Here is a 60,948-nt window from a genome sequence, read left to right as displayed (position 1 = left end):
CCCAGTGCAGAGAAGATTTGGGCATGGAAGCAGACACATACATGCCCTGTGGCAAGAGGCAAAGCACTAAGCAACAGGGAAGAAACCAGAGCAAAAACCTGTTTGATGCAGATGCCCCGTTGGGAGGACTGTCTTAAGGAAACAGGCTTCTTCGACTGGGTGCCTGCCATCAGTTTTGGATTACAACAGCCAGGCAGCACTGATGGGAGCTGCAGTGCAAAACCGATGGAGGGCACCAGGTTGGGGAAGGCTCTAATAAAATAAGGGGTGACATTAAAGTAAGGTAAAGGGACCCCTGACCACGAGGTACAGTTGTGAACGACTCTGGGGTTGCGGCGCTGAACTTGCTTTACTGGCCGAGGGAGCCGGCGTACAGCTTCCGGGTCATGTGGCCAGCATGACTAAGCTGCTTCTGGCGAACCAGAGCAGTGCACGGAAACGGCGTTTACCTTCCCGCTGGAGCGGTACCTATTGATCTACTTGCACTTGACGTGCTTTCGAACTGCTAGGTTGGCAGGAGCAGGGACCGAGCAATGGGAGCTCACCCCGTCGCGGGGATTCGAACCGCCGACCTTCTGATCAGCAAGTCCTAGGCTCTGTGGTTTAACCCACAGCGCCACCCGCGTCCCTACAAGGGGTGACATTAGAATCTACCATAAATAGGAAGCTGCCTTAGTCTACCGAGGAGCTGCCTGGCAGCAGCGGCTCTCCAAGATCTTGGGAGAAGTCTTAACAAAGAGTAGAAGACCAGAAGGATTATTTGTGTTGTTCTCTTTATGTTTTTGGCCATAATCCGGTCAATCAATATTTGCACGTGCACTGCTGATAGGGCAGGGAATGCTGATAGATTGGGTGCTTTTTTGCTTTTTGTTTTAGGAAGTTGCTGAGAATTGAACATGGGGCATTGGGCAGGACTTGCCGGCAGAGAACGCACCAATCCACTGCCAAACGAAAAAAGTCATGCAAGAGTGCTGCCACTGGGTGGCACAAGATGAGTCTATATAGGAGCGACAGGATGGGTAAATGAATGGTGACAGATAAGAGAGTTGAAAGAGATATCAAGGATAGCACTTGCACACATGCTACAAGCTCAAGCTCAGAACGAACACAAAAAAAGCACAGCATTATTGACATCTCTGATCTCAGGTTTCCTATATGGATCTCACCACATGGATACATGAACAAGAACTTCAATTCTGCAGATGCCTCAATGGACACAAGAGCCAAGGAACCCGTCCAAAGAGCCATCATCGGAGGTAAAAGCGGAAACTCATACTCAGTGCAAGTCTATTTTGTGCCCTAAGCAAGGCTTGAGAACCCTCTCCTTCAAAAATAAATGAATGCTAACTTCAATTGTCAAAAACAGATGCCTTGTAGGAAAAAAAATGAAAAGCACAAAGCAGCAGGTAAATTATATGGGTACCAAAAGGAATTGCTATGGAAGTAAGAAATATGGGGTGGCTGGGATTGCCAAATTTTGTCCTCGCTCAAGGCACCACATTACCAAAGTCCATCCCTGTATCTTGAAAGTGAAAATAGACAGGGACCAGTTGGTAACTTAGCTAAAGAAGGTCCTCAGTCATGCTCCTCCTCCTCCTGGACCACCCAGTATCCTTGCATGCCTATGGTTGTGGGCTGTCTTGACATACTAGCAATTTATTTCTTCACATGTTAAATTTTTTTGTTTAAGTTGTGTGTGTGTGTGTGTGTGAAATGACAAGATCCTGGGGCTGCCGTGCAGTGGCCAAAAGGGTCGACTGAGGAGCCTTCTTGACTTAAACCTTGCCTCTCTTCCAACTCTATGATTCTTCCAAAATCTTAATCAAGGGCCTGTGTTACCTAAACCTCCATATGCAGTATGGAAACTGGTAGGAGTTACGACGATGACTTAAGAGCACAAGCCTACTCAGAAGTTAGGTCTCGGTGGGTTTGCACTGTTAGGGGTTGTTGTATGTAAGGCTTACTGCAGCGTATGCACATGAAGAAGAAGAATTTGGATTTGACATCCCACTTTGTCACTACCCTAAGAAAGTGGCTAACAATCTCCTTTTCCCTTCCACACCCACAACAAACACTCTGTGAGGTGAGTGAGGCTGAGAGACTTCAGAGAAGTGTGACTAGCCCAAGGTCACCCAGTGCTCTGAACACTCAAAATTATTATAGTAAAGGTAAAGGGACCCCTGACCATTAGGTCCAGTCGTGACCGACTCTAGGGTTGCGGCACTCATCTCACTTTATTGGCCGAGGGAGCCGGCGTACAGCTTCCGGGTCATGTGGCCAGCATGACTAAGCCGCTTCTGGCAAACCAGAGCAGCGCAAGGAAACGCCGTTTACCTTCCCACCTATTTATCTACTTGCACTTTGACGTGCTTTCGAACTGCTAGGTTGGCAGGAGCAGGGACCGAGCAACGGGAGCTCACCCTGGTGCAGGGATTCGAACCGCCGACCTTCTGATCTGCACGTCCTAGGCTCTGTGGTTTAACCCACAGTGCCACCCGCCTCCCCAAAATTATTATAAAACCCCCCAAAAGTACTCCCATCTCAGACTCTGGTTTACACCTCCTCCTTCCTAGTCCATCAACACCATCATGTGCCCTCTCTCCTCTTCCTTCTCTGCCTCCCTATTCTTTAGCCTTCTGCCACCTCCATCCAGCCTCTCACATGACCATAGTCTTGCCCACACACTTTCCATTGTCTCCATCTCCTGCCTTACCTAACTCAACTCGAGACAATACCAAGAGAGATGCACAGGGGTAGTTGCCTTCCTCATCCTTTTCACCCCACTTCCACTCAGCCTTACAGAAAGGGCATTAGACAGATGACTCACTAGCAACAGGACAGTGGGCAGACTGCCTGCATGGTGATTAAGCTGCATTGTTTCAACAGGAAACGCAAAAGGCACGTTCGCCTACCAGATGGGAGACTGCTGCTAGGCAGACTGAAGGTGAGAAATCCTAACAGGTTGCATAATTTGATAAGCCAAAGAAAGATGGAAAAATACAGTTTTGCAATGGACTGCGCTAGTACCTTCTCCTGCGAATGCAGGCAGCCACACAACCATCTGTCACCATGTTTAAATATACCAGTTGCGGAAATGCCTGCAATGTGAAAGGGCCATTGCCTTCCTCCCCAGTTTTCTGGGAATAATCTGGTTGACTGCTCTTGGAAACCAGATGCTGAGATAGGTGGTTTGTTGTTCTGGTCCTGCAAGACCCTTTTATGTCTGTTGGACACTGGGGCGAAAGGAAGAATGGAGTAGTACTCTGAAGCATGTCTTTCTTTCTGAGTTGAATCCAGTCTTTGCCTTCCATGGTGGGAAAGGTGCATTCTGTCCAGTGGATCTGGCAGCGGGAGAGAACATGATGTTCGCCAATTTGCCCTTCTCACTGCAGCCTCCGGCAACACCTCCCATGCTGTTCCAGAAAGTTCCCTAAACTTTTGGGGAACAGTTTGGGATAGAGGAGGGGAATACGCAAAACTCTCCTCTTCTTCTGCCACCAGAATGGCTTGAGTCAAGGAGTGCCTACCTAATGAACCCAGTTCCTCTTTCATGCTGGACCCAGACTAACTTACGACTGCTTGCTGCTTATAATTTTGTACTCGGGTTCTGATATCACAAGTACAAAAGATATACAGTATCACATTTCTGAATAGTGCACAGGTAGATCTTTCAAATATGTTTGAATAATGAGTCAGAAATGTGCATGTATTTTAAATGGAAAGTGGCAAGTGCACAGCCTCTGCCTTTTGTAGCTGGTTGTTGATACTGTAAGTACAAACTGTAAAAAGCAGTTCTTAGGTTTGTTAGTAATTCACAATCAGGATTCTAGGGCTTACTTTTTTTAATGCAAAATAAGTAATTGAGAGGCTCACATTTATTTATGTAGAATCACTGTTTCACATCAATGTGCCCTTGAAACAGAGTGAGATGTATAAATCAAAACAAATACTGTTTGTGGTCCCAGTTTGCATGATGCAGAGGTATTTCTAGGTAAATTTGACCATCTCATAAAATTGACTATTAAGATGCAAAACCATGCTTATCTTTTGTAGGATTCTCATTCCAGGGTTCCTGGGGTGAGGGGGAAGAGCCATCACACTTCCTATTAGTTTGGCCAAGAAACAGAGCCCAGTAGCTCAATATTGCAGAAAGGTAGGTTGCTCCTGCTGCTTTCCAATTGCAAAGAAGCGAAACCTCCACTGGTGTTAAAGTCTGGAAAGAAGGATTTGAAGGAAGGAAAATGGTAGCTATAACTAAGAAGCAGGTCTTAAAACATAATGATAATGACACATTTTTAATGCACTGTGGGAAAAATGTTGGCCATAGACTTACAGGGCTTGGGCCATCCCTTATATTTTAGTTAGATTTGCTAGTCATCATGAGCGTCAACAAGAAAGGAATGTGGAATGTTAGCACCCAAAATATTGTCAAAATACTAACTATCATGCTATCTGTGACAAAATGTGGAGGAATGCTGTTCCTTTTTATGCCCAGCTTATCAGCTGCCAGTATGCATCTTGCTAGCTGCTACAGGACCAGATGCCCGTCCTTGGTTCAGTCCAACAGACTTCTTATGCTGTGAATGAATGATTTTTGATGGCAGCATCAGTATTTACTCAGTTTGACAACTTACAAGGCTTCATATACGCCACTGTCCACAATTAAAGTAATCATGGGATACCAACAGTACACACAGGAATGTCTTATTTGGGATTTTGATTTCAAACGCAAAACTTTTCATTCAAAATGTCAAAGTCCGCTGCCTATCTTTCTTTTCTTTTCTTTCTTTTTTCACATCTTCACACCAGTGCTAACTGGACTGTATTTAGGCATATTCCTAAAATGTCAACTAGCACAAAAGTCTTGCAGAAACCAAAGCCATTACTTAGCCAGAGAGCCTTCCTCAGAGACAGGAGCATGCTGCATTGCGAACTGATGGATATTTTGATCACTTGTTGGAGGGCATCTCCAGTGACTTTCCCATCTCCCCAAATCTGACAAATTTGTTGGGTTTCCTCCCTGCCACATCTGGAGCCTGAACCACAAGGGTGATTATCTCCTCAAAGGGCCTTGTATCTGCATACTAATTGCTCCAGATAAAGGATTGAAGCAACTGGTAGCCCTCCCTACGCATATCTCTTTGAAGTAATTTACACTGGGATCAATGGAGCTGTGTAAAGGTATGCTGGGCAAAAATAGAAAACCTCAGATTTGCAGCCCTCTGAGTACAGTGGTACCTCGGGTTACATACGCTTCAGGTTACAGACTCCACTAACCTAGAAATAGTACCTTGGGTTAAGAACTTTGCTTCAGGATGAGAACAGAAATCGTGCTCCGGCAGTGCGGCGGCAGCAGGAGGCCCCATTAGCTAAAGTGATGCTTCAGGTTAAGAACAGTTTCAGGTTAAGAAGGGACCTCCAAAATGAATTAAGTACTTAACCCGAGGTACCACTGTAATCGTAAATCATAGAACTGTAGAGTTGAAAGGGATCCTCCAGTCCTTGCAATGCAGGAACCACAGCGAAAGAAGCTCTAGTAGATAGCCATGGAACATGTCAGGTCCATAAACAACTAGGGGACAGTTTGGATTAAAATATGTTGTTCAAAGTACAGTAATATTTCTTTTAAAAAAAATCTCCCTAGGCAGGCCCAAGACTTGGGTTTTGTAGCTTGTTTGCTACACTTGTTAATACTGAACTATTTCAAGCTTCAAATGTGTGAACCTAATGCTGTAAACCTATCTTACACTTTTTAGGGAGTAGGTTCCAACTCCCATCATCCTCAACTACTGGCCATACAGGTTGGGGCTGATGGGAGTTGGAGCCCATCAGTAACATCTGGAAGTCCATAGGTTCCCAACCAATACATTCATGATGCACAGCTGTGCAACATTCCCAATGTCTCTTATTCTCTAACATGGTAAAAGGGAGGTAGCTATCCATAGTCAACCTGGGAAGAAAGCAACAGATTCTCTAAGCCTATGCAGGATGTCTCACCCCCCATCTTTGTGCAGAGCTATAGAACTATGGAAACTGATCCACCAGGAGGCAGTGATGGCCAGCAACTTTAAAAGAGGATCATTAGACAAATTAATGGAGGAGAGGGCTTGTGGGCAGTACTGCCTCTGAATACTAGTTGCTGGATTCCACAGGAGGGCAAGAGTGCTTTTGTGCTTATGTTCTGCTTACTGGTTTCCCACAGGGATCTGGTCAGCCCCTGTGAGAACAGAATGCTGGACTAGATGGGCCATATCTTATGTTCTTATCTGAAAGCAGTAAAACTGCAGCTGGAATTTCTGCCTAATAAATTTGGTGTAAGTGAAACTCCCATAGGTTTTCAGCTCAGTTTCTGAGCAAATATCTCTTTCCCCCTCCTTTGCCATTGTCAGTTTATTTTTATGCTACATTTTACACAAATATACTGCGCTCAAAGCCTGCACGGAAAAGAGGCGGCAATTTAAGTGCTTTTGACAGCGCAAGAACCATAAATACACAATATAAAGCTCTAAAGAATTTCAATATAAATACTGGGAATTCAACAAGGCATTAAAGTGAGCAGGTATTGTTGATTTGCAACTCTCACCGACCCACACCCAGCATGGCCAAATGGCAAGGAATGATGGGAGTTGCAGTCCGGCAACATCTGGAGGGCCACAGAATCCCCCATCCCAGTAATAACTTGTAGTCCTGCCCTTTCATTTAACTGTGTTTTTATTTAGTTTTGTATAAAAAAGGCAACTAACAAATACAACAATATCAAAAAGTTAACTGGCATTTCAGAAGTTTAATCACAAAACATGCCAAGAGTTCAGTGAACAATACATAGCACTGATAATATCAACATTCCTTATGTTTTTCCCCTGAAGAAGATGCAGTGCTCCTTGAAAGAAACTCAGGTATATAAGTAAGGTGCCAAATGGCTCCTTAAACCAAGGTTGCAGTCACCAAAATGGAATGACTAGTTGCCATTTTGGGGCAAGATATCTCTAGCCTTATTTTCCAAATGGACCTCCTGCGACTGACTCTCAGTTAAACAACTGGCTAGTTCAGATGACAAAACTGAGCTAGGTTAAGAGCTTTGCGAATTTAAAGAAGAAAAGTCACTTGATCCAGGGACAGTCCACATATATATTGGCCGATTTCAACCTCTTCTTAACGGTGACTGCTCCTACTCAGACTGCACAGAAGCAGCATTTCGGTTCCAGAAATTCATACTGATTGTGCATATAAAACATAACTGATAGAATTCTACAGGATGGGGCATGAGTGTGTGAAAACAGCCCAGATCCAATGTTCCCCAGGCATGCACCTCCAGTTCCTAGCACCCAGGCATCTTCACTTGGGCGCAAGTGGTCGAAACCCAGGTGCAAAATGTGCCAATTTCAAACACTATTGAAGAATCATAGAATCGTACAGCATCAGATTCCCGACTTTCGTAAATAAGCAGCTCACGTGAGACACACCGACTGCCATGCTTTATTCGGGAGAACTGAACATGCACTGTTGCTGCCAGTAACCTTACATCCATCTCTTAGCTCCAGTTATTTCTCTCTTGCGCATTTAACAGCTACCTGACAGCTGGCACAGCTTTCCTCACAACTTAACCTCCTATCCAAAGAAGCAGCTTTTCCAAGCTTGGCAGGCAACAACCACCACAACATGGCAACCTAGTAAGAGAGATTGTGTTACCAGATTTCTTCTTCTCTAGGCAGGCCTGGACAGTGGCGTAGCGTGGGTTGTCAGCACCCGGGGCAAGGCAAGTAATTTGCGCCCCCTAACCCGTGGATTTGCGCCCCCTAACCCGTGGATTTGCCCTAACCCCCAGATGTTGCGCCCGGTGCGGCTGGGCCCCCCTGCACCCCCACGCTACGCCACTGGGCCTGGAGCTTCTGCACCTCTAGAAAATCCGCTCTGCAGAGCATGGGAAGGCACCCAAAGATATATAATTTGGCTTTTTTGATTGTATCATAATTTGGAATCTTTTAATGTGGTTTTTATTGGATTGTTAAAATGGAAAAAATTAATAAATATTGGTGTGTTTTTTTAAAAAATAGAAAATCCTGCAAGTCATCCAGGACCCAAACAAAGGGGAATGTTTGCAGAATCCACAAGCAAAGGACGCAGGAGCTGAGGAAGGAGCCGCCTCTTCAGCCAGACCTGACTTCGCCAGCTTTCCAAGCCCTCAGAAACCAGCCCGTCTTGTGGGGCCATTAAGGAAACCGAACTCTCAAGTCGCGCATGGCAACAAAGCCTCCCAGCTTGGACTCACTTCAAAGTCCTCCTTAGCGCAGGGAGCAAACGAGGGGCAGCCCGAGTCGCTCGCCGCCAACCTGGGGCGGCTGCAGCCTCTGAAGCGTCGAGTCTCCCTGGCTTTTCCTCCCGCCCTCAAGTAACTCCCTGCTCTTTTGTTCGCTTCGCCTTATCGTTCCCAGGTGCCGGAGACCCGCTCTTTTATCTTTAACGCGCTTTTTTTTGCAATTAATTGAACGCACACAGGGACCTAGGAGGGCGGGGGGGGGGGAGACTTTTCCACACACGCTTCCAAGCTCTTCTTCCCCCAAAATGCACGGAGCCGTCGGGGTTCGAAGCCAAGGTCCGGCGACCCACGTGACCCGGCTGAAGGCGAGCGCGAGGCGGGAGGATTTCGTCAGCCACGCGGGAGAGAGAGAGAGAAGAGACAAGGGCGGAGGGGGGGGGGAACCTCGGCGGGGCGAAGGAAGCTCTCCTTATGGTCCGAGCAGCAGGCAGGAGGGGGCGTGGCGGGCGGGCCGAGGGGCGGCGCCTCAGCCGGCCCGGGGGCGGCGCCTGGGCTCTAGGTGAAGGTTAAATTTATATCAGAAGGCAGAAGAAGCTGGTCCTGCTCCGTCTCGGTGCGCTTTGGTTCCGCAGCCGCCGGTGACGAGAAGGCAGCGAGGAAGCAGCAGCAGCAGCAGCATTCGAGGGTTTACCTGCCTTACCTACCTACCTACCTACTTACCTACCTTGGCGATGGCAAAGGCGGTCAGCGTGGCGCGGCTGCTGTGCGCTTTGGTCTTTTGCTCGCAGGCGCTCTCGGCGGTGAGTAGGCAGCGCGGGAGGCGAGCTGGAGCGCCGCCTGGGCTCCCCGGCAGGGAGGCAGGGATGGTTGGCTCCACGTGGTCGGCGGAGAGAAAGCCCAGAGCTCCGGGGGGACTCGGGGCTACTTTCTTTTTCGCGGCTGCCCTGTCCTCCTCTCTTGGCTTGAACTGGAGGGAAACGCGGGACCTCCCCCCGCCCCGCGCGCGCGCCTTTTCCTTCCTCTGCCCCGCTGCGCTCCCGCGCCTGGAAAGCGGTTCCAGCTGGTGTCTTGGGAATGGTGGAAACCCCGAAGCGCCTTTTCCCTCCTTCCTTACACATCCCCCCCCCGCCTCCCGGTGCGCCCTCCCCTTTCAACAGGTTCTGGGGCGCAGAGCCCTCTCGAAAAGCCCAGCTTAGCGGGCTTCAAGACCAGCCTATTGTGTCGGCGGGGGGATTCCAGAGCCTGAAGGGTTTAATTCAAACCAGACCATGGAGGCTCATAACCTGATTGGAATTTTTCTCCCCTCCACCTCAAAGCGCCTCTCTCTCTCTCTCTCTCTCTCTCTCTCTCTCTCTCTCTGCCGCCCTGCTCCTTCTCCCCCCTCCTCGTCCCTCTCCACCTCCCTGTTCTTAGCCGGATATTTGCCTTGCTCTGGGAAGCGGCCTGCCCGCTTTGCTCGCTGGTTTTTTTGTGGTTGTGTTTTTTTAACTCCGAAGGGCAGGTTGCAACTCGGCTACCTAAGCCAGGAGTTGGCACGCCTTGTTCCCCTTAAGGGCGGCTCTCCTCCTCCCCCTCCCCAAAATAGTTGTTCAATCATACTTTTATTTTTTTGGGTGTGCAGAAGTCCCGGCTTCTCACACAGTGGCTTCCAGCTGGAGAAGTAGCAAACAGGCACGGCGGGCTGTGCCGGTTCACACGTTACAAAGCTTCTCTGTGGGAGGTGACTCTGGAGGCGCTGATGTGCCATCATGGGTGGGGAAGTTGCGACATATGGTAATCCTACAGATGATGTGTGAAGGACTTGGATTTTTTCACATGGGACGGGGGGGGGCAAGGGTTTCTGGAACTAAGGCAGATGGGTGCAAATGCACTTTTGCTAATTCATGCCCCTGTGAGAACTGAAAAGATGAGGTTGCTTCTGGAGTAGGCAGACTTCTTCCTACAAACTTGTGACAGCCTGGGGAAAAGAGCGCTGACAGAGCCACCACAATTGCTTAGTCTTGCCAAGTAGATCTTGGGAGATGCTTTGCTAACCAACTTTCCTGCATTTCCCCAGCCATTTGACCTGAGCTACCATTGGCTTTGTTCCCAAGAGGTGTAGATGCCAAGGTTGCAGGTTTGATCTCTGTATGGGAGGGGTTGGACTAGAGCATCCTCAAGGGTCCCTTCCAGCTGCACAATTTTGTTTGTCCTCATGACTGATGGTGGGGTAAAAGAAGAGCTTCTCCTTATTGAGATGCCTGGATCCTTAAGACGGATCTTGAATTTTGTTTCAAGGGCCCAAATAACAAGGGGCAGGGCTCTGGTTTTCAAAACGCCTGAAACAGCGGAACTGCTCAACACCCAGGCTTGAAGGCAGAACACTAATAGGTCTTCAAAGAGACTCTTTCTCTCTCCCCCCCACCTTTTGCTTGCACAAGCAAGAATCTTCTCTTTTATGCTTAAATGAAGTAATTTTCCTCTTCCCCCTCCTTTCTAAGATGGTTTAATCAAATAGTTCAGGTACCAGCTGGAAAAATGACACTTAAAACTAGATTGCAAACAGGATAGTTCTCAAGAACACTTCATTTTCCTAGTGTTGGACAGGATTAAGCTTAATAATTAACTTGGTCCCACTAGTTATAATCAAAAGAGGGCATAGGTGGTTGTTGGGTACCTGCAACTTTCTGCACTGGCACCTCTTAGCAGATGTAATACTGTATGACTTTAGAATCTGTTGGCTTCTTTCCGTGCCGCATGTGACTTTAAAAATCTATTTATATGGCTTGTGCAGTTAAATCCTGAAACATAGTTTTAAAAGCTTAAACGGACATCCCTATCTTCATAATACCTGTTGCTTGATGTTCCCTATCATGTGCCACTTGGCACCCCCTTTGCCTATTTACCTTGCACAGAGAATTGCATCATTAAAAAGTTTTAAAACAGCAGTATGTACTTTGAATTCAGCAAGCATAAAGTTCCAGGCAATCATTCTGAATACTTGTACAGTTGCAGCAAAACTAAAGGCAGAATTTTTTTGCTGCTATACGTTCGAAGCAAAATAATGAGTTGTCTGCTTTGAAAATTACAACCACAGAACATTAGTCTGTAAGTGAAAACAGACCGTATTCAAACTCTAGAACCTATAATAAATCTCAATACTATCTTTTTTTTCCTCCTCTGAGCACTGCACCAGCAGATGTCGCCACTGAATAAACAATGCCCGTCTTCTATCTGCCACTCCCATAGCGTCTACCTTGACAAATCTGGAAATTCACATGTTCGTAGTTTTACAGCATGTCTGTGCCCCGTGCAAAATTTAATTTGTTTCACTTGTAGAATCTTAAAATGGATCTGTACCATTGCTCAACCAAGGCAGTACGTACTGTAAAGAGAGAGAGAGAGTTTGGTGTGTGTACTCTACTGACCTGCATGCAATAAAACAGAGCCAACGGTTGAGCACTGGAGGTGCAAATTTCCGTCTGAACATGACTCAGTGTAGGTGAGAGCACATTTTTGCTTCTGCCATGGGTGGTGGCAGTGGCAAGGAAAGTGCCTGTCTAGCAGGCCTTTTTTGATGTGGTAAATGGACTTTTAATTACCTAGCTAAGAAAGTGTTGCTTCGACAGTCTTGGAAGTCTGCTGCGTCAGTTTTGCGGGGTTCAGGCAGAATTAGACATCGTAATGAGGAATCTGGAGCACTGTCTTTTCCATCTGTGCTGTGTCACCTTTCACTGAGGATGTGAGCAAGCTGCTTGGAGAAGTGTGGTCAACCACCCTTGACCTGCGTTCTTGTCATCTTAGAGCTAGCTGATGGAGATTGACTGTTTGGGTCTAGGGAAAGGTAAAGGGACCCCTGACCATTAGGTTCATTCGTGACTGACTCAGGGGTTGCGGCACTCATCTCACTTTATTGGCCGAGGGAGCCGGCGTACAGCTTCCGGGTCATGTGGCCAGCATGACTAAGCCGCTTCTGGCAAACCAGAGCAGCGCACGGAAATGCCGTTTAGCTTCCCGCCAGAGCAGTACCTATTTATCTACTTGCACTTTGACATGCTTTCGAACTGCTAGGTTGGCAGGAGCAGGGACTGAGCAACAGGAGCTCACCCCATTGTGGGGATTCGAACCGCCAACCTTCTGATCGACAAGGCCTAGGCTCAGTGGTTTAACCCACAGCACCACCTGCGTTTGGGTCTAGAGGGTGATTAATGCATCTTTGCAGGAATGGTAGGGTAGAGTGGGTAGGGATAGTGGGTCTTTTCCTTGAGCTGTTCCTTACCCAGTGAGGTTCTCTTATCAGCTATCACACGTGTCACACAGTGGCGACTGTCCCCTTTGTGGTGGCAGCCCACCTTTGGGTATGCTTTGAGGAAACTGATTATCTTGGCCCATTTCAATTTAGTTTCTGACCTGGTCATGGCACTGAAACTTTCCTGGTTGATAATATTTGTTGGAACAGAGATGGAGGAGTGTGACCTCCCTCCTTGTTCTTGACCTTCTTGAATGGTACTGAGAGGTGGGTGAAGCTGCATTAATGTGGTTCAGGGCTCTTTTGAGAAAGTACGGTAGTTACGGGGAGGCCTGTTGTTCAGGGCAATGGGGATTGTCTTGTGACGTACTGCAGGGTTCCATCTAACCCCCTATGCTACATAACATGCCCACATGTTCCCCATGGGAGCCAGCATCAGATTTGTCATGTCAATCTATAGCTGGTTCATCAGCTTTGACTTCTTTTGAACTTCCTGCAATAATGCTCTACATTGTTCAGCCCTTGAGGACGATGCAAAAACTTCAATTGTTTCAAAACACTGCAGCCAGTTAACTGACCACAATCCCATTTACAGCTCCTATAACCGGCTGCACTGGTTGGTTGCTACTTTGTTTCTGGGTCTAATTCAAGAGGTTTACATTGTTGAGAGCATAAATTCAATATGTTGACATTTAGAGCCGTAAATGACTTGTGTCCCAAATATCTGAAAAATCACCTTCCTACCTTGATGTTTTGACACCTGAGATAAATATATATAAGATGCATTCTGTTGAAATCAGTTAAAACAGTTTGCAATAATAATGATGACGATGATGATGTGTTGTATCCCATTAGCCAGATGTTGTTGAACTGCAAGTCCGGTCATCCTTGACTGTTTGCTATGCTGGCTGGGGCTGAAGGGAGTTGGAATCAAATATCATCTTGCAATGCATTATACATAGGGCTACCTCTGAAAACGGTGCAGAAACTTCAGCTGGTGGGAAATTCAGCAGCCACGGAAAGATGGTTTGAGCATATTACTGTACATTGATCCTGGCCCAACTGCACTGGCTGCCAAATAGTTTCTGGGCCCAATTCACAGTGCTGCTTTTGACCTGTAAAGCTCAAAAGGACCACCTCTCCCCATGCGAACTACGCAGACTTAGCAATCACCATCTGAGGCCCTTCTTTGTGTGCTTCCTCCATGAGAGGTCCAGAAGGTGGCAACATGAGCAAGTGCCTTTTCTGCAGTGGCTCCTTGTTTGTGCCATGCTGTCCCCAGGGAGGCCCACGTGGCATCTTCTTTAGACACCAGGCAAAAACGTTTCTCTTCAACCAGGCGTTCAGCTGATTAACATTCTATGGCTTTTAAAATGTGTTGTGGGAGGGAGGTTATTGGTTTATTATTGTTACGTATTTTGCATTCTCATTTTGCATCTTTCTGTTCTGAACAGCCCTGGGATCTTGGGGTGACGGGCAGTATACAAATTTAATAAATAATAATTATAATAACAACACCTGGAAGGCAACAGGGTTGGTTGTGTTAATTGATCCCTCTGTTTGCCATCTTGGCAGCTTGCATGAAATTTCTCTCCGCTGATCTGGCAGAGCAGGGTTCATTCACGCATGCAACTCATGACTCAGCGGAGCAGGCCATCGTGATAAGAACACACATATGTTAACTATCTCTAAGGCCCATTGGTGCCTGTACCATTTATTTCAAGTTAGAGGTAATAAATCTGGAGTCTTGCTGTGCATCTTTGGGGACAGTGTCCCCAAACTGCTTCAAGGGTTAAACTCGTGGATTGTAGAATGCACATCTGGAACAAGTTCATCTGTCGGAGCTCTGCTTATGTGTGCTGCACATGGCAAGTGACTAATTACTTAGCAACCCTTTAGCTAGACTTGACTCACCTACAAATCATCCCCACTGTAAGTCGTCTCGTTTCAACTCTGGTTAGGCTTTATACGTGCTTTATCAAAGAGCAGGGTATGACTTGCTGAAAACTTGTGGAGGCTCCTTGAATCTGATCCTACTTCTCACAGGAAGAGTCACACCCACAGAAAGTTGACTTTCTCCTGCCTATGCAAGTGGAGAGATACCTGGCAAAAGGTCTTGATAAAAGTACTGGAGGTTTAGTTGCTGCAAACCCTTCAAACTCACTCAGTGTTGGGCAACAAACTTACCTCATTTATTTACCGAGGGAGATAATCCACCAGTCTGTTTCTTCCTTGTATATTGTTTATATGTAAAATGGCATACTCACGGCTTGTCTTTAAAATACAGTAAGTATGCCAGGATTTTGGGCTCTGAATGATCTTTCCTGGGATCAATCAATCTCTCTCTCTCTCTTTTATATTTGCATTTAAACATTCCCACACTAAAATCCTTACTTGCTGCCAAGCAAGTCTATTGATTTCTCCAGTGAAGTTCCTTTCCTGTAGAGTGACCTTGTTAAGAGTTGGGTTGTTAAAAAAATAAAATGGGAATTGGCTGTGATTCTTTCCGCCCAATTTTGCCTGCATTCTGAGCTTTGTGGTGGTTTGAGTAAAGGTGAATTTAATCAGCAGAGGACCTTAGTAAGGAAAGGTGATATTTTTCTAGTGGCACCATTACCTGGGTATTGGGTATGGAGGAGGCTTCTATAGACTTTGATCCATCTCTTCTACCCTTACGTAGGCCTATATAGCCTTTCCTCCTATTTCACTTTAAAACATAATTTCAACTGTAGTGGTGACTCGACATTTTATAGCTACCCAACTACAGTGGACGCTTAGGTTGCGAACATGATACGTGTGGGATGCACGTTCGCAACCCGCAGCAGCGCGTCTTTGCACACGTGGGTTGCGATTCGGCACTTATGCACAAAGCGCGATTTAGCGCTTCTGTGCATGCAGGACCCGTTCTGGTACTTCCGGGTTTCGGCAGTCCGTAACCCGAAAAAACGTAACCTGGAGCGTCTGTAACCCGAGGTATGACTGTATATACAGACTGAGTAGTTTACTGTTGTTTGAAACTGAAAGACTCCTTACTGCTGCAACCTTAATGATTCTTCTCATCTGAAATGGTTAGATCTGTTTTACCTGGAGGTCAACCAAGAAATCCAGTATAGTATTGCTTCCTTATGGACAGAAGAGACAAAGCGGTAAAGCTCTACCATTTTGGTAGAGAAGGAAAGTGTCCTGGTGCTCTCCAGATGCAGAACAACAGCTTCTACTATTCCTGACTAGGGTGGATTTGATTTAAATCAAATCGATTTAAATCACTAGTCAGAAAGACTTGATTTAATTTAATTAATTTATTTTTTTACAGAAAGACAAAGGTTTCATTTTTGGAATAATAAATTTTCAGAGTAGTTTTTACAGTTATATCAAAAAAATACTGATTTGGTTATACTATTAGAAATACATAGATAATTATGAAATTATTATGAGGTTTAATAAGTTAACTGTTTATATTTGGACAACTTTTCTGCTGTACTTTATTGGAAGGAGAAAAATAATCATTTCCTTAATAACAATTTCAACAAATTAACTAAAACAATAACATTATAGCACATGTATCCATGTTTGTTAACTGATGTGGTTAAATGATTTTTAAAAAACAAAACAAAACATTAGATTGAGTTTTAGCACACATGAAAAACTTTAAACAAATCCTTATTACTTTGGATTATAATGTAACTTAAATAGAAAATGATCTTTAGGAAGATTTTTCCTCCAGAAGCATTTTATTTTAAAAATCTGATTTAAACTAAAAAAAGCACTGATTTTTTTTCTAATTTTGTTTAAAAAATCATTGATTTTAATCCACCCTGTTCCTGTCTGAGGCTGATGGCAATGGTAGCCCAAAACTTATGGATCTTGCCACATTTCCGAAGGCTTGTCTAGAGGAACTGGATGAGCTCTTAACACTTCCATTGCTTTAAAATAATGGGGCTAGCTAGTCTCAAGCAGCAGCAGGTGAATTTCACTTGATTTTAGAAGTAGTTGTTGTGCTCTAAAATCCAACTAGAAAATTTCAGCAAGCAATCATAGCCAGAAACTCTCAAGACTTTACCTTAGCCTCTTGAGATTTCAGGTGGTCGGCATTTTTCTGGGAAATGCTAGCTCTGAATGGGCAGAGAATTTATGGAGAGACATTCAGTCTCCCCTCCATCCACTCACTGAAATGGTTCAGCCCAGTGTCAGCTGCATCATGTACAGCTGCTGACTCTGAGTTGCGTCTTATTTGGGAGGTTCTTAGGAGCTCTGAGAGTAGAGGGAGATCTCTGACATCCAAGCACTCAGTAATGACTCCTGTCTGAATAGCTTTCATCCAACATGGAACTCTTTGTCCACTTATAATTGTTGCCAGTAACATTTGCACCCGGAGGACAAATGTTGCATCTAGAGGACAAAGCTGTGATTGCTCAGTTTGCTGCTTTGTTTGGAAGATGGATACGAACGAACAGAAAGGCAACTGAGAAGAGTTTGCATAGCATTGCTCTGCTGCCACCTCTCCAGTCTGAGGACTGGTGCTGAGAAATGACTGTGGGTGAATATTTCATAGGCAGCTTTTCATTTCTGAGACTTTTCATTCTGACATTTAACTCATTGTTTATGTTCAGAGGTTGCCTCTTGTCACCATTGGCCACCACAACTCTGATTGCAGTGCGTATAAATTATGAATCAACGGCCTCTCCTTGGAAGGATGTGTCAAATCCATATTGGGGGGGAAAGAAAACTGAATGCTTGAACCCTTGACCCTGGCTGCACAGTTCTGTATCTGTAACTGATAACTTGCTTGCTGGCCTTACTCAACTTTAGTTTCTTTTAAATATTGCATCAAAGTACGTATAATCTGTGGGTGCACATGTGAAATTGAGTTGAATAATAATAATATTATAATGATTTATTCTTTATATCCCACCCATCTGGCTGAGTTTCCCCAGCCACTCTGGGCAGCTCCCAATTGAGTGTTAAAAACAATACAGCATTAAATATTAAAAACTTCCCTAAACAGGGCTGCCTTCAAATGTCTTTTAAAAATAGGATAGCTGCTTATTTCCATGACATCTGATGGGAGGGCGTTCCACAGAGCAGGTGCCACTACCAACAAGGCCCTCTGTCTGGTTCCCTGTAACCTCACTTGGGAACCGCCAGAAGGCCCTCAGCGCTGGATCTCAGTGTCCGGGCTGAACGATGGGGGTGGAGACGCTCCTTCATGTATACAGGACTGAGGCCGTTTGATTGAAGCCAGTATGAGTTACCTTTGATTTAAGGGAGATCACTGCATAATAAACAGGACTTCTGAAAATCTGCATGAATGTAATAGTGCATTGGAGAACATACTGCAAGGCTTGTCCACCAGCTTCAGTAGGATATTAAAGTTATCTCTGTTAAACAGTACTCCAGTCCACAGTATTTCAGAAGCAGGAGGGGGAGAACTTAAAACACCCCAGCAACTTCTGTTTCTTCCTTCCTTCCTTCCTTCCTTCCTTCCTTCCTTCCTTTCTTTCTTTCTTTCTTTCTTTCTTTCTTTCTTTCTTTCTTTCTTTCTAAAGGTTCCTGTGTAGAATGTGGGTTCGATAAATGACCAGATTGGCTATTCCCCTGTCTTCATGCCTCCTCAAAATTACCCCAATTCTCTGCACTTTAAAGAAATGAACTCTTTCTTAATTCTTCAAACCTTACAACTCCAAATTCTTCAAACCTTCCTCCTTATTTTGCCACAGTGCAATTGCAAACTTATAACAGCATAAAACCTTTTTAGCAGTCGTAGAAATGGCAGTGGGTTTGCACTTCTGCAACTTTCATGCTCGTTTAAAGGTTAATTTCCCAAGGGTTACAGACGGAGCCTAACTTGGTCAACAGTTAATTAGAGAAGAGATCGAAGCTGCTTAACTTAATTGGGAAAATAGTAGTTTAGGGAGTTCTGCACACTTGACATAATTCTGAGCCTTCATATTTGCACCTGTCAGTGTATTATATTGTATTTGTGTGGTTAGCAACATGCCTGGCTGATTAAATGGTAGCACACTCATGCTGTTGTGTAGCCCAGGGTTTCCCAAACTTGCATCTCTAGCTATTTTTGGACTACAACTCCTACCACCCTGAGCTAGCAGGACCAGTGGTCAGGGATGATGGGAACTGTAGTCCAAAAACAGCTGGAGACCCCAGTTTGGGAAGCCCTGGCATCTTAAAGACTAGCTGATTGTATTGTGGCATAAAAGCTTTGTGAACTAGAGTCTGCTTCATCAGATGTGCATGTGTGAAGTGTCGTCTTCAGTTGCAGGCATACAACTGTAAGGGATGAGGGGAGATTTAAGTTGTAAGCAGTAGGACCAGAGGGAGCTGAAAGGCATGAAGTACAGATAATGATAATTCAATCAGAACTAGAATGTGTTCCTGGAAAAAAAGGTCAGTGTCCTTTTGCGACAGCAGTGGCTAACTAGCAAATCAGTCAGCTTGGGATTGTCTTTGGAGGGAGGTGAAACAGTTGCCTTTATACAGACTCAAATAAATACAATTCAACTTTGCAATTTTGTGCTGGTGTCTCCCTTTGAAATAAATTACTTTGTTCAGCTATGGTCCCCCTTAAGATCAGTAGCAGAAATTCTCTCCTAGTCTATGATATGTTATTTCTGATTTGTGTTCATAGATCCTTTTGTATAGAGACTAACCTGTTGTCCTGTGCAGAACACAAAAGGACACTGCTGGCAGGTGACCTAAACAGAAGTTGGTGAAAGGAACAGTTCCGTTGATGAATGCACACTTTTAATTTAATGATTCTCTTAATAATATCACTGTCTGCCTGGCAAGCAGGCCCAAATTTTCTGAAGCGTGTGTGGTCTTGCATAGCGTAACCCAAGTGCCTCAGAACGATAGATAAAGGGTTACTTGGAGCTTGAAACACAAACACCAGCATGTACTTGGTGACTTCCAGCCAACAAAATGGCATCATAAAATAATTACATCTCTTCATATGACAGTTTGGTAGAAACGTACCAATCTAACAAGGGAAGAGATGGTGCTAGCTTTTGTGTTCCCCTGTAAAGTTGTGTAATTTGTGGATTGGATTAGCCTTTCTGTTACCTTGAGACTGTGCAAGACTGAAACTCTTGAGAAATCTCAGTATGGTAAGCAGAGAATGGGAGTTTCCTGTCCTGTGTAGATGGCCTTCATGCAGGCTTGTCTTGAGGTACAAAATGTTTTTAGTACTATCATAAGGAGCCTGATTTTAGTAGTTGGAGTCCCAGAGCTCCGTGTTCTCCATACATACCTCATAGTTAAAAGCAAATGTTGTAGGCTGTTGGCTAGGAATGAAGTTTAGCTCAGATTTGCACCTAGGGTAAACTGGTTGCAAGACTTCGATCGCCCAAACTTTATTTTCTCAAATGCTCAGAATTTGAGCTTTCGGGAAAGGAAATCCAGCAGTGCATCTAAACTTCTTATCTCCTGGGATTTATTTCAGCCTGGATGTTGTTCCATGTTTATGCATTTGTTTGCATTCTGTTTTTCCATCTTACAAGCCACCCTGGGGATGCTGACTTGTGCCGAAGGCTTTTATTAAAACAGTTTGATGGTTTGGTAACATGGGAAGAGAAAGGCCGCTGTCAATTACAGTCGAAGCTAACTAACTTCCTGGTTCAAACGTGGTGGCTATATGAATCATGGCTTAGCTAATCCTGCTCCCTGTCCATTTTTAATACGTAGGGAGGAGAAGAAAGCAACTCTGCCTGAATGCTTATGAATCTTCTAACTGCCTTTATAGTCCCATATAGATGAAGAGTCTGTCCAAAATACTGTGTGCAGCTAACACCAATGCATTCTGCTTAGAAGAAGAAGAAGAGTTTGGATTTGATATCCCGCTTTATCACTACCCTAAGGAGTCTCAAAGCGACTAACATTCTCCTTTCCCTTCCTCCCCCACAACAAACACTCTGTGGGGTGAGCCCAAGGTCACCCAGCAGCTGCATGTGGAGGAACGGAGATGCGAACCTGGTTCACCAGATTACGAGTCTATCGCTCTTAACCACTACACCACACTGGCTCTCATTATAAGGGTTTGCCCCATCCTGTTTTGATGGAGTGAACTCCTACGTGGACTTGCACCTACATAGTCTCCCATTAAAAAGTGTGATCTCCATCTGTTCTTTGTCAAAACAGGAAAGCAAAAAGAAAAAGGATTAGGGGTATGGTTTCTCTCCCCCCCCACCCTTTTTCAGGAAACAATGTTTGATAGCTTCTAATGGATGGAGTCTGATTAGTGAAAACTATAGAAAGCACAAGAGCGGCGACTTCTGAAACCACCTCTTTTTTGCTTGTTGTGACTGAGCACAATGCCAATGCAGTTCTTATTTTCTTATAAGGAGGGGAAATACTTGGGAATATTGTGTGAACAGTCGAGAAGTAAAGCATATACGTCTGACTACCCTAGTCTAGACACTTCCATTGGTATTTGCCTTTGTGTGATGAGGTAGTGTGACTCTTTAGAATATTGCACAGCCAAAGCATATAGACTGAGACATAAAATTGGGGGAGGGCACTCAAATGCAATCAATAAAGCTTCACGGAGCATCCTTTATCATTCTTCCTTAGTAATATGAAGTGCTTACAGGAGCAAAAAATGAATTAGTAGTTGTCTTTAAAATTTGATATGGGGTATCTTGAGAATTTGTCAGGATTAAAGTCTTGCAAACAAAACATTGGTCATGAAAGCACCATTTTAGTCCAAAGTTTAGGCTACTGTACTGAGCAAACTGATAATACCAGTTTCTACCAATAACCGAAAATCAGCTCTAGGCTGCAACACTCCCACAGTTGGAACTGCCAGGCATTGTGGGAGTTCAGCTGATCTAGTTTGGCATGATATAATGCCTAAGGTGCTATTGGATGATCTAAACATTGTCTAGCAGGCAGTGCTTGTTCTTTTCTGATCTAAGGCCTGTTTAGACTCGATGGTGAAGCACCTTCTGGCTTCTAGGAACCTTTTGGCTAACTTGGCGTAGAGGCTTTCAACACATTTGATGGAAAATGATTGATAAGAGGCCCTGCAGTCTACAAATTCATCTAACAAAGCAGACTATGAGCATTCTAGCTGCAAGAGAGGAGTCTAAGGTGACACACAACTCCTTGTTATTGGGAAGTTCTCCTGCACAGTATAAAACTCTTGATGCCATTACAAGTTCTGGACATGTACGGTATGAGAATGGGGAAGCTACTTGATTAAATATCAAAAAGTGCAGCTCTCCCACGCCATCTTAACTGTTGGTAAATGATAAAGGAGCTCTCAAGAGGACCTTGCACATTTACCAAGTTGTACTTGAAGGGTCCTTACAGTTTTTCTATGAAGAGCCTCGCAGCCAGCTTTTTTCATTGGTTTTCTTCCCTGGAGGAAACACTTTTGTACAAAGGTGGGTGGGATTTCCAGCAAAGTGGGGAGGTCTCATTGCTCAAAGCTGGGTGACAGTGCAATCCTGTACCTGTCCTCTTGGAAGTAAGTGTCCCTGAATTCCATGGAACTTGCTCCCAGGTAAGTTATGCACAGATTTGCAGACCAATCCCCCCCCCAATCCTTTCTTACCCTACAGCTCTTGCCATCTCAAGCTTAACATGGTTTTTATTATTATTTAATGTCTGGGTATTCTGCAGATATTGCACCTTGTAAAATGTGAATGTAAGAATATATAGTGTTGAAAGGCAGAAGTAAGCTTTGCTGAAATGGTCACACGGTGTTCTAGCTATTCAATTTTGCAACTCAGCTTCAAAGACTGTTGGCTCCATAAGGGTAATGGGATATATGGTGGCTAACAGGATAGAAGAGTCTCATAACTGGTTTCCACAGGTGAGAGTGCATGACCTCTTGTTTGCCTGAAAATACAGATATTGACCATAGATATCTTTAATACATGGAGGTTGCTTTATAACAAAAGCCGGGGGGGGGGGGGTAGCACTGAAAACTTGCCTTTTGCAGATTGCCTCAAGTGATTTGTAGGCCGACACACATTCCTGCTCAAAACGCCATGCATGCTCTAGAAGTAAATTCCATTGAACTCCATGGTATTTTCTTAAGAATAAACAAGCATGCATAGGGTTGTCCTGTTAAGGGAATGGAAATGATGGGGAGTGAAACTTCACATTCACATTCGTTCCTGACTTTTGTAGTATTTTAGATTTACTTGGTCTGTGATTATTCCTCCCCCCCCCCTTTAAAAACCACTATCTGAATAGATTCTCCATGTGATGGCAGAAATTTCAGTAATATCACAGTGAAAAGAACCTAGTTTGCAATTTCATACCAAAAATTGGGCCAAACTAGCGATGATATAATAGTTCTTATCATCTGTCATGATTTTTTAACAGCTGCAGATTCCACCCCCCCCCCATTGGAACTGTGAGGAGAGTTTCAACCTCCCACATCTGTTTTCCAATGGGGACAATTTTAAGCCAGGAAAACATGAGGGGTGAATTATTAACACTCAACACACACAGCCCCATCCTTACATATTAATTTAATGACATACAGTGCTAACTGCAGATACTGCATATCACAAGTATTTATATTTAGAAATACCCACCATCAATTTAGACAACAAAAACAAGTATATTTACCAATGCGGTGCTTGGGTATAATGGATGTCTTTTAAAAATGAAATAAATAATGCTCCATAGTTGCATGAAGGCTGCATTTTATGGGTAACCTAGAAGAGGACAAGGGATTATAGTTAAGGATATTTGAGATTTAGATTCAAGTCCCTATTGACCAACAGCAGAGAGTATTGAATGTTCTTCAAGTTTGTCTCCTTTAGTATTTTGTCAGTACCTGCAATTGTAGCTGCCTCAATGCCAAGTTTGGCCTCTTATGTTTTGGATGCATCTGAAATTCCCAATTCTCAACCCCACCCTTCAATTGAGAAGCTTAGAGGCACAATGAATGTTGTACTCTTCTCTGCACTAAATTGAGGGCTTTACTCAATGAACTGTGGCTTAAAATGGCATGCTGAGGCATGACTAAATACACAATAGTCCTTCACAATGGAACTCATTTTTTATATACCTTAAGTCTATCAAAATGTCTTTTGACTCAAGGTTAAAACTAATTCGAGAGAAAATTGGCCTACATACTCAATCAGCACCGTGTTTAATTAAATTCAGGAGGGGTGTGTGAGTGAGTAGATGAGAATCTGTTTCAGACAGTCAGTCTGCAAGTGTCCAAAAAGTAATAAAAGTTTACCTTGGCAACACTTTGTATACTACCTGCTTTTTGGTGGGATTAACTGATTAGAATATCACAAGGGGGAAAAATTACACGAGCTCTCAGAACAAGCATTGATGCCAAGCATGAAACCTGTGCATGCAGCATGCTGAAGGCACTATCAGTGATACAAGGCAACGTCTTGTATCACTCCTCTAGCATTTGAGTAACATTACAGTTTGAAAGCTAAGTTGCATGCTAGACACTGAAATCTAAACCAGCCAGAAGCTCCTGACATGTTTGTAGACTGGATAAGAGCAAGATGGTATCTTATTGAGGGTGGGCCTAAGGAGTAGCTTCTTATTTTGACGAGCTTCCCTAGGACCCTTGTATTGCAAGGCTTTGTACCCCAGTCCTATGCACTGTGCATGGTTAAAACTGGAATTTGCTGCCATAATTGTATGACTGTAAGGTAAAGGTAAAGGGACCCCTGACCATTAGGTCCAGTCGTGGCCGAATCTGGGGTTGCAGCGCTCATCTCGCTTTATTGGCCAAGGAGCCGGTGTACAGCTTCTGGGTCATGTGGCCAGCATGATTAAGCCGCTTCTGGGAAACCAGAGCAGCGCACGCAAATGCCGTTTACCTTCCCACCGGAGCTGTACCTATTGATCTACTTGCACTTTGACGTGCTTTTGAACTGTTAGGTTGACAGGAGCAGGGAGTGAGCAATGGGAGCTCACCCCGTCACAGGGATTTGAACCGCCGACCTTCTGATCGGCAAGTCGTAGGCTCTGTGGTTTAACCCACAGCGCCACCCACGTCCCTTTGACTGTAAAAGGGGGTTAAACATGTTCATGGAGGATGAGGTTATGTTCTTTCTGCCTCCAGTGTCAAGAGGGAGCATGCCCCTGAATACCAGTTCCTGGGAATAACAAGTGAGGAAAAGTGGTGCTGCATATAGACATAGGACCTAGGTTGGGGTCTTCCTATTCAGGCACCTGTTTGGCCACTGTGAGAATAGGATGCTGGACTTGATGGGTCTTTGGCAAGACTCTTCTTATGTTCTTCACTGTGCTAGCAACTATGACCCAAACCTCTTCTCTCCGGTTCTCTTATGGCCATTTCAGGTGCCATTAGCATATATGTGAAGTTAGGATTTTTATTTTTGCATCCCAATGTACATCGCTTCACACTTGCTTACACTGAACAGTGTTTGCCATTTTTACTTCCTAATTCATTCAGTTTGGAGAGTTCCTTTTGCATGTGCTTTACTTCTGTGCAGTTGGCCAAATTCTGCATAAACTCACATGCCCCCTTGCTATCCTCTATCTAGGCAGTCGAAAATAATTATCAGAGTTACGGACACATTCGAGAAAAAAAAAAAGTGCTTAAGTGTGTGAAGCAAGGCAAGTGAGGAATCTGGCATGGTGAGAGACTCAAGGGTCAGGCAGAGGCACGGAGGGCTTAATTGAGGCCCGGGGGTAATTAAAAGGGATCCCAAATCCAGATCCTTGGGGGGCTCCAATTTCTCCATCCCTCCCTTTTGAGAACTGTCAGCTTTTTCCTGTTTCTTAACCTGGTCCATAAGATCAGCTGCCCTATTTCCCAATAACTGCTAAGCTCACTAAGGAGTCTCAATGAGCTCAAAAGCTTGTTGAAAATTCAAGTACACAAACGAAATAAAAACAGAAATCAAGTTCAAGCAAAAAGGCAGCAGAAGAATTAGGAATTCCAGTGTGAAAGTTGTCTAATGCCTGGCTGTCTGGTTGTCTAATGCCCAGTGTGAGAGTTGTCTAATGCCTCTGCGTGCCCCAAAACCTGGAATGGTGCAGTAGAAAGCTCGTAGTAAGGGAATTCCATAGACAAGGTGCCACGACTGGAAAAGGTTGTTCTGGTTGCCACCCGCATTACTTCTGATGACAGGGGACTTGGAAGGTCTTCAGAATATAATCTTAATGCACAGGTAGAATTGTGCAAGAGGAGGAGGGTTTTTAGTATCCAGGCCACATACAGATGCGCTCAGCTTATCCATTGTTTTGTGGGTCAGATCTGTTTCTACCATAAGCATGATGGTGCCACATCAAGCTTGCAGAAGGTGGCTCCTTGTGAAATTGTTAGTTCCGGAGCCTTAGTTGTAAGCCTTGGAGGTTGCGTGTGAATACAGCAGCAGAAGGTCCATTGCCTACGTAAACAGGTCCCTAGACTGCTCAGTGCCATGCAGCTGGCTCTGCTGTGCTCAGATCAGAGATAACCTTCACAGCTCAGCAGGCCTCACAGAGCTGAAAGATAAGAGCATGTGGGTGTGTTTGTGTCTTCATCAGTGAGGTCTGATGGGAAAGACATCTGTATATGCTTTGTTAAGTAGAAAGGAATCAGCCGTCACCTCTGCTGGGAGGAGTCTTAAGTAAAAAAATAATAGGTTAGCTTGATGGGCTTAATGTGCTTTTCCAGCCACAGAGGATAAGTGCAGTTTGCGATCACCCTTTCAGCTCTGTCATAAAATTTGCTGCAAACCCTTAGCCAGTTTCGGTGTCTTTCTGCTTCAGCCCTCGCTTTCTAAAAGGTGAATTAATGCTAGCCTAATCACCTCTGGGGTGGTGAAAGGGATTACTTATGTAATAAGTGGAGATGGCTGAATGTTCACATACTACTTTTTGTAAGATTATGCCTCTAGTGATGTCTCTGTCATCCTTTTACTCTAATTGAGTTTGTGTTAACTATTGGCCTTGATCCTCAGGTCACTGAGGGGTAATTTTGTGGTGATTACTAATGCACTTCCTGTGAGCCAAAGAGTCTGTCTGGTCCTTGGCATAATGGGACTTGCGTGCCAAGCACAAAAAGGGGAGGGAGGTAGCAGAATTAAATATTTGGGCCTGACATGGGTCCAGGGGGCAAAAGCATCTGGTTGGTTGAAGGAGTAAGGGGACAAGTAGGCTCAGTGTTTCTCAAAGCTGGGTTCCCAGCTGTTGTTGGACCACAACTCTCATCATCCCTGACCACTGGTCCTGCTAGCCTAGGGATGATGGGAGTTGTGGTCCAACAACAGCTGGGGAAACGCTAGGCTAAATCGTGCATGGGCTTGTCAGATACACTTATAATAGAACCACGGGAGCCAAGTGCAAAGGAAATGCAGTTTTGGCTTTAAAGATCAGGGTGCCTCTGAACACATTCTTGAGTCTAGAGTTTTGCTTTCAGTACCAGAACTTAACTGAGGTCAGTGTCCACATCATGCGTTTAAAACATTATTGTACCACTTCAGCAGTCATTGAGAATCCAGGGGACTGTAGTGCAAGGATGCTGAATCACAGTGGTACCTCAGGTTAAGTACTTAATTCGTTCCAGACGTCTGTTCTTAACCTCCCACTGCTGCCACACTGCTGGAGCACGATTTCTGTTCTCATCCTGAAGCAAAGTTCTTAACCCGAGGTAATATTTCTGGGATAGCGGAGTCTGTAACCTGAAGCGTATGTAACCTGAGGTACCACTGTGTAGCTCTGCGAAGTCAACAGCCTCAACAAAGTCCAGTTCCCTGGATTCTTTGGGAAGAAGAGATGACTGTTAGGTCACACTCACAACATACATTTAAAGCACTAAGTTGAGCTCCCAGCTATTTCACATGTCCCCTCCTCCTTAGCTTCCTTCATATCGGAAGCCTACTTTAGGGAAAAGTACTTTTGTTGCTGCTGTTAAAACCCCTTGCTGACCTACTGGAAATCATGCAGAGATCCATCAGTAGATCTGCCCCTACCCCCTGGGTTGAATAGGCAATGATAAAGAGTAAATAAATGTCTCTGATTCAGGTGAAGGAAAAACTCCAAACAACTGCAAGACTTCATTTCTTGGGTGTGTAATACCTGTAAAGCCTGGCCTACACAAGCAGGTGGTAGAAGACAAGGGCTTCAGATTGCAGGCAGGAATCCTGTGTGTATTATGGTACCCCATTATTATTCTAATATTACAATTATCACCCATCCTTCAGCCTGAGGTCCCGGAGTGGGTTGCAGCAATTAAAACATGGTTAAACACGGTAAACACAACCCTGCCCAAAACCAAGCATAGCAAGAAGAGGAGGACTATCCCAGCCCACTTCTTGCTGTGCCAGTTTTCTACTTGCATGGAATCTTTTATGCAAGGGAGCATTTGAAAACCACGACCGTCCCACCTGCAGTCTGAAGCGATATGCTACCTTCTCTTGTGCCATTTTGTAGCCTTTGTAAATCATGACTCAACTCTTGTTTGAAATGCTTAACTGCCTTTTCCCTTCTGGTCATACAAGCTCAGTGGGAGAGAGCAGTACTTGCTGTGAAGAAACCATAATATGTTTTATTGATGACTATATTGGGTTAAATTCAATTTCTACCATCACTTTGCACATTATGTGGAATAGGCTATGCTACCTATTATTCCATTTATTCTTGGCTTGTGTTCAGGAGAAACTGGGAGGTCCGTCAATGTCTTGGTATATGTTTCTTAAAGAGCAGAACTTTTTAAACAGGCAAAACTATTAATGACTTTTGCTTCATTTTAGAAGATCATTTGCGAGGGTTGGGGGACAGGGAGGTCCTTAAATGCCACAGCTTTCAGAGGAATGAGTTATAATATGCCAAGTCCTTTCATTGAGCTTTTTGAACACCCCAGATGGAGGTCTGCATAAGGAAATGGCACCTTTTAAAACTGTCTTTTTAAATGTACAGCTCCATCCTGCTGAAGCCAAGGACTAGTATATGGTGCTTCCTTAACTGTAAGTAGGAACAGATGTCTGTAAAAGGGGGAAATACTGTATGCCCACTGTAGATCACTGGCACTGTAGGGTTGGCTGGCGGACTTAGAACAGAGACCTGTAAAATAGGGACACTCCTGGTCACCTGTGGTGAGTAAGAATTGTGTCCAGGTGACCAGACAGGGAAGCTTTATGAGGAATGCATGTCTTCACCTCTCCCCAAGTCCTTGGAATCAGATACAACTGAAGCTGGTATCTGTGGCCATGTGGGCTAGTTGAGATTCTTGGGAGCTAGTAACTTGAAACTTCTTAACAAAGCTGTCATAATGTGTCCACCATGACACCCATCTATAACCTGATCTGAACTGTAACTCTCAGTGTTGGAAACTTAAGATACAGTGGTACCTTGTGTTAAGTACTTAATTTGTTCTGGAGGTCTGTTCTTAACCTGAAACTGATCTTAACCTGAAGCACCACTTTAGCTAATGAGGCTTTCTGCTGCTGCTGCGCCGCCGGAGCATGATTTCTGTTCTCATCCTGAAGCAAAGTTCTTAACCCGATGTACGATTTCTGGGTTAGCAGAGTCTGTAACCTGAAGCGTATGTAACCCAAGGTACCGCTGTATATAAGCTAGGTGCCAAATGGCTCCTTAAACCAAGGGTAGTCACCAAAACAGAATGTCTAGTTGCCATTTTGGGGCAAGACAGCTCTAAAGTCTTATTTTTCAAATGACGAACTGACTGTGATTGATTCTCAATTAAACATTTGGCCAGTTCAGATAAAATATCACTGATAGAATTCTACAGAGTGGGGTATTACTGTGTGAAAACAGTCCAGATCCAATGATCTGGTGCCTGGCTAATTTCAAACACTGGAAACTATTCTCAGGTTCCCAGGATAAAATATTGTTGACGTGCAACTAGCATAAGGATAGGTCCTGGTTGGACCAAACTGGGCACTCAAATAAGTGAAAACATTTTTTAATTTTTCAAAGGGAAGAGTGCAGTGCCTGGGAAATGGTGAGCTTCCAAGTATGAACTACACCAATGTCTTGGTGAACAACCCCATGTTTGCAAATAGTTGGAGTGCTCCCACTTGGCTTTTAACTTTGGATGACCTGGCACACTCTTGGCACTTGTGATCTCAATAGTCCGTCTTGCCATCAGCCATGCAGACTGTGCAACCACCAGAATTATAGTATGTGGAAATGTCCCAAGGAAAAGGGTGGCTGCTCTCTTGTTTCTTGTGGACAAAGTGGGAGCTAGCCTGCCTCTTCCGACATACTTTATGTCATATTATAATTGTTCTGTGCCATCTTGACCTATATAGTATCTTAATGATGTACATAAAAGCTATGGCTTTAATGTACTGTTGGGAGAAATGGTGAATTATCCCAGTAAATCGCTTTTGAAAGTGCTTCCCTCTCACCTTTGAATGAAAGGAATGGAGATAGCTCTGTCGGTAGAGCATGAGGCTCTTAATCTCAGGTCCGTGGGTTCAAGCCCCATGTTCGGCAAAAGATTCCTGTGTTGTAAGACTTGATGACGCTTGTGGTCCCTTCCAACTCTATAATTTTATGATTCCATGAATGGAAAACCTCATTGCATCAGCCTTGCTTACTCCTGGGTTATGCTTCCTGTTTTTTGCAGTAAGTGGTGAGGTAAATCCTTCAGGTGGGAAATAATCTAGATTTAAAGTCATGGCCAAATCTTGACTAGGAGGATGTGGGTGTTGTCTGAACATCCTAATCCGTCACCTTGATGGGCTATGCTCACAAGAGGCCGTATCTGCCAATAGATCTCCTGATATCAAGTGTCCAGGCTTACCTTGCTGTGTCTGAGAGAGATAGCAATGAGTCAGCATGGAAACTGTCTGGTGTCTCCCTCTCAAGGACAACCTACTATCTGGATCATACACCTGCTAAAATGTTATTCACGTGGGAGGCAAGTCTAGCAGCGTCACAGCAAAGCAAGCAAGGACAACACAGTACAGTGGTACCTTGGTTCTCAAACTTAATCCGTTCCGGAAGTCTGTTCCAAAACCAAAGTTTTCCAAAACCAAGGTGCGCTTTCCCATAGAAAGTAATGCAAAATGGATTAATCCGTTCCAGACTTTTAAAAACAACCCCTAAAACAGCAATTTAACATGGATTTTTACTGGTCAATGAGACCATTGATCCATAAAATGAAAGCAGTAAACAATGTACTGTAGTCACACAATCAATCAGTAGCTGAACTGGGTTCCAAACAGTTCCAAACAGACCCAGTGTGGTGTAGTGGTTAAGAGCAGTAGATTCGTAATCCGGGGAACCAGGTTCGCGTCTCCGCTCCTCCACATGCAGCTGCTGGGTGACCTTGGGCCAGTCACACTTCTCTGAAGTCTCTCAGCCCCACTCACCTCACAGAGTGTTTGTTGTGGGGGAGGAAGGGAAAGGAGAATGTTAGCTGCTTTGAGACTCCTTCGGGTAGTGATAAAGCGGGATATCAAATCCAAACTCCTCTTCACAAAAACAAAACAAAAAACAACTGCAAAAACAAAAATTCAAAATAAATAGCAAAAACAAACAGACCTCAGTGTAACACTCAAAACAGAAGTGTGGCACTCAAAACAGAGCATGTTCGGCTTCCGAAAAGAGTTCACAGACCGGAACACACACTTCCAGGTTTGCAGTGTTTGGGTTGCAAGTTGTTTGAGTACCAAGGCGTTTGAGAACCAATGTACCACTGAAGCAATCTGAAACATACCGGTAAATTGAGTTGCAGTAAAAAAAAAAAAAAAGGTTCAAGCAAATTTAAACACTTTTAGATATAGTGAAATGAAAAAGGTATGGTGCTCTCCACACTCTTCCAAGCCCAGCTAATGGAGTTTCTGGTATTCTTTCATCTACCAACTCAAGCTTGAGTTGACAGAAGCCACTCTAGCATGTTTAGTCTTCATACAAGATCTGAATGGTTTGTACGCATCACAATATGTCTTTGGTCTAGCTTACGGTAATAGTTGATGGGATGATAAGATCAGTTTCTGGATAATGCCACATCAGACTACAGCTGCCAAATCTCATGGTTGAAGGCTCGTCTGTATTAAAGCAGCTGAGGCTAGAAAATTAGATACCGTGAAGAGTTTTCATCTAGCTTCTACCTCCTGATGTGCAAGTATGGGATTCCACCTACCCCATGGGATGGCTTCCAACTATGCAATCTTCCTCAGGCAGTTTGAAGTGGTACAGTCCAATCACTGCTGTGTCAGCTGCTTTCACCCAAAGGCAGCTGTTGCTTCAGTCAAATAACTTTCCAGAACTTGTTTTTTTTGCAGAGTGGAATTATCAGCGGGCAGCTAAGGGAGGGTTAGAATTTAGAGACAAACTTGTTAGAACCCCAAATGACGATAGAGCTTGTTGTTGTTTTCCCCCCTTGAAGGCCAGCTGCTGCTTAATAAGCAACCCACATTAAGAGCCATCGATTTGTCTAAGCAGTTGGACCTGCTCTGCTTGAAGCCCAACAGGCTGTAGCTGAGCAAAGTGCATGGCACTGTAGCTCATTAAGAACTTGCACACTGAGTAAAATGAGCAGCTGCACAGTTTGCAAAGTGGTGAGTTAAAGTGGTGAAGCTTACAAAGCTTTCTTATCACCTTCCTTGTTCTTGAACTTCAGAATCTTTTGGAAACTTGGAGCAGCTAAAATTAGCAGATGGTGACCAACATCACCACACATACAGCTGTGCTTTATTGAAGCTCAGAGATAGCTGATCTCAACCTTAATTCCTACAAGATAATTTGCTGGGTTTTCTGTTTTTTAAAAAAGACTAAATTGAGAAGATAATTTTGGTTGCATTGGTCTGAATGCCACAAGGGGTCTGGCTTGAACTCAACAGAATATATTCTTGGAACTACGGTGATGGAGTTGGCACCAATCCAATATATTTTGGTGCCTGAAGCAGAGCCTTAGTGACACACACCTTCCTAGGGCCAGCACTCATCTTGCTGTACCTTTTCGGACACAAGTTCTTTCCTTCAGCCAGCTCTTCACTTCATAGTGCTGTTTGAAATAGGTTCCTTGTAGTCTACCTCAAGGCATAACCCCTGGCATAATGACCATAGTCCATGGCATAATGACCTACCCAAGATATTTAGTATGTAGCCTGTAAAATATTGGAGTCCCCCCCCCCATTTGGATGTAAATACTATGGCCATAACTCAAGCTGATAATCCAGCTGTTTTAGGAAAGCATTAAGAAAAAGCATATGTATCTTAAAATCCTTCCCACACATGTCTCATTTGAAATGGGGTGGGAAAGAAGAGACTATTACTTTGTCTCCACCTGGAGAATATACACCCTTCCCATCCACAGCCCTCAAGTTGAGACATCCTTGAAATACATGTATTCAGAGTGTCTTCATAAATGCTGCTGGAAGTATAGGGAAGACCCAACAAAAACATTTGCTATACCAAGGACAGCATTCGGAGACTCTTAATAGGAAATAGTTGTGTCAATCTCTTGTTATCAAAGAAACCCAACCAGAAGGTAAAGGTGAAGGGACTCCTGACCGTTAAGTCCAGTTGTGGATGACTCTGGGGTTGTGGCGCTCATCTCGCTTTAGTGGCCGAGGGAGCCGGCGTTTGTCAGCAGACAGCTTCCAGGTCATGTGGCCAGCATGACTAAGCCGCTTCTGGCGAACCAGAGCAGTGCACAGAAACGCCATTTACCTTCCCACCGGAGCGGTACCTATTTATCTACTTGCACTTTGACATGCTTTCGAACTGCTAGGTTGGCAGGAGCAGGGACTGAGCAACGGGAGCTCACCCCGTCACAGGGATTTCAACCGCCGATCTTCCGATCGGCAAGCCCTAGGCTCTGTGGTTTAACCCACAGCGTTCAAAGAACTTTCTGGAGATTTCAATTCAAAGAGGCTGGATCCGCAACTCCTACAATAATGCGTGGGTTGGGGTGTGCTGATCCTTTGGAATTCGTACTTGGGAATTAAAATGTATTAACAGTTTCTGAAAAAAAGTGATATTAACAATGTGTCTTTTATGTGAATTGCATATTAGTTCATGCTTATCAAAATAATAAAAAGTGTTGGCCCCCCCACCCAAAAAAGAGGTGATTAGATATTCTGTTTTAGTGCCCACAACCTAGCCATTGGACTCCTAGTTTTCTATCCCAGTTTCTAACACTGTTTGATATCTTGAGAGCCAAAATCGTAGAACCTGTAACACTATATATATTTTTTACTTTTAAAGGTATGCATGTGCAGTCAAATTGCCTGGAGGTGAAAAGTAACAAGCGCTTCTCACAAGTTCATGAGAAGAGTGTAGGGCTACCAGAAGCCTCCCCTGTAGCTATCTACCTCCAGTATAGAGATGCTTTTTTATTTTAACAAACTGAACACCTGCATAGAACAAGCTTCTACAAGAAAGAGTTCAGAGCAGAATCCACATTGCACGCTTTAGTATCACTGAAAAGTGTCTAGTATTTGAAACCTTTCACTTGATATCTATGAGGTGAGGGAACTTATCCATGAGATAAGTTCTAAGACAGCTTCCAATACCTCTCGTTGGGAATGAAAGCTGCTAAACATCCCAGGGCTGTGTTTGGTTTCTCATCCTTGGAGGAACTTTCTCTTGATCTTCTGGGCAGATTTAGACCTCTAAAGCAATGATCCGTAATAGCTTTCTTTGATGCCAGCAGAATGGTTTGTGTATGCCTTAAGCGTTTGGTGCTGCTAGCCCAAATGTGAAAGGTTGCCTTGTAAACCCTGTAGGGTTAAGGACATAAAAATGCACAAAATTGGTTGCCTCCTAATCCTTGCCTCAGATGTCAGCATTGTGATGCGGCTGTGGAGGTATGTGAAAGAGACAAAGTGCTATTTCAGAGGCCATGCATTGACACACAGGGTCTGTGATGTGGAACAACTATGTGGGATGTGATGCAGAAATCCTATTTGAGGAGAGCCAAACGTGAGATCCAGAACCACCAAGGCTGTTAACTGTGTTTGTATGGAAGCAACTTCATGCAGATAGGATCATCTGTCTTGGTGCTGGTGACCATTTATCCCAACTGATCCTTCCCTCCAGTGGGCAACCTTTTCCCACTACCGCCACCCAGCCCAATTTCATGTGGCCCTCCAGATGCTGCAGGCCCACTTTGACTTCCCAGACCACCCCTCTGAGAAACCTCTTTCTCACTGTGCGCCGGAGGGAAGGAGGGATGTGGCGATGGCACAGAGTAGCACAGGGCTGCAAATTCTGCCCCCTTTTTGCTCCGGCAGCCCCTGGCAGGATAGACTGGAGGATATGCGACCCTCAAGAGTGAAAAGGTTCCCCGGCTCTGCTATAAATCTAGTTTGATACCCTCTTGAAGGCAGGAAAACTGCTGTTCCTTTAGCAGTAGAATGGATGCTTAAGAGGCATGCTGACATAGCTGGAACACAATGGAGAAATGGAATCAAACCATATAGATAAGATAGCGCTGCAGGGAAGGTCTCTCTCTGTGTGTGTGTGTTTATCTTGATGTAGCAAAGAGTGCAGATAGGCACACATACAAAGGGGAATATAACTTAAAGGTTTGCAGAAAACAGCCTTGCAGCACTCTAGATAGAGGATGAGCCCAAAATACATGTGAAAAGCTGTCATTACCTACCTTACTTGTCTGCCCAAACGAGGGCATGTAGTGTTTCTGTAGTGTCCAGTGTTTTGTGAAAAGGGACTTGGGGAAGGAGTTCATCTGATGCTCCCAAGTAAAACCCTTCTTTGATCTCATCACCAATAAAAAGACCATCATTTAGCAAGGATTGTAGGCTTGTTTTTGGATAAGGAAGTTTGTGTTGAGGGCTCTCAGTTGGCCAAATGGCTTGAAAAGAATGTAGAATCAAATTTCTACATTTGATATAATGCAGCCAAAGAATTTAATGGCTTCAGGGGTATTCTGAACACGTTCACCACAAGCTCTAGTATCAGAGTAGAGTTTCTGTGTGCCTTTTTCATGGCCCACAGGCAGTGATGCGGAGCAGAAAAGTTTCCAGTTCTTTTATTTTTCCACATCTCCCCCCCAGCCCCCGCATTTCATAAACATGAAAAGATGTCAGTTGCAAGTATGATATTGGCCAAGCTTCTCTGTTTCAAAGAAAGTAAACCTACTAAATTAGCTCACTCTCTAGGGCATCAGAACATTTTACATAGCAAACCAATTTTTTTCTAATGAAAGTTGCTCTTAAAATTTTCCAATTCTTACTTTTCCCCTGCTCTTACTTACTTTCTTATTTGACCATGTGTATCTGTTTAATTATACTAATTGCATCTCTTCTCTCATGCTAATACTTTTCTAAACAAATAGTGGAGTGAAATGATTCCAGTATTGCTTGTGTAAGTGTCTAAAAGACACATTGCAGAAAAGAGTGTAAATTGGAACCCTTATACAAAACTTCCATGTATGCCTTGCATGATTCTGAATCTTTGTGTCTTATTGCTATGCAAAAATGAATCATCATCATAATAAGTTCCTCTGTGGCTCTTCTAATCTCTGTTCAGCATGTAATTATTATTCACTATGGCTGTGAAGCAAGCTTCATTTTTTGTAGCTTACAGTATGGGTATATTCAGAAAGGAGTAGGGAGGTGGAATAAAGCAGTGTTCTTTACAGTGCAACTAACTGCCCTTTGTTCTCAATGCTGAATGGTCCAGCTTTGCCAAGAAGGATCTATCAGGGTTTATATGTGTAGAGTACGTGTTCGTCTTTGTTTGTAAGGGTATTGCAGACACATACTGTGTCCTCTTGCCCTACCCGTAGTCCTTGCAGAATAAAAAGTATTCCTCTATATGGCATCCCACCCAGCATAGGAATGGGCATTTTGCTAGGATTTGTAATGTGTGCAGGAAACAATCAAAGGAGAATATTCTAAATGTACTTTGTTTTCTGTTCTGTAGCAACCAGCAGACATCAGTTTCCCACCTGAAGACATGGACTCATCTGGTGATGATTACGACTCTTTTTCTGGTTCTGGAGCAGGTAAGCTTGTTTCTGTGTTTGCTTAGCTGTGAACAAAGCGCTTCCTGAACTCTTGGGTTCTGAACAGCTCTAACTCTGTAAGCTTATAGTTAACTAAAGGCCAAATGCCACACTGCTTAGTGTATATGGGTCTGCACACACTTATTATTTTCACAACAACTCTGTGAGGTAGGTTAGGCTGAGAGAGAGAGAGAGAGAGAGAGAGACTCTGGTGAGCTTCAGGCTGAGTGGAGATTTGAATCTGGGTCTTTCCTGCTTCACAATCCGTCCTGCCTCTCAGTTCTCCTTAGAGTAACTCTGTTGTGCCTTTATTGCCTATCACTAGGCAAGCAGGGCTGCCTAGTGAGTTTGACAGAGGCCATATGGCAGGTCTGGGGAACTTCTGGCCTTCCAGATGTTGCTGAACTACTACAACAACAATCATCCCTGGCCCATTAGCCATGCTTGCTGAGGTTGATGGGAGCTGTAGTTCAGCAACATTGGGATGGCCAAAGCCTCCCCACACCTATCAAATGGGGCCATCCAGAATTTTGTAGTGCCTGCCGTAACCAGAATATAATAAAGGCTATGGTAGTTGAATGGCGGCTAGTTCAGATTTCATTAAAAACTGACTGCATGTTAAAATCTTAAGACCCTGTAAGTAGGGATTTCATTTTTCTAGAAAGAACATTAACATTAATAATGAAAGAAAGTGCCCTGACAGAGACCAATATAGTCAACATGTGTGTTTGTTTTCTACAACTGGAGAGGAGTACAGTGGTACCTCGGGTTACATACACTTCAGGTTACAGACGCTTCAGGTTACAGACTCCGCTAACCCAGAAATAGTACCTCGGGTTAAGAAATTTGCTTCAGGATGAGAACAGAAATCTTGTGGCGGCAGCAGGAGGTTCTGAAGTGGTGCTTCAGGTTAAGAACAGCTTCAGGTTAAGAACGGACCTCTGGAACGAACTAAGTACTTAACCCGAGGTACCACTGTATCATAATTAGTTGGCCACGGGGTGGGAATTGGCTATTGAAGAGATAGGGATTCCTCAGACTTCTTGAACCACTTGGGTGAGCTTCCTCTTACGCAATGTAGTGTGTTTTTAGAGGCCTCCTGTGTATTGACTAAAACGAATACTGATGCTTTGGTTTCTTTGTCAGGCCATCCTGCAACCTTCGTAAAAGTTTCAGTACAAGGAAGAACAAATATCTCGTCGTTGCCCGAATCCTCAACTGACTCGGAATATAAGCAGCCTGAGGTACAGCAAACAGACAGCCCTACAGAAGACTATCCAGGAGGACCTGTATCCCAAACAAGCATGCCTTTAGTCCCATTGATGGATCTGGTGACCGACAAGACAGAAGTAGCTACAGAATATGAGCTGGACTCATTTACTGAACAAGGAACAACAAGGTCTCCAGTCATAACGACTCACCACATTTCCACAGTCAGAACCACAACGTCGCAAATTTCTAGCACACACTTCATTGAGGCAGAAGTCTACCAAGATGTCCATCAAGGATCAAGCACTGATGATGCAACACCTGCTTTGGACTTTGTGCCGACTAGTGAGAGAAGTCTGGATACAGCAAGTCCCACTACAATATCCTCTGGTGACCAGAATGAAATCCCTTCTTTGCCCGATGACGGAGGCATCCTAATTGAGGATGGTTCTGGAAGCAAGGTAAGAACGAGACGCTGTTCACCATGCTGCTACATAAATTAAACTCTTATGCCGAAATGCAATTAATTGCCCTTCAGCTTTGCCATTGACCTGTGTTATAGTTTGCACATTGTTTAAATGCAGACTTCGAGCACATGTCATGATAGAACTTTGAGTAGCAACGCTGCCTCAGAAACTCTTGTAGCTGTGTGAACAACATACATGCACTGAATCTGTGGAAGGGAAATTTAAAATGGTGTGATTGTTCTTCTGTGCAGGATGACTTTTCAATTGATCTACGTGGAGAAAATTCAGTACTAGGAGTGGAATCTCAGCCCGGTGATAAATCAGTAGATACAGAAACAAAGAATGCAAAATCTGCAGGAACCGCACAAGGAATAATGGACAGGAAAGAAGTTCTAGGAGGTATGTGAAATTAGATGATCTCCCCCCCCCCCCCTCTCTCTCTCTCTCTCTCTCTCTCTCTCTCTCCTTCTTCCCCTGCTTAGTTTAAACTACTTATTGTGCAACCTCTAGCACTATCTCAGTTGACAGCTGTTGCTGAGCTGCCATACTGTTTTCTGCACAGCAAAGCTGCAGTATGAACTTGAGGAGCTCTACACTTGTCACAACCTCAACAGCTGCTGTAGAGTAGTTGCTCACATTGGTATCACTGTATGCTTAATTATTCCCAGGGCAACCCAGTACTATGGCAAGCATCTTATGGGTTGAAGTTACTATATGGCTTTGTGACAACAGATGACAAAGCCTAAGCACAACTAGTGCATCCCCACTCTTGCTTCCTTAGCATGTGGAGGGTGAGCAGGGCCTTTGTGTAGAGGGCACATGATCGGGACCTTAAATATGTGTTCAGAAGGCTGTGCTCAATGGAGAATACTTCCGTATGCACCATTCTTAGCAGCTTGGAGGAAAAAGGTTAGCCCCCAAAGCTGGACACTTGGATTGTTTCACCTGGACCAGAAATGGGGAATCTGTAGGCTCTCAGACCTTGTTGGGCTCTCAACTCCCAACCAGCATGGCTGATGATGGGAATTTATAGACAAAACAATATCTGGAGGGCATCATGTTGTCTAGCCCTGATCCAGACTGGAGATTCCACAGAAACAACTCTCTTTGTAGCATGCCTTTGGCTGGCTGTTCTTTTTACGAAGCATTGGTCGCTCTTGGAGAAACATAAGAAGCATCAATGGGGTGAACCAGATGCCTGTGGGGAAACTCTCAAGCAGGGTCTGAGTATAAGGGCATGCTCCCCTCCTGTGGTCTCCAGCAACTAGTATTTGGAAGTGTTTGCGCCTCCAGTTGTGGACCATAGCCATCATGGCTTGTAGCCATGGAAAGTTCTCCGAATGGAGAGATGTAGAAAGTAGAGTCCCTCAAGGATTGCTATTGGGGCCTGTGCTTCTTTTAACTTGTTTATAAATGATCTAGAATTAGGGGTGAGCAGTGAGGTGGGCAAATTTGCTGGGGGGTGATACTTTATCTTTTTTTAAAAAAAAACCATAATCTTTATTGTTATCACACATTAATGACATAAAACTCAACAGATATTACACAATACACAGTACATACATTTCATACAATACCTACCCTCGTACCTTTTCATCGGACATCACACAACACACATTTGACTTTCAACTTTCCCCTTAATGCTTTGTTATCAGTCTTAACTCAATACACATGTCACAGTTTCCTTTTGTTTCTCTCTATATATTTTACCATATCTTCCCTCTATTTACAAGATTTAGTCTGAATCTGCTAGGAGATTTGCATTGTCCATATAGTTTTTAAGATATTCTTTAAGAATTAACCATTCTTTATTAACTTTTTGAACAGTGTTTCCTTTTACTCTCCCCGTTAGTTTTGCAAGATGTAAATATTCAATCGTTTTAGCTAACCAGTCAGATTTGATGGGGATTATGTTGCTTTTCCAATTTTTCACTATGAGAATTCTTGCCTCTGTGGTGGCATACATAAAGAGTGGTCTACATGTTGTCTTGATTTCCGAGGACATGATACCGAGCAGGAATGCTACTGGGTTTTTCGTGTGAAAAGTATACTTTATCACTTCATTTATTCCTAATCTGAATACATCTAACTCGGCACTTGCTTTTTCCACAGGGGTCATCGCTGGCGGACTAGTAGGTCTGCTGTTTGCTGGATTCCTAGTTGGGTTCATGCTGTACAGAATGAAGAAAAAAGATGAAGGAAGCTATTCACTGGATGAGCCAAAACAGTCAAATGGAGGCTATCAGAAACCACAGAAACAAGAAGAATTCTACGCATGAACAAAGAAAGTTTAAAAGACATTTGGATGTCTCCTGGACATCATGAGTTCTCACTGCGTTTTAAAAAGGGGTGGGGGGAACTAAAAGCCATAGGACTGAGCTTAAGCCTCTGCCTCCTTGCCATTGGGAACGCCTCTATTTTTCCAAAGTCAATCTGGATTAATTAAAACCATACCTGCTTTCTTGCACAAAGATTACCTTTAAAGTGGAACCTTAGCCTTAGTCTAAGGACTCCTGGGGAAAAGATAAGGAACCGATTGTATATAGTCTTGACGTCCTAGGAACATGCACCAAGAAATTAGTAAGGTATAATGTGCGTGTCTGTATGCTAAAGACATTTCGGCGCCCCAACACTTAGTAGCCATCCCTGTGTGCATTAGAGAATGTTCTTTTCTTTTTTTTAAAAAAAATAATAAAACTGGTTATTATGTGGCTTTCAATGTTCCCACCCCCTTTTCAACGGTAACACTTGGTCACTCTATTGCAGCTGAATGGTGTGTGAACGAAGACCCCCCTCAAATTAAAAGGTCTGTCCAAAGAGATGGAGTTCTTAAAAGTTAGGTGTATGACTCCTCTGGAATTCTAGTGGGAGAAATTTTATACACTGTGCTTTGTAATATGAGGGAACATAGAGGTGGAAGCATTGAGGTGTGCACACTTTTCCAGTTACTTCTGGTCCTACTGGCTGTGGTGGTGTCCTTGTTCCCTGTGTACCAGGTCCACATAGTAGTCCCGGAGCCACCGTTTGTTATCTACCTCTTCTGCATTGCATTTTTGGGATAGTGGCTACTTCTCCACTGGATTTCCAAACTCCCTCTGCCACCCGGTACCTAAAATGCAGGGTGTGGCATTCAGCGTACAGGACGGAGCCTGTTAAGGGGTGATGAGAGCTTCTGTTGCTGCCAAGTCCCAGGGACTAGAATCATATTAGACTGGCGTTTGTAGTCGAGGTTCTGGGAGCGCAGGCTCAACATGCAGAGCCTAAGGGAGTTAGCATCTATTAATGTACGTGGCTGGCTTTTATCTCGGTCCAACTTGTGTCAGAGCATTAAGAGAGTTTGGAGAGCAAATGTCTTCAGAAGCTGTTCTGTGTAGAAGAGGAGGTCAAAGATGGATAGGGTGCCTTCAACTCCCTTGCATGCCCAAAGTGTGAAGTTGGGGGTCTTGTTGGGAATGTGTATCGATAGGACCAAAACTGGTGAATGTCAGCACTTCCAAAGCAGTATTTAAATGTGTGTTAAGTTACACTGTGTGTGGAGGGAGGCGGAGCTCTCTTGAAAAACAGCTAGCTGGTGTAGAATAAGTATAGGTATATGATTTCTGTAATGTACAGGATGACATGGATGTGAATTATCTCTCTGCTGAACAGTTTTTTTGTGTGTGTTTTTTGGTAAAGGCTTTGGGGGTTTTTTTTAGCGGTGGGGGGAAAACCACATACATCACTGTTTTAGGCTCTTCTTTATTTCACCATTTACACTTGTTAGCTTGCAAGACGCTTTTGTTTCTAGCAAAAAGTGTAGGCAGAAGAATGAGTTGACACTAGGGCACTGTAAATACATACAGTAAAGTAAGAACCTTTCAAATAAAGCATAATTGTGAGTTTTCAACCAAACAATTGGTGCCTTCCGTATATCACTGCCGCAAAGCTCTTTATATTTGATAGGCTGAATACTTTTTTTTCCCAGCATGTGAAACCAGGCTGTCAACTCCTGACTTGCATTCAATACAGCTCAGCTACCCATAACTACCTTTTTACAATGAGGTTTTAAGTGATTGTGTGTCCCTTTTTTATGTACAAAAAAGATATCACTGCCTTTCTCGGATCTAGGAAACACACTTCTTTTGGGCAAGACTTGAGTGATAAAATTGGCGTGTGCGTTTTTAACGGTCGAGCAAAAACTGGAATTCTGTAACTTGCAAACTGCTAATTTTGAAATGCAAGTCCTTCAGTTGGTTCTTTTTGTACTTCTCAAACAGAACACATGCAATAAAAAGGCAGTCTGCCAAAATAAGCTGTTTTGTGTCATTACCTGAACCACCTGTCCATCCCCAAATTTTTATTTTCAGCTTCTTCTTTTGAGTTGCAAGGCTGTTTCCTCAGAAAAATGCACTAGAAACACAGAGTTACAACTCTGTGTACTGAATGCAGTCTTGTTTTGCCCACTTGATTTACTTTTATCTTTAAGATGTCTCTATTGCCCTTAACCAAAGGCTTATTAATTCTCCTGGGCACCTGAAACTCAGAGTGTGTTGGCAAAGTATTTGGAGCTGGGAATGTCTGGCCCTACAGATGTTGTGTTTGGACTCCAACTCCCCTCAAGCCCAGCCAGCACAGTCAATAGTCAGGGTTGGTGCAAATTGTAGTCCAGCAATTTCTGGAGGCCCATGCTATGCTTTGGCTGCTACTGAACATGCAGAATGTCAGTGGCAATGAAGGCAGGGAAATAGGGCAGAGACACACACAAAACACTGCCCGACCAGTCTATATCCAGACAACTGCTCTGCTACGAAGATGGAAGAACTGGTCTGAAACACATGGAGCCTGGACCTATCTATATTTGCTGCACAGACAGACCTGCTGACCTGTTCAATAAAACCAGTAATTATGCCTAGAATCTGCTGGGTAGCTCACTTGGTTAGAGTGTGGTGCTGGTAAGGTAGACTCGTAATCTGGTGAACTGGGTTTGCTTCCCTGCTCCTCCACATGCAGCTGCTGGGTGACCTTGGGCTAGTCACACTTCTCTGTCCAGTGACTTCAAAGTTTCTCAGCCTCACTCACCTCACAGAGTGTTTGTTGTGGGGGAGGAAGGGAAAGGAGATTGTTAGCCACTTTGAGACTCCTTCGGGTAGTGATAAAGCAGGATATCAAATCCAAACTCCTCCTCTTCTGATAATGCCAAGGTTGCAGGTTCAATCCCCATACTGGACAGTGGCATTGCAGGGGGGTTGGACTAGATGATCCTCAGGATCCCTTCCAACTAATTAATTGCTGCCTTGAATTACAAAAATTCTGCTACATTTTCTTTCTAATAAAAACGAAAGGGATTTACAAAAGCAGAGTATGTGGTGGTGCTGTTGGGGAAACACAAAATGTACCACTCGCTGTATTGGCCATTTTAGCTGCTTACTGCATATTTGATTTGGGGAGTGGAAATGTGTATATGTGGAATGAGGGTAAAATTGCTTCATGTTGCATCTTAGATGAGTAAGATTTTAAATTATTCGCTTTGCTGTCCTTAATCCTCCCAGACCTTGGGTTGGCTTACAACAGTAAAATAAAAATAAAAGCATTAAAAGAAATAATTAGTTAAAAATGAAATAAAAACAGTAAAATAGTGCACAGCAACCAAAAGGAGCATATATTTACCACCTGGAAGTACTAATATATTCAGGGCAGGTAACAAGAAAAAAAACATGCTCCTTCAGTGTTTCAAGCCTGACCGCACTACAGTTGCAATGATACATTTTTTCCTTCTACTGTGTGGTAGACACTTGCTAACTTAAAGCTTTAAGTGAGCTTGCAACACACCAGGTTGAACTTGGAAGCATTTTTTTCCAGAAAAACAACTTTCCCTCTGCACATGGAAAACTTTGCACTACTTGCTAAGCACCACTTCTTCATTGGTACGTGTGTTCTTTTTTTTTTTTATAAGATTTTTATTAAGATTTTTACATTACAAAAAATAAAAACAAACAGAAAAAGAAAAAAGAGAAAAAGAAAAAAAAACCTTTCCATCACATTATTTTTCATTTACTTGTTTCTTGGACCTCCTCATACCTCTCTTTTTTGTATTCTAATTCACTTTATTAACTCAGCAATTTGTTTCCCTCTTTATTCTACCCAAATCCTTGTTCTTAAATTGTTACGTTCTTAATGTTTTACTTTTATAAACCCATTTTTTTTCCATATTCTTTTAACTCATTACAGCTAGAAATCTCTTAATTTTAATCCAACATTATTCTAAAATTCATTAATTTTACAATATTTCTGTAAATACTCTTTAAATTTCTTCCAATCTTCTTCCACCGACTCTTCCCTCTGGTCTCGGATCCTGCCGGTCATTTCCGCCAATTCCATATAGTCCATCACCTTCATCTGCCATTCTTCCAGAGTGGGTAAATCTTGTGTCTTCCAATATTTTGCAATAAGTATTCTTGCTGCTGTTGTGGCGTACATAAAGAAAGTTCTATCCTTCTTTAACACCAATTGATCAACCATGCCCAGGAGAAAGGCCTCTGGTTTCTTCAAGAAAGTATATTTAAATATTTTTTTCAATTCATTATATATCATCTCCCAGAAGGCCTTAATCCTTGGGCACGTCCACCAAAGGTGAAAAAATGTGCCTTCATTTTCTTTGCATTTCCAACATTTATTATCGGGCAAGTGATAAATTTTTGCAAGCTTGACCGGGGTCATGTACCACCTATAAATCATTTTCATAATATTCTCTCTTAAGGCACTACATGCCGTAAATTTCATACCTGTGGTCCATAACTGTTCCCAGTCAGCAAACATTATATCATGTCCAACATCTTGTGCCCATTTAATCATTGCAGATTTAACCATTTCATCCTGCGTATTCCATTTTAACAGCAAGTTATACATTCTTGAAAGTATCTTAGTTTTGGGATCTAGCAATTCTGTTTCTAATTACATTGGTACGTGTGTTCTTGGGTAGTAAACAAAATTCTTTGCTGCAACAAGGCTAGCTGGGTTGCATTCCTTAATTAAGATTGTCTGGTGGTTCCCTTCTGGTCCAGAGTGATCCCTAGTAGTTGAAGAGTAACTGCATTTATTTTCGGTTTCTCTTTGATAATAAACTATGAGTCCATAGTATTGGTCAATTGGGACTTTCAATTTATGGCAAAATTTCTTGGTAACGAAGACCGGCAGTGTGAGCTCTTAAATATCTTTCTGTGTGATGGTGTTAGTTGGGTGTGCTGTAGCAGGCTTTATTCAGCCACTAGCTAGGAAAGGAGTCCTGCAATTACTTTATCAACATAACTGCTCTCTTGAAGAACTCTCGCACAAAATGCACTTGTCCCATTGCAGGTGTGGGTGACTTGGGGACCTCTGGACATTGTTGGACTTCCAGCACCCATCAGCCCAAGCCAGCAAGTCAAGTCAGTTTTTTGTGCTTTAGCAGATAGCTGTTATACGCATGAAAATGCTAAGTAATAATAGAGATTTATAGTGGTACCTCAGGTTAAGAACTTAATTCGTTCTGGAGGTCCATTCTTAACCTGAGGCACCACTTTAGCTAATGGGGCCTCCCACTGCTGCCACGCGATTTCTGTTCTCATCCTGAAGCAAAGTTCTTAACATGAGGTACTATTTCAGGGTTAGCAGAGTCTGTAACCTGAAATGTCTGTAACCTGAAGCATCTGTAACCTAAAGCGTCTGTAACCGAAGGTACCATTGTACATTTGTGCTCCTTAACCCTTAAAGCATTTCCCATACATCCAGATTTGTAGAGCCTTAGCAAGAAAGTTAGATATTCTGAAGGATATATACTTCTCTACACCAGATAGCAAAAAACAAGTCTTTGCGAAGGATTACCTTTCCTTCTGTGATCTTAACAATGCGTAAATATAGTTGTTTCTAAGATTATTATAAAAAGGGCATTCAAGGAGCACATGAGTTGTATCTTCTATTGACAGAGTTTCAACCAAGGACTCTGTCCTTAGGAATTCCTTTGTGCCATCCCATCCAGTCTGCTAGTGGAAGGACATTTAATCTTGCCTGTGTAAAGGCTACCCTCATTTTAATGTTTGCTGGGTCTACAAGATATCTTGGAAGGGATAAGTTCAATGGAATAAAGGAAGCATACAAATAATTAGATTGAGAAGTCTTGAGTCGGGGAAGATGGAATCCGGCAGGTTATGCATCCCTGACTTAACTTTCCCAGGCAACTCTGTACTGTGGAACAAATGTTCTTGATTGAGTCTACACAGCAGGGCTGTGCAAATGTTCAAGCTGGAGTTGTGTATCTGCTTAAAACCACTGTCTACACCATGTGTTGCTTTGCTTTGTAAATTGCCCCGGTTATGGTCTGTTTATCCTCAAACTGAGTGGTGAAACATCTTAGGTCATGAATATGTGGTGGTAGCAGCCAGAGCATAGCTGTCTGGTTCTCCTCCACCCTCATGCGTTCTGGGCCCACACTTATGCAAATGTATAAAGGTAAATGTACATAATTGTATTCTGGTTGAAAATCAATAAAAAGTTAATATTAAAAAAAATGTAAAGGGACCCCTGACCATTAGGTCCAGTCGTGGACGACTCTGGGGTTGCGGCGCTCATCTCGCTTTATTGGCTGAGGGAGCCGATGTGCAGCTTCCGGGTCATGTGGCCAGCATGACTAAGCCGCTTCTGGCGAACTAGAGCAGCGCACGGAAACGCCGTTTACCTTCCCACCAGAGCGGTACCTATTTACCTACTTGCACTTTGACATGCTTTCGAACTGCTAGGTTGGCAGGAGCAGGGACCGAGCAACGGGAGCTCAAATATACGGGAGCTCCAGGCCTTATATATAATTGTTGGTAGTTGATGTTTCGGTGCTTCTTTGTTTGTTCCCTGTTAACATTTTGGTTACAGCCTTACCCAACCTGGTGCCCTTCGGAAGTTTGGGACGACAATTCCCATCAGTCCCTTTCAGCATACTGGTTGGGGTTGATGAGAGTCATAGTCAAAAATTTCTGGAGGACACCAGATTGATGAAATGTCCTGTGTTATGTGCTGCCTTTTCTTTTTAATTTTGGTAGTCCTTCTGGTGCTGGATTTTTATGCGAACTGAAACTTTTCTTTAGAGGGTAGAGCACAGGACTCTTAATCTCAGGGTCATGGTTTTGAAGCCCACATAGGGTAAAAAGATTCCTGCATTGCAGGGGGTTGGACTAGATGACCTTTGTGGTCCCATCCAAATTCAGTGATTTTTTTATTTATATACCTATATGCTAAAGTGATGATATAACATTGAATGTGTTCTAGGTTGGGTTCCCCAATCCTCTCCCTGCCCTCTTACTTCACTAAAGAAAGTACAGTGGTACCTTCAGGTTACAGACTCCGCTAACCCAAAAATAGTACCTCAGGTTAAGAACTTTGCTTCAGAATGAGAACAGAAATTGCACGGTGGTGGCGCAGTGGCAGCAGGAGGCCCCATTAGCTAAAGTGGTAACTCAGGTTAAGAACAGTTTCAGGTTAAGAACGGACCTCCAGAACGAATTTTAAGTTCTTAAGCCGAGGTTCCACTGTAGTAATTTTGGAATATAATTTTGGAAAGTAATTTTGGGTGGTCTGCTTGCAGGGGCAGAGAGCTTGAATATTTAGTAATTATTTGAAGGAATGTCAGCTCAAGGAGCAAGCTGACTTTATTACTGCCATTAATATTTGTCGGCATTTGCTTATATGTAAGTCAAAGGCTTCTCCTTGCTTTTACTTCCATGATATATATATATATATATATATATATATATATATATAGTCATAAAGTAACTGTAGCCAGGCCTAATAGTTCATCATAAAACATGCACAGCTCAAACCAGTAAAAAATAATTGAGAATCATCTTACATTTTCAGCAGTTGCCCTTTCGGTCTATTCCCATCCCCTCCCTGCCCCCGCCCCCGCAACATACTAACGAAGTTTCCCAGTTTTTTAAGGAGTGGTAATGTGGTTTACTCCACAGTAAGGATTAGTCACACATTAACCACAGCTGTAAAAACACGTCTATGGGAAAATTGCACCCAAGCTGAAATGCTGAAGCTCATTACCCTAACGTGCAGCTTTCTGGATTAGTCTCTTGAAAAATTGTGCAACTTTTTTCTGCAGTGGCCTGTTTTGCCGTGGGAAGTGATCACCAGCCCAGACTCTGTTCCCAGCCAGAACTGTGTCTGATCCTCAGTGAGGTCTTGACTATGACTGTACTTTCATAGAGATGAGTCACACAAGAACCCCAAGTCATCCCAGCTCTGCACGACCTGTGCGGAGAGGACTGCTGGCCCTTTCAAATCAAATGGCGATTTATTTTATTCATTTTGGAGTAGATCATCAGGACTCCCTTGCCTTTTAATGACATTGGAACTCTGATCGCACTGTGATCTTCGGATGAAGAGCCATATACAAATTTAATAAATAAAGTAGAAGAGTTGTAAGGGACCACGAGGGCATCTGGTCTAACCGCCTGCAATGCAGGAATCTTTTGCCCAACGTGGGGCTCAAACCCACGACCCTGAGATTAAGAGTCTTGTGCTTAAAAAAATAAACTGACAAATATCAGAGATGTAGCAGACAAACTTAGCAAATTTCTGCAACAAAGAGTCTTGCGGCATCTTAAAGACTTCACAACTTCATGTAAGCAAATTCCAGTGTGGTGTAGTGGTTGAGAACGGTGGACTCGTAATCTGGGGAACCAGGTTCACGTCCCTGCTCCTCCACATGCAGCTGCTGGGTGACCTTGGGCTAGTCACACTTCTCTGAAGTCTCTCAGCCTCACTCACCTCACAGAGTGTTTGTTGTGGGGGAGGAAGGGAAAGGAGAATGTTAGCCGCTTTGAGACTCCTGAAGGGGAGTGATAAAGCGGGATATCAAATCCAAACTCTTCCTCCTCCTCCTCCTCCTCCTCCTCCTCCTCCTCCTCCTCCTCCTCCTCCTCTCCTTCTCCTTCTCCTTCTCCTCCTCCTCCTCCTCCTCCTCCTCCTCCTCCTCCTTCTTCTTCACAAACCCAGCAGACTTTATGAGGCCACCCTACCCAATTAGAGCCAACCTTATTATTTTTAAGAGGATATATTTGGTGGCATGCAGAAGTAAACAGCTGGGAATTGGATGGTGTTTGGTAGGAATCTACTGCTTTAAGAAGGGCTGTGTTTCTCACCAGGGAGGGTAGCCAGTGTGGTGCCATTCAGATGTTGAGCTACGACTTCCATCATCCCTGCCCATTGACCACCAAGGTAAGGGGAGTGTAGTCCAACAACCTAGGGTGGGCACCCCGCTTTCTACCTCTACTATGTATTACAAGTCTAGTCCAACCCCTCACAATCCAAGAATCTCAGCTAATGCATCCATGACAGATGGTCATCCAACATCTGCTTAAAACATCCAAGGAAGGAGAACCTCCCATGGGAGACTGTTCTACTGCCAAACAGCTCTTACTGTCAGAAGGTTCTTCCTGATGTTTAGTCGTCATTTTCTTGTAACTTGAAGCCATTGGTTCACGTCCTGCCCTCTAGAGCAGGAGAAAACAAGCTTGTTCCCTCTTTCATGTGACAGCCTTTGAGATATTTGAAGATGGCTATCTCATCGCCTCTCAGTCTCCTCTTTTCCAGGCTAAACATACCTATAAGGAGTGAAGAATACAACCCACTGATTTACAGGATAACTGAAAAGGCAGTGAAAGCTTTCTACAGCTACCAGGGTTCCTTCCTTCACAGTGTTAGCAAGCAGATGGTCTGCTGTTTGCAGGGGTGACCAGTAGTCTTGTCCCTCCACCAACCGGAAGAGAAATGTCTAAGTTCGGATAGTGAAACGAGCAATTCTTTTGCACCAAGGCACTAGCGAAAGTTGCAAGGGAGGTTGGGCAACATCCCGCTGAAAGGGCTTAGCATCTGTTGACTTCTTAACAAAGGAAGGGCTTTTCTCAGAGGAGATTTACGAAGGTCAACAAGGTAAGGCTCACACGCATGTTTATCGTTTATCACTGACGATCATTGTGATGGATTGGGGATTAGACAAATCATATTTTAAGCAACAGGAACTTCAACCCACATGAGGAGAAAGTTGAACTTGTGCTAGAATCATGCTTTTGGAGAAAGACCAGAGCCATCAGGAAATCTGAAACTCCTTTGCTTCAGGTTAGAAGATGATCCACGAAAAGCCTTCTATGAAAGGAAGTTTGATAGTACTTTTTCAGCCAGTACTTTTTCCAAATTACTGTAATCAGCATGCTTGCATCTCCTCCCCTTTTATCTGCACAACAGCCAAGTGAGGTTAGTTAAAAAGCTGAGAGAGAGCCAGTGTTTCCCAGATTTGGGTCACCAGCTGTTTGTGGACTACAACGCCCATCATCCCTGCCCACTAGTCCTGCTAGCTAAGGATGATGGGAGTTGTAGTCCCAAAACAGCTGGAGACCCAAGTCTGGGAAACCCAGCACTAGCCCAAGGTCATCTGGAGATTGGAATAAGGAGAAGAACTGCAAACATGTTATAATCTCCCCAGAGTCTATGATGTATGTATTGAAGTTAAATAGTTTTATATTATTGTAAATTTTTAAAATTTCATCTCAGACCTATATGGACAGCATGTGCAACAAATCTATCCTTAGCAAACGATTTTTGGGAATCTTTAATTTCAGGAAGACATCAAAGCACCCTGTTGATAAGATTTTCATTTGTTGAGTTTTGTTCTTATGTGAGGAAAACAAAACATTATCCAAAAAAATGTCCTGCTTTTTCTGTTTTGTTGTTTGTCCCCCTGGTAGGGTTGCCATATTTTGAAGAGGTAAAAAGAGAACACATTTGCCGACTTCTACTTTTAACTATGGATCTCTGTGACGACTCCCAACATGAAAAAGAGGACATATGGCAACCCTACGAAGAATGGAGTGTGTGGGGAGAAATGTCATACTTCAGAGATGGGGAGAAAAGCCAGATTTCCAATAACTACTTTGGAAAGAAAGCCAACACATGTAAAATTTAATTAAACGACATGTCACCTTTGTACAGCTTTCCCTAACCCACCAGATATCACAACCAAAGCAAGCAGACATAACAAGGTTGCCAGATGAAATCCAAAGCTATCAATGCTTTCTCTGGTTAATAGGTTGCACTGACCTCAACACCCGTCCAAATGCAACAGAGCTGAAGCATTATCATGTCACTAGAGAGGTTTCCCTCTCACCCCCCACCAAGCATGCTAAACTATTTGCCAAGTGAGGGTTGGACTCGAGTGAGATTTCCAAAGATCTTTTCAGGATGCCTGTGAAAGGCAGGAGTAGGTGCTCAGCACCTGGGTGCCGAGATACAGAATTGCACATGAGGCCTGGAGAAAAAAGGTGTTTGTGTGTGCGCTCCCTAAACGTTCTTCAATTTTGCCTTTCCTGAAACTGCTTATTAGCATTCAGTCTCTGTTTGTCATAAGCAGGCAGGTACTTGCCTTTAATCTACCGTGTATTTTTTCTTTGATACTCCTTTCAAGAGGAAGTAGTAGCATGTCTCAGCTGGATTCCTCCATGAAAAGAGGGCTTTGTTTCACTTGTCAGGATGTTTATTAGCAAGGATTTCTTTCCCCCTCGTTCCCTTTTTGGACTTGCGAATCAATGATCCATCCAACTCTTTCAATAGGCAGACTTGGGGCCAGAAAACCAAAGTGTACATTTTTGAGATTTGAAGTTCAGAGGTTGAGATGTAAAGTTTAAATCTCATATAAGCCACAGTCACCTGACACCATTTTGCTGGCTTCCCACCTCCCTTGCGGAGAAAGCCTTGAGGCTCTAGAGCCCCCAAGTTAAGATCTGTAGATCAGGGAAGCATGTCTGCTTTGCAAGGGTGTGGAGTCTGGATGCCTTTATTTCCCTGTTTGCGCAGTTATCAGTCCCCCATCTCGAGTAATTGAAGATTATGTATCCAGTGTGGCAGCGGATGGTTCAGGGCAATGAATGAGCTCATGGAAAGGCAGAATTTACATGTACGGTTGGCTCCGCCACCAGCCTCACACCAGAGGCGGATTTCGGGGAGCATGACTGGTTTGCCCACACCGGGTGCCAAGCCGAGAGGGCACCCCAGGGGCCACCGCAACAATGATGAGCAACGGAAAGCGAGAGGTGGGGGCGCCAAACTTTGGTGCTGCACAGGATGCTGCTGAAATTTTAAAGCCCAAAGTCTGCTGCTGCTCATATATTGCACTGAGCAGAACTAACAGGCTTAGGTTGTCCTATGGAGCCTGGTCTTATGGCTCCATGTTCAGAGATCAGGCACATCTGATCCCTTCACACTTTGAATGTATTTGGGGGCACCATCAGGCCATGCTAGTTAATTTTGGTGGTGGTGAGAACTGGCCAGTATAGTGCATTGCGTTCTAAAAATCCCATGGTTTTTAGATGTTATGGCAGCGTCATAGGATCCACTTAGCATAGGATCACTGTTACCAACTCCCACTCGGAAACCTATGTCCCCACTGTGGAAGGACGTGTGGATCCAGAATTGGCCTCCACAGTCACCTACGGACATACTGTTAAGACCGTGTTCATGGAAGACAATCTTACTTGGCTACGAGTTATCGCCAAAGAAGAATTGTATTCTAAGATGTTGTCATAGGATCCACATAGCTATGGAGGAAGCGACCACATCACAGAGGCAACGTACACTTGCATGCAGCTTTCCTTTTTGAAAACTCAGAAGGGTTTACGGTGTCTCCAAAAATGTTTACAAATCACTTGGGAAGATAGGCAAACTAAGTCCAGTGTACTGGAAGAAGCAAAGATTACCAGTGTCAAAGCAATGATTCTTCAACAGCAACTTCGTTGGACTGGTCATGTTGTTCAGATGCCTGATTATCGTCTTCCAAAGCAACTATTCTATTCTAAACTTAAAAATGGAAAGCATAATGCTGGTGGTCAACAAAAGAGGTTTAAAGAATCTCTCAAAGCAAATCTTTAAAAATGTAAACACAGACAACTGGGAAACACTGGCCTGCAAGCGCTCCAGTTGGAGAACAGCCTTTACCAAAAGTGTCATGGGCTTTGAAGACGCTCGAATTCAGGAAATGGAGAAATGTGCTAAGAGGAAGGCACGCTTGGCAAACCCTCACTGCGATCAACTCCTGCCCAGAAACCTATGTCCCCGCTGTGAAAGGACGTGTGGATCCAGAATTGGCCTCCACAGTCACCTACGGACACACTGTTAAGACCGTGTTCATGGAAGACAATCTTACTTGGCTATGAGTGATAGCCAAAGAAGAATTGCATTATAAGATGTACATAGCATCCACTTAGCTATGGAGAAGAAGCAATCACAGAGGCAACGCACACTTGCATGCGGCTTTTCTTTTTGAAAACTCAGAAGCGTTTACGGATCAGACCCATGCTGGTCTAGCAAGCCACAACACCAATGCTGTAGTGCTGCATGCTCACAAACCATTCACTGGACCCAGTGAACTGGTACTCAGCATCAAATTCAAAAACCATCCTTGATTGGTACAACATCTGTTCCATCTTCTGCAATGAAGTCATTGGGGCCTGCTCTCTGTTTTGGAGTAAATTCATTTTTCCATTTTGAATTGTTTTTATTGAACAAATGTTTTGTCACATTTTTAGCTGTTCTAATAAGCTATGGCTCTTCCCTGGTTAACAGTCAAACACCAACTGTTTAATTATTATTTGCTGATGTTTAATTTTACTGTTTTCTATTAGATTCTGAAGAATGGTTGAATGTTGCTTTGTTTGGTATAAGTTGTTTATTTTGAAGTTATTGTGACTTTTTATATTGGATCAGATTGTTACTATTAATGTTTGATGTTTTATTATGTTTTTATATATGGCCAGGGTAACCCAGCCAGATGGGTGGGGAATATTATTATTATTATTATTATTATTATTATTATTATTATTATTTATTGAATAGGATGTCCCTATTTTCATCAGAGAAATGTTGGAAGGTATGCTTTTGTCTGATATCATTGAGATCCATTGCAAGTCAGTGTAGACAATTCCAAAGCAGACAGAACTATGTCGCAACTCAGCAGAAGGCAAATTCCTATGCTCCTAATTGTTTGATGATGTTTGCTTTTGATCCACTGCCCTAAGCCTTCAAGGGGGAAATAGACTCCCTAACTTAATGCGTAGAGGGGCTTGGGGGAGATTTTTTTTAAAAAAACCCTAATAGTAATTAAATGAATTCCCAGTGGCTTTCAGCCAATCAGTGTTTAGAAAGCAAGTGATCCATGGTCCAGTGCCAGCAGCCTCTGAGAAGAAGCAGAAGAAGATAAATAAGTTCTGTGCTTGCATGACACACTGAGGTTTTTGTGGGGGGAAATATTGGCTATTTTAAGACAATTTCCCAAGTACAGACAATTTATCACATGCCTCGCTTGCTCTCAAAGATCTTCCCTTTCCTCTGTCACTGCATTCCCCTTGATGTGATGTCATTTCCATGATCACTTGGTGAAGTTGATACCAGCTGGGGATCATCTGAGGCTAGCCTTCTGCCAATGCACTGGAAAGTTGGAGAAAAACCGTGGTCCCATCCAAAGCACCATTATTACTGTTAGTAGCAGTGGTATACCCATAGATCTCAAGGCAGTTAACACCAAACATTTTGAGGCACTCTTATACTACTTGGGCACAACTTTAAATAGAAGCAAGGAGAAGAAGACAACAACATATTAACAGTAGAGGTTGCAGGTGTTGTGTCAATATTCCCGGCTTCCCCAGTTCAGTTTAGTGCAGAGATGGAGAACCTATTCTTTTAGCCCAAAGGCCACACTCCCATGTGAGCAGCTTTCAATAATGTCTGCAGAGACACAGGTTTCCCCGACCCTACTTTAGATGGAGGCAGTGGTGTAGCGTGTGTTGCCAGCATCCGGGGCCATGTGGAGAAGGGATGGGAAGGAGGGAAATGGATGGAGTACGCATGCGCATTCAACTGCCTAACTGGCATCCATGTCAGCCAGGAGAACGCAGCTGTAGAGATAAGAAAAGAAGAGCCGTTCCGTTGTCTGGAGAGGTCACTTCCTGGTTTGCATGGAAAAGTCCTTTTCGGCAATGGAAGTGCACAGCTGCATTAAGGCAGCACTGGGTGTTGAAATTTTGTGCCTCTAACAATTCTGAGCCCAGAGCAAGCGCCCCTGTGCCCCAGCCCCACTATGCCACTGGATGGAGGGCCCCTGCTCACCCACAGTTCAATTGAAATATGTTGTTCTAAAGGATCCACGTTGAAAAAGAGAGCTGCAGCGAAGGGATCCTCTCTGTTTTCCAGAGGCGCTAGCAGAGAGAAACACTTTCAAGTTCAGCTCTCATTGCATTTATTCTCAAGTAATCCACTGGCTTTAACAGAGAAACTCAAGAGACACTGTCAGAGGACTGATGCCTTAGGGGAGTAATTATTTTTAGGCATCAGGTAGGGAAATCTCTGATTATTCAAGAAAGCCAAGTCTGGAGTTGATCTGAAGCAGGGGGGGAAAAAGATAAAAGAAAATATTATTAATCAGTAATTCAGAAATGTGCTCAGGCACCCTTAGGCAGTTGGTTTGTATTTCATTTTCATAATAGTCTTTTCACTGAATGCTCTCATAGGCAGAAAGTGACCAGGATTCCAAGCCGGAGGGAGAGGCATCAGCATTAACAGAGAATCCCCAGCACGAATCCGAAAGTTTTGCCTTGCCAGGTTGCAGCTCAGAGATCACAACCTTACCTTTAATACACAGGAAGTGGGAGAGGTCACTGATGCACATCTCCCCACCCCCATCCTCTTAGAGGATATTCTTTGCCACAAGTGAGCGAACTGCTCTATAGGAGAAGGGGAAGAAGGATGAACGATGGAATAGAAGGAAGGAATGAGCTGGGAGGCACCGCAACAGCTTGAAGCTTGCAACTGGTCTGCATTTTTAAGCAACCTGACTCACTCTTTCCAGGCTTAATACGTGGGCTAGAATACAGCAAACCTTTGTTCTTTGCAGGGGAGGAGGAAGGGGGCTGCAGTGGGGGCGGGCCGCCCCGGGTGTCACCACTGAGGGGGTGACAAAATACCAGGCGGCAATCACCGCAGGGCCTGCAGCGCACCCGAGCCATGCGTCTCTCCCGGGAGTGATGCAAAGGCTTGGGCACCCGCAGCCTCCACACTGTCCCAAACGGTCCGCTCGCTGCGTCCCCCTCAGCTGTAGGGCGGCTGAGTGGGAGGAGGCAGGGAGGCTCCTCAGAGGCCCTTTGGAGCATCCTGCCCCGGCTCGCACCACCCCCATGGGCAGTTGGCCCCACCCCCGCAGGCAGTTGGCCCTGCCCCTGGGCTCAGGGCACGCGCACTGCCCCAGGCGACCAATCAGCTTGCTCTGGTTCTTTGCACATCTCTGGCATTTGCACAGCTAAATGCATGTTGTTGTTGTTGTTTAGTCGTTTAGTCGTGTCCGACTCTTTGTGACCCCATGGACCAGAGCACGCCAGGCACTCCGGTCTTCCACTGCCTCCCGCAGTTTGGTCAAACTCATGCTGGTAGCTTCGAGAACACTGTCCAACCATCTCGTCCTCTGTCGTCCCCTTCTCCTTGTGCCCTCCATCTTTCCCAACATCAGGGTCTTTTGCAGGGAGTCTTCTCTTCTCATGAAGTGGCCAAAGTATTGGAGCCTCAGCTTCACGATCTGTCCTTCCAGTGAGCACTCAGGGCTGATTTCCTTAAGAATGGATCGGTTTGATCTTCTTGCAGTCCATGGGACTCTCAAGAGTCTCCTCCAGCACCATAATTCAAAAGCATCAATTCTTCGGCGATCTTTGGGTGAACATGTGCTGGGGGAAAATGCAAATTTCTGTGTTTAAAAAATTGTAAAATGCTGCAGTTGTGGTACAGAACAGATGAATGACTGAATGAACGAACGAACGAACGAATGAATGAATTATTGCAAAACCAGCATGGACCAGAATAGACTGAGGTGGTTAGATGGCAACTTGTATGCCTCCTTCCGCCAACTCCTGCAGTCAAGCTGGGGTCAGTTCTTCTGCTTTCATTTGGGCCAAATCAGTGAGATTGAGAGGGGAGCAGTCTTGACTTGCCGTCTGGGCAGCCTAGGACCTCTACACACACTGCCCAGGCTTGCCCCACAACAGGGGTGCCAACTTGAATAAAATATGGGGGGGAAGAGCTGGGTAAGCACCACCCCACATAATCGATCACATGATGCAGCACCCACCCACACCATTTGAATGGCAATGCCCAGTAACTTTTTTGGGGGGAGCCTCAAATATTTTATGGGCTGGGCGAAGACCCTTGGCTCCTAGGAGTTGGCTCCTATGTCCTGCAGGGAGGGGACTTCAGTGCTGCTAACAAAGCGGTTTGACTTCTACTCCGGAGGCGCACTCCATTGTCTCTGGAGACAGACAGATGCCAACTGAGTTGGAAGAGACCTCGAGGGGCATCTAGTCCAATTCCCTGCAATGCAGGAAGAGGATTTGAAGAGGGACAAGTATGGTGTGCTTGACTGAGGTGTGTCTAGTAAATTCCTACTGCAGATTGGAGAGCCAGGAGGTACGGTACTTCCCGGAACATGGCTGTTATTATGAAACTATTATTGTGGACTCCCTGGTTCTGAATGAGGTAACTGTGCCCCTGAAGGACTAGGTGCGCGGCCTGGGAGTCATTTTGGACTCACAGCTGTCCATGGAGGCACAGGTTAATTCTGTGTCCAGGGTGGCTGTCTACCAGCTCCATCTAGTACGCAGGCTGAGACCCTAACTGCCTGCGGACTGTCTTGCCAGAGTGGTGCATGCTCTAGTTATCTCCCACTTGGAATACTGCAACAAGCTCTACATGGGGCTACCTTTGAAGGTGACCTGGAAACTGCAATCAATCCAGAATGCGACAGCTAGACTGGTGACTGGGAGTGGCCGCCAGGACCACATAACACAGGTCCTGAGAGATCTGCATTGGCTCCCAGTACGTTTCTGAGCACAATTCAAAGTGCTGGTGCTGACCTTTAAAGCCCTAAACGGCCTCGGTCCTGTATACCTGAAGGAGCGTCTCCACCCCCATCATTCAGCCCAGACACTGAGATCCAGTGCCGAGGGCCTTCTGGCGGTTCCCTCATTACGAGAAGTGAGGTTACAGAGAAACAGGCAGAGGGCCTTTTCAGTAGTGGCGCCCACCCTGTGGAACGCCCTCCCTTCAGATGTGAAGGAAATAAGTAGCTATCTTATCTTTAAAAGACATCTGAAGGCAGCCCTGTTTAGGGAAGTTTTTAATATTTAATGCTGTATTGTTTTTAACACTCGATTGGAAGCCGCCCAGAGTGGCTGGGGAAACTCAGCCAGATGGGCGGGGTATAAATAATAAATTGTTGTTGTTGTTGTTGTTGTTGATTTTTGCAATGTATTCTCCTTGTAAGACCACTTTGAGCACAATTCTTTTCACTGAAAGGCGGCATCCAAAATGAAGTGATGCTGATATCCTGCTTGACCTACTGATTCCCATAGTGGTGTTTTCCGTAGTGCAGAGTATGGAGAGGGATGGCGGCCCATAGCTAGGGTTGCCAGACCTCCAGGGCTGACCTTGAGTACACAAGTTTCCCTGCCTGGACCTCCAGGAGGCTTGTGCAGAACTTGAATCTCCGGTTGGGTGATGGCACCGTCATTCATTCATTTATTAAGAAGGTGGTGCATGTAGCTTGCAAGCTTCAGGCCATCAGGAGCTGGGTGAAGATTACAGCACAGACTCTCAGAGGGTGGGTCTGCCCTCCTCCCAGTGCCAGATTTACGTATAAGCTAAACAAGCTATAGCACAGGGCCCCACTCTCTTGGGGCCCCCAAAGGGAGGGTGTTCAAAAAAGGGTGAGAGACTGCCAGCTCCTCAGGCAAGGGGTGACATAACTGGGCTCTTGAGCCCCACAGGGGTGCCGCAGAAAGAATGTAGTTGGTCAAGTAAGCTGTGGACTCAAAAAGGTTGAAAACCTCTGACCTAGGAGTTAATCTCTCTCTGTCTGTCTGTCTCTCTCTCTCTCTCTGCATTGGAGCAAGATTTTGACCTTTCATGTTTGAAAGCACTTTCCTAGTTGCTTTATGGTGAATATTCAAAGGCACCTCATGCAGTCTTTTGCTGTGCTTCATATCTAGGGAGAGAGAGAGAGAGAGGAGCCTGTGCTTGCTTACTTGCGGTAAAAGCCAAAATAAGTCTGATGCAACCACAGAGGTGCTAACAGCAGCATTCGGTGTCTGTAACAGTAGCAGACGCATCACTTAGTGGGGATTTCTGTCTAGTCGTAGAGTGCTGTGAATGAGGAGCCTAAGCCATGCACATATTTGTACATCAAGGGCATAAGGGGGAAACTGAGCAGTGCCTCCCGTCTCCTCCGCTTTGGGGAACATGACGAATATGTGATTATATCCAACCTGGACATCTTTTACCCTTGTAATTCTTCCATGCTAATTCAGAAGGCTTTTCCGGGTCCAAAGGAGCAGGGAAACTTCCTTTATTATCATAGTTTTAAAATTGATTTTCATACAAATTAACAAATTCCATTCCGTTCCCATATTATCTTCCCTTAACATTTTGGCTTCCCACCCTTAGTTCCATGATGTTTCTGTTCAAATCCATTTATCTACTGCCTTAAATACTTATTTCTCTAACATATATCCTATATTGCATTCCTTTATCATTCTCATTCCTTTGCTTATATTTCCAGTTCATTTGGCTATAATAATTTCTCAGATAATCTAAAAAGGGTCTCCAACCTTTCGCAAACATTTCATATTTTTGGTCTCTTATTTTTGCATCCAATTTCGCCTTCTCCATATAATTTTAAAGTCCACTCCTCTTTTGTTGGAACTTCTTATTTCCATTTCTGCGCATACAATATTCTGGCTGACGTGGTAGCATACACAAACAATTTAACCAATTTAACCCTGCCCCTATTAATCCCAAAATAAATGCTTCAGACTTTTTGGGTGGCGCTGTGGGTAAAACCTCAGTGCCTAGGACTTGCCGATCGCATGGTTGGTGGTTCGAATCCCCGCGGCGGGGTGAGCTCCCGTCTTTCGGTCCCAGCTTCTGCCCACCTAGCAGTTCGAAAGCACCCCTAAGTGCAAGTAGATAAATAGGTACCGCTTTATAGCGGGAAGGTAAACGGCATTTCCGTGTGCTGCGCTGGTGCTGGCTCGCCAGAGCAGCTTCGTCACGCTGGCCACGTGACCCGGAAGTGTCTCCGGACAGTGCTGGCCCCTGGCCTTTTAAGTGAGATGGGCCCACAACCCTAGAGTCGGACACGACTGGCCCGTGCGGGCAGGGGTACCTTTACCTTTACCTATTTTAAATATCTTCTTCAATTCATTGCGTATCATTTCCCAAAAGCCTGTTGCTTTTTTTTTACAAGTCCACCACTGTCAGGGAACTGCCATCAGAACTAGAGGAGGAGGCGAGGCTCCACAGCGATGCTGGAGAGGGGCCAAGCAGGGAGAGAGGCAGGTCTCCGGTTGGGGAAGAAAATCAGCGCAACACCAGGGATAGAGGGGGGCCAATGGGGGAAGCAGAGAGCAGGCTCCGGGACTCTTCACTGGACACCAGCGGGGAGAGCACAGGTCCTCCGCTACCCACGCCCTCCCTGCGCAGAAGACTTCCGCGCAGGGAGAGTAGGAGGAGACTGGGCGGCAAACAACTTTTATGTTGGAAAAGGTTTAAGAAACGCCCACTGACGGATTCTGCCAGCGACTGAACAGCCACGGAGTGGATGGCTGTCCAGCGAGAAATGGTTTAACCAGCCAACCTAGCCCAGAGCGGCGGCAACTTACGCACAAGCAACCCCTAAAGCCATTACAACCACATATGGAGGAAAATGACCTTATGGACTGTTTGCATTTCCAACATTTATTTGATACAGAAGTGAAGAAACTTCCAAACCATAGCCCAGCTGCACCTCCCTCCT

General features: G+C 44.2%; 1 protein-coding gene and 1 long non-coding RNA gene across 2 annotated transcripts; one reads left to right on the top strand and one right to left on the bottom strand.

Moving 5' to 3' along the window:
• Positions 1-6,693: 6,693 nt before the first annotated feature.
• Positions 6,694-8,011, bottom strand: LOC310759903. Its single transcript, XR_014546628.1, has 2 exons — positions 7,866-8,011; positions 6,694-7,702 (listed from the first exon to the last, which is right to left on the bottom strand). It is a non-coding gene; the product is annotated as an uncharacterized lncRNA (long non-coding RNA).
• A 736-nt stretch (positions 8,012-8,747) lies between these two features.
• On the top strand, positions 8,748-42,354 carry SDC1 (syndecan 1). The gene is made up of 5 exons (XM_083607409.1): positions 8,748-9,057; positions 36,306-36,387; positions 37,534-38,057; positions 38,315-38,462; positions 40,176-42,354. The coding sequence occupies exons 1-5, from the start codon at positions 8,989-8,991 to the stop codon at positions 40,340-40,342; spliced, it is 990 nt and encodes a 329-aa protein (XP_083463535.1). The 5' UTR covers positions 8,748-8,988; the 3' UTR covers positions 40,343-42,354.
• Positions 42,355-60,948: the final 18,594 nt, after the last annotated feature.

Source organism: Podarcis filfolensis (genome assembly GCF_964270895.1).
Source record: "Podarcis filfolensis genome assembly, chromosome: 3".
Lineage (NCBI taxonomy): Eukaryota > Metazoa > Chordata > Lepidosauria > Squamata > Lacertidae > Podarcis > Podarcis filfolensis.
The sequence above is the reverse complement of the archived record's forward strand: the minus strand, read 5'-3'. Positions and strand labels throughout refer to the sequence as shown.

What these genes read in the sequence shown, in the direction of transcription:
- SDC1 (XM_083607409.1), top strand. Translation starts at nt 8,989, where the DNA reads ATGGCAAAGGCGGTCAGCGTGGCGCGGCTGCTGTGCGCTTTGGTCTTT. An exon ending in TTTTTCTGGTTCTGGAGCAG is followed by an intron (nt 36,388 to 37,533) that starts GTAAGCTTGTTT and finishes TTTCTTTGTCAG; the next exon opens with GCCATCCTGCAACCTTCGTA. An exon ending in CAGGAAAGAAGTTCTAGGAG is followed by an intron (nt 38,463 to 40,175) that starts GTATGTGAAATT and finishes CTTTTTCCACAG; the next exon opens with GGGTCATCGCTGGCGGACTA.